The sequence below is a fragment of the Alexandromys fortis genome, unplaced genomic scaffold (genome assembly GCF_014885135.2).
Source record: "Alexandromys fortis isolate MF-2015 unplaced genomic scaffold, M_Fortis_MF-2015_v1.1 scaffold_53, whole genome shotgun sequence".
Classification (NCBI taxonomy): Eukaryota; Metazoa; Chordata; class Mammalia; order Rodentia; family Cricetidae; genus Alexandromys; species Alexandromys fortis.
In genome coordinates this window covers 8314833-8386921 of record NW_026067939.1, presented here as the reverse complement: position 1 = coordinate 8386921, position 72089 = coordinate 8314833, and the positions used below count along the sequence as shown (strand labels likewise).

At 38.5% G+C, this 72089-nt stretch overlaps 1 protein-coding gene across 1 annotated transcript; it reads left to right on the top strand.

The window, feature by feature from the left end:
• The first annotated feature begins 42455 nt into the window (after window positions 1-42455).
• Slitrk3 (SLIT and NTRK like family member 3) lies at window positions 42456-45509 on the top strand. Its single transcript, XM_050147473.1, has one exon. It carries the CDS (start codon window positions 42456-42458, stop codon window positions 45399-45401), a length of 2946 nt encoding a protein of 981 aa, XP_050003430.1. The 3' UTR covers window positions 45402-45509.
• The last annotated feature ends 26580 nt before the right edge of the window (window positions 45510-72089 follow it).

The following is a 72089-nucleotide window of genomic DNA, read 5'->3' as shown; positions in this document are numbered from 1 at the left end:
GTTCATTCTTATACTTCCAATATCTACGAAATAATACATTGTAAGAACATCTCATTACTCAACCACCTTTCACAACATACTCTTCCTCAGGATTACATGCTCCATGGGTTTATAAATGCTGTCTTACCTATAGAAAGACCTCTAATCTTCCAACCATTTTTCTCAGAGAAATTGTAAAATTTCCCCTAGTACTCTAATAAGAAACTTTATTAAAAACTGAATTTTGTTTCAAAAACACTAGAGAAGTACCATAGTGAACAGGAAAAGTGTGAGCCTTGGTATAGGGTTCTTCATACTGAATCCATTTCTATCACTCGCTTGCTGCAGGGCCATAGATAAGTCCATATCTGCATGCAATTCTGCTTTCTCTGAAAGTGGGACTACTGCTTTCAAATCTCAGGATTTATTATACCAAAGCAAGGACTATCACACTATAAAAAATTCATAAAATATCTATGATTTAATAGGTGGGTGATAATATTTTATATTATAATAAAAAGAATGGCTAGACCTGTATTTCCTGTGGTTGCATGTAATAGAATTAAAGACAAGCCCTGTATCTTTCTTATCTATTTTATCATGTCCTTCGGTTAGCAAGGTGAAATTAATGAATCAAAAGAAAACGCTCAAAGTTTGAAATTTTTCTATGATTTAGTATATTATAATGACTTTACCAAGATGTAATGTGAAAAGTGTATGTCTAAAGGCAGGTGGTAGAAAAAAGGGGAAATTTGTAGCAGTGGGACTTAATTTGGAGAAAATTAAGAAATTTAGTGACACAAAAAGAGAAAACAGGATTCAGACAATAATTTCCTTTTTCTTAGTATTTTGCTGATTATGTGTGTCTATTTTGTTCTCCTCTTACTGTCGACTCCAGCATAAAATGACACTAAATGTTCAGTTTTTGAAAATAATTACATATAACTGTGATAGAAATACAAATTATGTGGTGTGTGTGTGTGTGTGTGTGTGTGCCCTTGGCAGTGATTTTTTTTCATAAATCTATTGAGAGTGTGTGTTTGCATTTCTGGATTTTCTATTCTGTTCTCTAGATATATATCTATATGTTTTGTTGATATCATGTGTTTTATTTACTATAGTATTGTATTTGTAGCACAGTTTGGAATCAGATCATATTATAATTTTTCATGCTAGTCCTGAGTATATGGGATATCTTTTCTTTGTTTTTTGTTTGTTTATTTTTGTTGGTTAGGTTGGTTGTTTTGCATGTGTGTGTGCATGCATGCATATGTGTATGTGTGCCCCTGGTTTCTCATGAATTTTAGTATTACTCCTCTTAAAGAATGACAACCAATATTTTTTGAAGGAATGTGTTGACTCTATTCATTTCTTTTGAATGTAGATCATTTTTATCACCAGTAACTTACCAACCAATGAACATGGAATATCTGGCCATTCTGTTTGATGTTTAGAATCGTTCTTATATAAGTTTTGAAATTTCATGGAGGGCCTTTCACTTCACTGCTTAAATATATCTTAGGTAATTGCTGTATGAATTTTGCAAGTTGCAAGGTTGTTCTAATTTCTTTTTCAGATCACTTATTAATGAATTAAATCATTACAAGTTTTATGTGGTGATTTTCTACCATAATATTTTTTAAATATTTATTTATTAATTATGTATACAACATTCTGCCTCCGTGTATGCCCACACGCCGGAAGAGGGCGCCAGATCTCACTACAGATGGTTGTGAGCCACCATATGGTTGCTGGGAATTGAACTCAGGACCTCTGGACGAGCAGCCAGTGCTCTTAACCACTGAGGCATCTCTCCAGCCCCTCTACCATAATATTTTTTAAATTTTATTTTACATTCCAACCACTGTTTTCCTTCCCCCTCCTTTTTCCTGCCCCTGGTCTTACTGAAGGCCTTTGCTCTGTCATTGAGAACCTTGTACAAACGTGTTCAATCTTGACAGACAGTTAAAATGTATCTACAAGTAATTGGAAATAATTTAAAGCAGTAGTGACCTTGTGAAACAAATCTTCTAAAGACAAGTTCAAAGAGAAGGAAAATACATAATTAAAAACTATCATGAAACACCCTGAAAACTGTTTTTATCTCCAGCCAGTGTTTCTCAGAAAGCCGTGGCTGTAATTCTATTTATCTAAATTATTCAAAATTTTAAACATGAGTACTGTATTTACATCATGGCATCCCACTGTCTCTCCCTTCCAATCTCTCCAGTACCTCACTTTTTTCTCTCTCTCAAATTCACAGCCTCATCTTCTTGATTATATGCATCTATTATAAGTCCATCCATCCATAGTCCAGTGAGTCCATTTAATGTTGCTAGTGTGGCACATGTTTGCAACTAACTCCTTGGGCTTGGATGACTAATTGGGGGATTGTCACTATAGAAAACTATTGATCTCTCACACGGCAGCCCTTGAATGCCTGTAGCGCTTCATCTAAGGTGAGAACTATGAAGTATCCCCCAACCACATTAGCACACCAATAGACATTCTCTTTATACCAGCCTTGCTTAGGAAACCATTTTATTGTTGAGGTTTCATGTATGCAGCTTCCCTGCCATGTCTAGAACACACTGTTTCACAGAAGACATCCTGGTTCTTACAATCTATCTTCTTTCCCCCGAATTTTCCACAATGGTCTCTGAGCCTCAGGTGTAGGTGTTTTCGCTGCAGTTGATATCAATTAGAGTTGAGCACATAACTATAATATGTTCTCTACATTTTTATAAGATTTGAACCTTTGTAGTAGTGTCAGTTTCTTGCTAAAAGGAGGTTATTTGCTGAAGGGTAAGAGATATACTTAGAAATTATATTGGCTTAGGAAAACGGCAGTACTAAGCTTATCTCTAGAGTAGGTGACCTCTGTAGCCATGGTTAGTTAGCTAGGTGTGCAATACAAGGCTTGAACTCCCTGTTCCCACGAATGCCTTACGTAGAATTAGACAGCTCTTGGTTACCGCTCAAGATAAAAGTGTCACTATTGCTCAATTGGTGATAGTAGCCAGGCTGGGCATCACTGGGCTCTGCAGGCTTTGCTGACGGGTCAAACTATTCTTTGGTTTTCTCCTTCGGCAGCGTACAAGAACTGTTCCATGAGAACCGGTACTCACATATGATACCTCAGGTCAGTTCCAGCTCAATTCCTTCAATCCCTGTGTTTGAAGTATGTAGTTTCATGAGCAGTAGAATTGGCCTTACCTTCAAGTTCTGCTGGACTACCAAATGCAAATGACAGTAACATATTATGTTGGAGGTCTCTTAGACTTCCCTGGAATCCCTGGATGTTTCCCATGCATGAGAGCAGATTTAATATAGCCTGTGTTGCTGCTAAGAAGCTGAGATCATTACCACCCTATCACCCTATGTATCATCTCTCTCTCTCTCTCTCTCTCTCTCTCTCTCTCTCTCTCTCTCTCTCTCTCTCTCTCTCTCTCNCTCTCTCTCTCTCTCTTCCTCCTCCTCCTCCTCCTCCTCCTCCTCCTCCTCTCCCTATCTCCTCCTTTCTCTCCTTCTTCCCCTCTTTTCTAGGCATGCATATGCTTCCACACGCACGCATGCTCAAGCACGCATGCACATACACACACATACACACACTTTTATATGGAAAACTGTTGCCCTAAATTAAACAAGAGAGTTTGTAATTCATTTTTTAATTTGAAATACCAAACAGAAAAAGTGATGTAGGATATTTTGGCACCATTATCTTTTAATGTAACTTATTTAACTACAGTAGGCTCAAGCACTGAAAGGAAATGTTACTCACTGATTACAGGGCTTCAGGAGAAGTACTTAACTCGAAAATATAAAACTCATTCATCAATGGAACACCTCTGTCAGTCATTAAAGTAGAGTGGGAACGTACATTTATAGTCAAAATTAGATTATGCTGCTTGATATACCTTCATGCAATCATGTACATCACCAAATTCCAGGGTTAGTTCATACATATTCAAGACTGATATTCAGAAAAAAAAGAGGGAGAGAAGGAAGAACAAAAAAAGAGAAGAAGGTAAGGATGAAGGAGATAAAAAGGAAAAGGCAAAGAAGTTGTTAGTATAATTTCGGCAGTGTATTGGTTGCCTGTTTTCTTTATGCCTGTGTCTCTAGAATCTGTGCAGCACTCCTTTGATTCTATCCTTTCTTTGAAGTCCACCCTTCATCTTAAACTGGCCAATTTAAAAGATAATTAATGGCTACCACTATTTCAGCCTGATTCTCTTCTCTTGTTTTTCTCTTACCAGTTCAGATATACTAAAGGAAAACAAAATTAATGAATGCTGGGGGATGTAACCATTCTGTTGGAGAAGGCCACTTTTTCATCCTGGCTACCCAGAGCTGAAATAATTACACAGAAACTATATTAATTAAATCACCATTTGGCACATTAGCTCTAGCTTCTTATTGGCTGACTCTTACATATTAATTTAACCAATTTCTATTACTCTATGTATCGCCACGTGCTGTGGCTTACCAGCTAAAGTTCTGTCTGGCTTTGGTGGGGCTGCATGGCTTCTCTCCGACTATACCTTCTTCCACCCAGAATTCAGTTCAGTTTTCCCTGCCTAACTAAGTTTTGTCCTGCTATAGGTCCAAAGCAGTTTCTTTATTCATTAACACTAATCACAGCATATAGAGGGACATCCCACATCACCATTCTTCCTTAGAGACCTTTGATTCATGGAGTTTGTTAAATGGGCTCTGGTGCAATTAAAGCAATTGAGTAGTGGTGTGGTCACTCAAAGATTCAGTTTGTTTAGTTGCTCTTGTGAAACATAGTCTCACAGTATGTCCCTGCCTAGCCTGGCACTATGTTGACCAAGCTGTCCTCTAACTAAAATGGTACTACCTTTGAGGATGCTTGGATCTCAGACCTAAATCAGCCATCCACATCCTTTATCTCTTACGGAACACAGGAAAACGTTTGCGTGACAGCTTTATCAGAAGGATGCAGACACTCCCTTCTTCTGAATTCTGTGCAGCGGTGGAGGGAGACTGACAACTCACTTTCTAAGTAAAAGAGTAAAGTATTCGTTGGAATAGCTTTAAACCTGCGCAGTCCTCTTCACCGAGCAAATTACACCTCGGAGGTCTTACAGTGAACCACTTTCAGTTCATGTCTTGTCAGAGAATAAATTCTCAAGGAGCAGAGAAGTGAGGCGAGGGATCGACTGAGTAGGGAAATGAAACATCAATCATGTAAAGCCTCTTCTCACACTGGTATGGGCTTTAATCATCCAAGCAACTCTGGAAAGATGATGCCAATGCCAGCACAAGAATGCTAGATTATAGTCAAGTATAAATATCACATTCTCCAAATCGGATATTTATAGTGAGTGAAACAAGAGCCTAGAAAAATCCTAAAGAAATTTCTAAATGGGATACCTGGAACCTCGTTGGGACAGACAGATTGTTAGGTACTGATTCAGTGAGTGGTAAGTTTTCTTCTATTATCTCCAAAAGTACTACGGGAAATATCCTTAGTAATTTTCAATTTATAGTCTTAAAGGAGAAGGGTCATTTTATATTTAATGTACGATTTAATTTAATGTTTTAAAATAATTAGAAATACACCGACAAAGGATTTAACAGTATTAGAACTTTATCATTTTAAAGATAGTTGTTTGTCTTCCAATATTAATACCTGAATTTTATTTTAAAGTTCTCTTGTTTGATTACAAAAATGAAGAAAAACAGCCAGATAGTGGTGGTGCAGGACTTTACACAGAGAAAGTCTCTATGGAAAAAAAAATAAAACAAACAAACAATAATAATAAAATATTGTTTGCATCTTTGATAACTTTTTTGGAAGGAATGAATAATGAAAGATGACTCTTCATACCCTCAAATATCTTTCTTTCTTTAAAATATAGCATGATGAGAGATATGGAGATGAGAAATGATAAGAGAAACCAATAAGAGAAATGCAGACGCCTCTGATTAGCTACATGGACATTATTCTGCTGTTTCGCTGTAATTTGATACTAAGTCTTCCGTCTGATTTAGAGCGGTACTCTCCTCTAATCATTTTGCCCAGGGCTCAGCACTTCGGCACAGAGAGCCACTCAGCACCCTCCTCTTTCTCTTTAGAAGGGTCTTGCTGCACTTCTCTGAGATGAAATATTCTTTTTGTCCATCCAGGTCACCAATAACTTATTTGAGGATACACTCTTATTCCTGGCCACCTGATGAGACATTTCTTTTAAATTTCTTTTTAAATCAGTGGAGACCAACAAGAAAATAAAACATAAGAAAGAGCAGCAAGGCATCCATGAGTGGCTTTTGTTAGATACACCCTCGAAAGAAAGAAAGAAAGAAAGAAAGAAAGAAAGAAAGAAAGAAAGAAAGAAAGAAAGAAAGAAAGAAAGAAAAGAGAGAGAAACACAAGGAGCTGAGCCAAGACTTTTAGCCGCTTAAACACATTTGAAATATTATTTTATATATTTTGGGTGTTGAGGCTGTATTAGCTTGCACTTTACAAAGATGAACTTGGCTCTTCTTAGGAAGCAGGAGGACACTAGTTACACCCAAGAGTTTGTGGTACAAATTCACACTCCCTCCAAAGAACAGCTGCTTCCTTCTTTAAGTGTATTTATGTTGGAGGAGTATAATACAGGAGAAGTGACAGTATATGACACCTTACTACATGGGATGATGTTTATAACATCTTAGAGAATTGTTTAGATCCCTCCCAAACCTATTCCCTTCACATAACAACCATGTGGAATTAAAAAAAAATGTAACTTGAATTAGTAGTAAAAGCACGAACATTAAAAGTCCTTGAAGTGAGGAAAAACAAAGCAAATGATTTGGATCTGACATCTAAAATAAGTTGATGCTTAAATGAATCATTGTGATGGAGTTAACTGTGGCCTCAAAGATTAAAGCACAGAAGACAGATTCCAGGGTTATCTTTATGAATATTGATTTAAAAAGACTTTGCCAGTACAAGCAGTAGGAATAAATACTGGTCTCATTTCCATTTGAGGGATACCTTGCTCAGCCTAGACATAGTGGACAGGGCCTTGGGCCATGTCTCAAAGCAATATGCTAGACTCTGTTGACTCCCCAATGGAAGCCTTACCCTCTCTGAGGATTGGGTAGTGGGTGGGGTAGGGGAGAAGAGGTTGGGAACTGATGGAGGGAAGGGAGTGGGAACTGGAATTGGTATGAGAAAAGACATATTTTTAAAAATATATTNATATAAACTCTCCTCCCTCAAAAAAAACTTTGTCACCATGATGATAACTAATAGAAAATGGATGAATTCTGAATAAAAGGGGTTCTAGAATAGTTGAGCAGGAAATTAGGGTGTCATAAGTAAAAGGACAAGTAAAAGTATGGATCTTGCTACATGCACAGTTTGGAAAGTGATCGATGAATGGGCTGTAGATCATAGGCTCAATTTTATATCAGTTAAGATTCAGCAGCAATACAGAGATGCAGAGCACATGTTCATAAACTGATGCAGATACACATTTGTGATGGAAAGGGTTAAGATAGATTTACATCTCCAACACAAATAAAGTGTGATAGATCACACAATGAATTCATCAAAACCATAGAAGCACAAAGAGACAGTAGAGCCAATGGTAAAAATCTCAGTGTTTAAGTATGGAAAATATAAAGAGGAGGGGATTAACTGTCATTTGTTCTTCCGTAATCACATGAACAGATAATCTGTTGTAATGAGACAGCATGGCAGCAGCATTAGCACTTGCTAATTTATAGCAAACACCCTTTAGTCCATTTATCTCATCATAAAAAACTCACCACTAGTTCAAAAATAGTAAAAGCTGTGTGATTCTTCCAATGTATGCCTGCGATATTTACTCATAACCTTCTGATTATGTGCGAAGTTTTTTGGAAGCACACAGCTTAATGAGACATGACTTTTGCCTTCCTGAGACCTTCTTACTGAGTTCTCAAGTATCTTATCCTGGCATATAGTTAGTTAGCACAGTAATCTTCCCAAAGAACTACAATTTAATTCTAAGAAGGATGGGGAATGACTCTATTTGTAAATTGCCTGCCACACAAGGATAAACGCCTAGGACACATGGATTTTTGTTGTTGTTAGTTGGTTGGTTGGTGGCTTTTTTACCAGGGGCTGTAGCTAAGCACCTGTAACTTTGGCTTTGGGAAGATAGAGACAGTGGATCCATGGAAAATGCAACCATAAAGTCTTGCCCAGCTCATGAGCTCCAAAGAGGGATTCTCTATCAAGAAAGTAGGGTTATAATTACAGAGGAAGACATTAAACATCAACCTCTCGCCTTTTTCACACACACAAACATGTATATATCTATATGAGTGTATATTTATATGTATATATGTGTATGTATATATATACATATATATTCATCTTATTTACCATTGAATAGAGCTTTTAAATCTTTCAGTAAATGGACTTTTGGGTTTATCATCTTCTTTTATATTCATGAAGGCCTCCTTAAGAAAGACAGTAACTGTTTCTTCCCTATGAGACAGATTCTTCTGATCTATCAAGGTGGTAAGTGTATAGATACTTGCTATCTCTTATTGGACTTTTCTACAGAGCAATATTTCATTGATGGAAGACTCTAAAGAAATTCTGTAATTTGGAAACATTGAAAATTTGTGTCTCTATTATAAATTTTCAATTTTATATAAAGAACAGATCTTTTCCTCAAATCTAGTTCTGAGGCATCCATGTTTTGCTTCTGCTTCTGTTTTTTAACCCAGATTATGTTTTTAATTTTGTACTTCCAAAATTATGTAGTCGGAATTAGGAGTAGAGTTCAGCGGGAGAATGCTCACCTAGCAGACAATGTTCTTGGTCCTTGATTACATCTCCATTGTGTGTATGTGTTTAATAAAGTCATATTATCTCATAAATACAATCATAATTACCACGATAGAGGCAACTATCATTGAGACTTTGGTATTTGATATATCTATAGTTAGACATTTTTATCTATATATACTACATATCTATTTTTCTCATTTATACAGCACTGTAGTAAAATAGAAAAAAACTATTCAATAGTGTCTTTTTCAATATTGATTTCATAAAATCAAATAAAAATATAGGAAAGCTTTGAAGGAAAACATCCATAGAGCAATGGAAACTGATGATCTCTGAAGCAAAGTTTTCTTTGGTAGTTTAATGAGTTGCACGGTTTTGTGTGATTGGTGTGCTGACCAGCTGTGCAGATGAAAAGAAAGTGGTAGCAACAGTGAACAAGTTGAGTGCTTAAATCATAATCCATGAGTATCCATCAGGTGCCCATAGCAAACTGAATAAGGATGCAGTTTAAAAGCAATGAATATGTATTTCCATTCCTGATTTTAAAATTCTTAATGTACTATATGAAATATAATTTGACAGAAAGTTCATGCAAGGTATAAAACTAATAAGCTGGAGGAATGTATAATGTGACTGAGAAAGCACTAATGTAATATTGAAGTATTTTAGTATATATGCTATGGTGGAACTTGGAAGATGACAGCCCATTTTGCTCTTAAATTGAAGCAGTCAACCCATAGAATTTGTTCAGATCTATGCTCTATAGCTTAAAAAAGATATTTCAAATGATTGCAATTTAATTGAAAATATTCATGACGTCAGATTCTCAAGATGTAGCTTACAGGGGAAAGTTGAGGACATTAAAACCATTTAACAGGGACAAGGAAACTGAAACTTTGACAGCTGAAGACAGATTTATTAAAGAAGTTCGAGTTTTAGTGGGACAATTGCTTTTTGTTCCATGAAAGCAAATTTAAGACCAAAGGGGGCTAGATATAGAAATAAAAGTTAGGGGTCAACACAATGAATTTGCCACAATTTGTACAGCCTATAACAACAATAATATATATCAACATTTAAAGATATCTCAAAATATGATAGACTGCTTGAGTGTACTTCAAATGACTGGGATTAATCATTTGGTTTTGGGTAATTAATCGGTCTACACTTGCCTGGGGAAGACTATTTCTGCTGCTCTCAGCTCTATGTTGATTGTAGTTCTTTGTGTGGGGTGAGGCCTCCTGGGCACCAGCCCCTCCCCTGGATCATAGTCAATGTTAGTATGTTTATTATTGGTTTTCTTGTCCAGCTCATTATTAGACAGGTATATCAGAGAAACTTTGTGTGCTATTCCCGACATTATTAGAAGATACAGTCTCATAGTAAATGTCTATGTATTTAGGAATATATACATATATGTATGAAACAAAAATATTAGAAAAGAGGCCCTGAATTTGAACATGAGGAAGGAGATACAGGCATGCCTGGAAGGATGCAAGTGAAGAGGCAACCCTCCTATAAACACCCCCTTGCTCATTTTTAATTCATAGACTCTTTTTTCACAAATTGTTGTTATGATATACATACATATATATTTATAAAATATATAATCAATTTTAAAAATAAAAGGACAAATTTTAAAGCTTAAAAATTCTCACTCTCTGGAACTGCTAAAATAGAGAAACAAACAGCCACACGACCACATGCCAAAGTCCTTTTTCTTTTTTCTTCACGCAAGTTCATAGCTTCACATTTCCATGACTACTATCTCTGCAGTTTGATTTAAAGGTTTATCTGTCTTCTCATTTCTAGACAGGTAATTGTAACATCCTCTTTGCTGTCTGTCAGTGCTTTTCAACCAGAGACAGTTTTGTCCCTGTCTCGGGGAACACCTGGAAAAGTATAAAGATATTGACTTTTTGGTACCTTTGGGAAAGGTGCTACTGACCTCTAGTGGGTAGAGGCCAGGAATGGTGCAGAACAAAACAAAACAAAACAAAACAAACAAACAAACAACAAAACATCATCAGTAACAAAAACATTCTCACTAGGAACTAGGAGCCCATGCATGAGAATCTAAACCAGAGGGCCATTAGTAAAACATCCCAATGATGATAAATCAACCCTGCTCTATTTACCTGAAACAGTGAGCAATCCCAGACCAGCAGACTTGAAGCTCAGAGCTGCCTCTTCTATTCCCCACTTCTCCCTTTACTCCAAGTATCTGGGCTGGAGGTATAGCTCAATAGAGAACTCACATGTTGAATGCCTACCTAGGGCACACTAGGCTCTGACTTTCATTCCTAGTACTATATAAAGCAGTGTGATGGTTTATGCCTGTAATTCTAACACTCTGGAGGTGGAGGGAGAGAAATCAGAAATTCCAGATCATCCTCACCTACAGAGTAAGTTCCACGCCAGCCTTTGTCCCAAAACTTAAATAAGTAAAAATGAATTTAAAAAACAAACAAACAAAAAAAAAACACCCAAGCATCCTACCGTAAAGCTAACGTGCTGAATAGTTTTAGAGGTGCTACATCATTAATTGCTCAGTCATAGGAGCTAACAATATCAGATGCATCTTTAGCTTTCTTCTAATGTCAAAACATGCGGATCTCTCTCTCCTTTGTTTGTTTGTTTTACTTTTACTTTTGCTTTTGATCAACTTCTAAGTTGTCTTTCTGACTCCCCTTATCCCTTTCTATGACTATCTTCACTGGCAGTACTTGTACATGTTCTCACAGCAAGGTTTTTTTCTCATTTATCCATTTAATTGTTACCAGTAACGTTTCTCTAAACCACAAGAGCACCTGCTTCTTTGACCGCAGAGAAACCGCAGAGAATCTCCTTGTCCATTCAGAGCTGGGCCACATGGTACATGCCTGGAATATCAGAATTCCAGTATTTGTGCTGGTGGCAGAACAAGGACAGGAAGTTGACATTCAAGGTCAACTCTGAAAGCTTAGGATGAACTTGTCTGAACAAACAAACAAAAAGCCTGAACACCAAATGCAAACAAACAAACAAACAAACTAAAAAACCTGTCTGAAATGTTCCCTTCTTGTGCAGAGCACTGAGTATTTTCACCTCAAGTTCTCCCCTGCAGCTTCATGCTGCCTCACCGAGTCTATCTCTTGGGTGCGAAATTGCAGTGGCTGGAAATAAAGATGTTTAAATATAAAATGTAAAAATTTCAAAGACACTGAGGAATGCGCTTGAGTGTGTACAGCAATGAGACATACAAAAAGTACACAAATCTCAATATTGTTTTTAATAAGATAGAAAAATAAGCTTGGGAACAAGCCAGTGTACCTGAGCCTTTTCTATTTGCCTTTGGAATTGGAAGCGATTTATCCTGTCACACATACACACAGGCACTCAGTCTCTTCCACATCTAACCAGTATTCTTCCGGCAAAGACTACGCTGGCCAAGAGCAGAGCCAGGTGTTCCAGGGCAGTGTGCATGGGGCTCCAGCCAAATACCCACAAAGCAGAGAGTTCGGTGAATAACGAAGAGTTTACTGGGATGGCAAAAGTCTTCTTGCAGGTGCAAGAGCGTGTGTTTTGCTGTATAAATCAAGTTGCCCAGCTCAGTTCCAACTTACTGAAGTTCTGTATCCCAGAATCTCATTGCTTCAACCTGGTGTATGGGCAGGATTGAGTAAGACATTGGAGAAGATAGATGAAGACGTTTATAAAAGAGAAAATAAAATAAAATTAAAATTAAGGGAGCAAAGGAGTTAGACATCCTTCTCCTGCATAAAAAGCATTTTATTCCTTCCATCAGCACTCTGCATAGTTTCTTTTTATTTGGATTTTAATGAGTTGTCATGCATGTGTTCCTGCTATTTGCTGTGGAAAATAAACTTCTGAAATACAGCCCAGGTATCAGTTCCTCAATCTGTGTCATTACTGCAGCTTTAAGAACATCCTCGAGTTTTACTGCCTAAAATGCTTCCATTTCTGTCAACTTCATACATTGTGGATTTATCTTTATAATAAATCAAAACTGATATGTATTAATACCTTATCAGACATTAAAAAACATTGCACAAAGTACAATTTTGGAACCTTTCATTCCTTTTCTCCTGTACAGGAAATCTCCTCCTCAACAATCTCTTCATAATAAAAACCAGATCAGTAATTGATCTGTTTAAGTAGTGTTTTAGGCTAAATTAAACAGAGCGATTTCTCAAGCGCCTCAGAATGCTTATCAGCCCACAATGAATTTCTTAACCGAGCAGACACTTTTTATAGCTTCACTTTTCCCATCTAATACCCTTAGAGGAACCTGGCTGCCTCATTCTTCCCAGTGCAGGGCATCATCCTAACAGCTTTGCAGCCTTTCCATGTCTCATGCATTTTTTCCATTTGTGATTTGCCCAGTTTTGAATGAGATACAAGCAAAAGCTAGGACCACACTCCACTTTGAAGTTTCAGACACATTTAAAGATGCAACAATGAAACAGAGAGAGAGAGAGAGAGAGAGAGAGAGAGAGAGAGAGAGAGAGACATACATACACATTGTATATATGTGTGTGTTTGTGTGTGTGTGTGTGTGTGTGTATATATAGAAAGCTGGCTGAAGAAGTGACACAATGGTTTAAGAGCTTTAGCAGCTCTTGCAGAGGCCCACTCCAGTTCTCTTCCTGGCACCTACATGGTGGCCTACCGTGACCTATAACTTTAGTTCCAGGGGATCCATCAATCTCTGTTGTAATGTGGAGCGGCGGGGCTGCGTCCCCAACACCCCGGCCGCTTGGCTAGCTCATGGCCGAAATAACAACACACAAACTGTATTCATTTAAGAACTGCTTGGCCCATGAACTCTAGCCCTTACAGGCTAATTCTCGCACCTGGACTAGCCCATTTCTAATGATGTTTGTAAGCACCCCAAGGTGCGCTTACCGGGAAGATTCTAGCCTCCGTCCATCCTGGGAGAGTGGAGCATGGTGTCTCTCCGGGAGCAGAGCAGAGTCTGACCTCACTTCCTCTTCCGCCCAGGATTCTATTCTGTTTACTCCTCCCACCAATGCTTTAACCTATCAGGGCCAAGCATTTTCTTTATTGCTCAGCCAATGAAATCAACAGATTGATATGACACTCCCACATCAAATCTCTTCTGACCTTCAAGGGCTCTGAAGACATTTGATACACAAACATATACTCAAGCACAAACACCATGAAAAATGAGTAAATGAGTTTTAAAATATAAAAGTAAATATAAAATATATTTCCATGATTCAGATACAAAAATCAGATTTGGCAGTGGCAGCGCACATCTTTAATCCCAGAACTAGGGAGGCAGAGGCAGATGGATTTCTGAGTTCCAGACCAGCCTGGTTAGATCCAGAATAGCCAGGCATATATAGAGAGACCCTATCGTGAAAAACAAAAGGACAAACAAAAAGGCATGAAAATCATGAATACATTTCAAATTAATGTATTATAATGGATTGTTGTCAATTGTAATAAGTTGATGCAGCTCTAAGAAGTTTGTAAAGATCTATATGGAGTCTAATTTAATCTAATTTACTACATGAATTCACTGTAACTATTTTATAGTCAACCTAGCATCCTTTATTTGAAAGCACCATGCAGTTAGCTCCCTTTGACATTGCTCAAAAGATTCTACATAGAAAGTGGCAATCAATTATATTCTGTAAAACATAAAACTTTTAAAAAAATATTCTATTGTGCCAGAATAAAAAGTGACTTGGAAGCAGGAAGGAAACATGAAATTCTTGCTATTGGGGGCCACATTAAAAAAAAAAAGTACAGTAAAAGCAGCCCAGGAAATGTCAATTTAAAGAACAGAAGCAGAGTGAAATTTCTCAACTGCAGAGTTGAAGAACTTGTTTTTATGAGGAAAAAGTCATCACTTAGGAGCCAGTTGACAACATCACCCTGAACATGAACCCCTGTGTGCACGTGTGAAGTCCTAATGTCAATGTTGGGCATCATCCTTGATTGCTTTAGACCTTATGTATTCATTTATCTGCCCATGCGACATGCATGCAGGTGTGCAAATGTGTTTGCATTGTGAATGCACTATATGCATGCATGTGGGCAGGGGAGCCAAAGTATAATGACAAATGCCTTCTTCACTGTCTCTTGCAATGTATTTATGAAGGAAGACAGGGTCTCTTAGTGAACCAGACCTCATAAATTTGTACTGTATCTAAAAGCTTGCTATGGGGCCTCCTCGGTTTACCCCTCCCCTGACTCCAAAGAAGGCTGAAGTCATAGTGTCGTTTCATTGGATGGTGAGAAGCCAAACGCTGGTTCCCACACTTCAGGCACAAGTATTTTATCTACTGAGTCATTCCCCAGCAATTCTGCTCACCACGTTATATTTAATTAGCATAGAGAGTATTAGATAGCATTATGCCAATTTTGAAGAGAGTGTATTTTAATAGATTGGCCTTCTCTCATCTCCCTCTTGCCTGTCATTCCTGATTCTCCCAGGTCGTTTCTTTTCCACTTTCCTAACTCATGTGGCCTTTTGCCCACCCCAGCACTTATACTTTCCTTCCTCAGAGTCTCACAATGGACCTGGAGCTAACTGATTGGCTAAATTGCCTGTGTAACAGGCACTAGGAATCTACTGTCCCCACCTCGCCAGTGCTAAGATTACAGGCACAGGGCACCCCAATCAGCCTTTTATGTGACTGCTAGGATTATGAAGTCAGTCCTCATGGTTGCATGGCAAACACTTCACCGACTGAATCATCTTCCAATCCCAGAAAATATTATTGGTGAAATTACAGTGTGTGTATGTTACTTACACTAGGGTTGTTTCGGTGATTCGATGCACAGCAAATAGATGATATTGCTGGTGTTACTTAGGGTTAGAAATCCTTCAAGGTCAAAGGCGGACTCTTCTTGTAACTTAACAACCTCATGTTTTGGTGCTAAACTCTGTACAAGTATCTCCAAAATGCACATGAGTCCATACAAACATCATACTGTGAACTCGCTTCTTTGGGATTTAACCTGTTTGTTTCTGAAGGTGTGCGGTTAAAGGTAGAAGGTGAACAGGCATGTGAAAAATGTCAAAGAAAAAAAATAAGTTAACTTAAAAAATAGTCAATTTGGATGAATCACAAAACCAAAGAAAACTTTTTTTTTTTTTTTTTTAAGCATTAGGAATAAGGTGCAGCAGTGCAGCAGGTTAAGAAGCCCTTCCCTGGGGTGGAGCAGGCAAGTACCTGCCCGGAAAGTACCTGCCCAGAGGTGGAAATCACAAGACTGACACATGCATAGGTCATCTCTGATGTTTCCGGGGCAAAGTTTCAATCAACCCTTCCAATTTCTAAATGGCCATCGTCTCTTCAGCTCCACATAGATGGGGGAGGGGTGTTTTGGGATGAGTTTTAATCAAGAATTTCACAGCAAAGGTGTAGTTGAAGGTGGCTTGAAGGAGAAGTTAGACACAGACCCTTTGAAAATGTTTTAAGAGTTGGGGACATGGTCCCAAATGTAGAAACACTTGCCATCAAGAAGGACAATCTCAGTCCAATCTCACAGTAGAGGAGGAAAACCAAGTGACATAATATGTTCCTACATTCATACCTACATGCCCCATGCGAGTACGCGTGCACACACACGCACACCATGTTGAATGCATAATGGCAAATAGAATGTAATACAATAAAATAAATTCTTATACAAATTGCTTAAATTTCATTCGAAATAGGACATCCAAGCTATTATTCAACCCTCTACATTTTAAGATTGTATGTTAAGATCAATTTCAATGCTACTACTAAAAGAATTTAAAGGTCATATTTAAGGAGAACACGCTTTTTACAATAAACGAGAAATATCACTATCTTATTAGGAATTACATTAAGCTGCCCCAACTTTATTATTCAATAAAAGATCTACAAATATTAGTAGACCACTTGAAATATGTTCATGTAACTTATACCACACAATTTAGTATCTTCACTAATAATACTATATATTTTCATGTCAGACAGTTTGCAGGTCTTTAAAATTCACATTCTGGAGGATATTGATCTTTGGTATTACAAGCGTTTTCATCAAAACAGTTTTCCTTATGAAAAGCAGTTAAGAGAGGTCTTGCTATATAGCTCCGGCTGGCCTGTAACTTGCTCTATAGACCAGGGTGCACTCAATCTAAAGGATCCTCTACCACTAGTTCACAAGTACAACTATTACAGGGGTGCACAACTTTGCAGGTATCTCCTGTATATCATTTAAAGCCAGACATAACACGAACATTCTAAAGCACACACACACACAAATAGTTAATCTCAAAGGCGAGGTATCACACACACACACACACACACACACACACACACACACACACAAGTTAATCTCAAAGGCGAGGTATCATTTTATTTTTTTTAAAAAGTTACTTTCCCTTTCTTTCTTTCTTTCTTTTCCTTTCTTCTTTTTTTGTCTTTCCAAGACAACTTTCTTGAGGATATAAGGTTATAGCAAGGACTGAAAATAATGATGATATGGGCTGAAAAGCAATTCATGAAAAAAAAATCTATAAGGTAAGGCTTCAGTTTTAAATGGCGCCGCCTGCCCTCACCCTCTTATCCTCCGAGGTCCACTAGTGCAACAGACAAGCAGAGGTTCATCAACTACTGGTCAGTATGAAATCCTAAAGGATTATCAGGAAATGCAGAGAAGGAACTAATCTGTAGCATCCTGTTTTTAAAAACGTTAAAGATTATCTCAGTGATAGGGTGTTTTTACAGTACAGAAAGTGTCCTTGTTTCTAATCACAAATTGTCACTAGCTGAGCTAGTTTAGATGATGAGATAATGCACACTGGTTATGTATACAAGTACAGGACAGTCCACGTGTTCATTTTCATAAGCTTGCTACTTCCAAGCACAACCAACCTTCAAAAACCTTTACTGTTTGCCATTTTTGCTTCGTTATCTTACTATATAATTTATTTCTTGCAATTTTATATTCTAAATGGCCAGAGAAAATGAAGCTTTCAAATCTTGAGTGTTCTGCTTTGTTTTGGCATTAATAAGTCATACTCTGGGAGGATAGAACTGTATTTGTTGTTTTGAGATTAGGTCTCCCTCTGTTACCCACCCAGGCTAGCCTGGCCCTCATTACATAGCTTAGCCTGGCATCACACTCAAAGCAATCCTCCTGCTTCAGCCTCCCAGGTGTTAGGATTGCAGATGTGTGTGATCGTGTCTGTCTTAGTCTCTCTACTTTCAACACAGGTATGGGCAGTGACAGTTTATGTCTCTTAAAGCTTTTCGTTCTCCTTTCAACCTCAGTTCCCAGTCGCCTCTCTTTGTGATTGTCAGTGCAGCATAGAAACAGAGTCATGAATGGTGCTTGTTAAAAACAGAAACAGTGATCCACCTCAGACTCTGAATCTAAATTTTCTGACTTCATCTCTGGGAAAGCAGATTATAAACAATCTTCTGTGAGCTCCGTGCTTGTCTAGGAATTGACGGGCTCTACGGAGTAATTTACGGGATAGTTCCAGCCTCAATGCTGCCACTGAAGAGTGGGATAGATTCTTTGGCTCTCTCTAGGATTTATTGAAATCCATCATCACAAAAGGCCTGGGTAGTTAAGTACCACTCTTGACTTTACACACAGGGAAACAGAGCTAAAGCAATATACCATGCTGAGCGACAAGCATTGCCACCATACTGTGAGGTCTGTATAGCAAGATACAAAGATAAAGTACCCAGGAGTTAGACGTTTGCATGAAACCTGTGAGTGTCACGGAAAGGACTTGATTTTGTCATTCAATTACTTTGAGCAGCAGTGAATCACAGAAAAGTGGTGGTTATAGTACTGATTTTTGTAAGTCATACCATACCATGATCATTCAAGAAATATTGATCCGTTTCTGTCTTCGATTTTACCTTTACTGTGTAGTATTTCCTTTTTTTATTTATTTTTATTTTTTTAGTATTTACTATTTTAAAATCCTTTCGGTGGCTGGTTGATTTTTGATGAAAAATGACTCTCCAACAATCTTATTAATGGGTGTAAATCGGTAAATTAATATGACTATTTAAGAGGCGCATCTATTACAAAAATTACCACAGCAAACCTGCTCAACTATGCTAAAACTAGAAACAATGGAACTTCAAATTAGGAGCATATTAGACAAAAGCAAAATTCTTAAAGCAAAATGATATATCGATTTGGTACAGTACTGTATGGGTAAAGGAAGTAATACATCTTGAAGATTATGGTAACAGAAACATAGCTTGCTATAAAATTTACTTATAATCCATATGTGTGTACTTACATGCATATCTATATGTATTTGCATGTAACTGTGTCTAAACTTGTAGAGAGGAAACGGCACAGTACTCCCCATAGTTGAGGGTCTATGAGCAATGCTATCCCTTCATGGCAGAGCATAGATGTTTGACACACTTTCTTAAAAATGCAGCTTTGAGGAAAATGAACATTACACTACATAAATAAAATTCAAAACTCCAACTGTTATGAACTACTGCAATGAACCACACTATCTTATATTTCTTTCTTGGCCTTAGATCCAACAAGTTTCTCACAAAAGGGTTTCTTTTGTATCTAACATGCCCAGTGCTTGAGTTATTCAATGACAGATAAAGATCCTCTCAAGCTGTGGATATGAGAGTCTAGCCTGACCATTTATGGTTTGCATTGGAAATTCTTCAAATAAAAGATCTGCAACAGAAGGCTCTGAAATCAGGGAACAAACTGTTTTTCACTGCGTGGGGTTTGATTTTTCATTTACTTGAGAACAAGCGTTCCCCCAAATAAAAGCAAAATAGTCCATATCTGTCCCTCAACACTTGTTTATTCTGTCCCATGTATGGATCTACATCTCTTCTTGTCATTATTATTTTCTTTGTGACCTAGGGAGTCAACTGAGTGTACAGGTACTTTTATATCTAATATAAAGTAGGGGGTGACAGTGCAGATCATCAAATAGTCAAATAGTGACTAGTTGTGAAGTTTTGTTTGTTTGTTTTAAAGACTAGATCAGCAATGAATTCAAATCTAATGAGTAAATAAATCCTCAGCGTATTATCCAAACAATATTTATCTGACACTAAGTAAAATGTTGCCTTTACTTACATCAAAACATGTAAACAGAAATAAAAGCATTTGGAACAAACCAATTAATTAATACTGCATTCAAGGCACAGATACTGAGCAATGCTGACAATATTCAGCTGTGCCTCTAATCTAGGAAGAAGAGCCGGCAGAACTTCAGGTGGCAAGTGTGAGAACAAGGAAGAGAATTGGAGTCAAGGAGAATGGAAAGAAAGGTGCTAAATGCATTCTGGAGAGCTAGGGCAGAGGAACCTCCGGGAAGCAACACTTCAGCAGAGATCTGAAGAATGAGGAGGACCTAGCCAGCAAGCTGGGCAGGAACAACAATCAGTTGGCATTTGCTCCCTGATGCTCTGTGCTGGATCTCGGGAGCTGCCAACACTAACTTCATGCCAGGTGACAAATGATCTGAGTGCCCACAGCTGCAGCTGCGGGTTTATAAGCTCTCCCTCCTACCTTCGTTGTTAATGAGTCAGAGACCTGGGAAAATGCATCGTAGGAAACAAAATCTCTCCTGTTAGTGATCCACAGATACCAGATAAGCATCTCCATCCTGTTAGGGAGTCGGCTGAAGACCTTCTCTATACCTCTAGCTCTTGCTAAAAAGAGTAACTGACTGTTCCTTACTCATCTCTACACGTTTCATGGCATGCTTATAAACATGCATACTGTAAAAAATTACTGGCTAATTCTTTGTTTCAGGAGTAATTGAAATGCATTCAAAGTCTTCAATGTCCCCTTGTAGCTAATTCTATCTTTTTAACTGAATGTGCTCTTACATATATACAGTGTGTTCTCCTTACTGGAATCCTCCTCCCTTCCTAATATCCCTCCCACCCCATTATTTCCTCTCCTCTCTACAATCTTCTTTTAAACATTTAGGTATTTTTCCTTGAGACCCACTAAGTCTGGGCATTTGCGACCTGAATTTGGAACTGTACATAACAGTCTCTTGCTTTGCTCAGTGTCCACACAACTGGAGGTGATTCTTAATGCTACAAATTCTTCTCATTTCCTAAATATTAAAAATTATAACTTGGAACCAACCAAACCTGAATTTATGCAAAGTCCCCAGAGAATGTGAGAGAAGATGCCTATGTAAGATCTAAATAGCTTTATGCAGTCAAGACCCATTTCATGTGATGTATAAAGACCTGATTAATTTCACACAATTAACTAATGGCAAGGAAATATCTTCTTCTTCTGAGGCTTATCAAATGAGAAATTTTCCCAGTCACTGGAGTGACTTCCCCTTTGTCCTTCAGAACCCATTTTCATGTGATTATATTAAAATCATAAATTTTAATTTGTATGAAAAATAGTGATTTAATCCTTATTTGGTTTTCATAAAGTAAGTAAACTGCTGTGACTGTCCATATGTTTCATACATCAGGCAAAACCTAAAGAAGCCTTGAATTTGCTTTCTGCCTTCATGGACTTTATAGCATGGTCAGAGAAGCTAAAGAAAAATCACATTAAAGTGATTCAGAGACAGTGAACATACAAAATAGTGCCAGCAGGGTACACACAGAAAGAAGAAGCATTTTCTGTTCATGGTGGAAGACTATAGCATGGTCTCAGGGTCAGGAAAACTTTCACTATTCAGGTATTTGCTTTGTTCATTTGTTTTGATATTTGTGCCTTTCTTTCAAGAGCAAACAAGATCCCAGTTGTGTTGCAAAGCTGTGTACTTGTTTCAAATGTTATTTTTTTTTATAAAATCATAGGATCTCCTGAAAGATACCTTTTAAAAATCTTGTCAGTTCCATTATATGATACAAAGAAAAAACGTTTGTATAGTTTTAGGCCCAGCACTAGGGAGAGAACTTACAGTGTGTACTTCCTCTTCTTCTGAGGCTTATCAAATGAGAAGTTTTCTGTCACTGGAGTGACTTCCCCTTCGTCCTTCAGAACCCATTGCCATGTGATTATATTAAAATCACATTATATTTATATTAAAAGATAAAAGCATTGCTTTCCTCCCAAGCTGAATACCCAGCAGTATTAGCCCAATGCAGCTCTGCTACAGAATTAATCCTCAACCAGGGCGAGAGTCAGTGAGTCAGGTAAGCTAGTGAGTCTTTCTACATCATTTACCCAACTGAAGACAAAGCATGAACAGCAGGTCCAGCAAGATGGAAACCTGAGGTGTGGAAATCTGTCCCCTTGACACCGATGGGAGAGAAAGCCTGACTACGTGCAGATTAGTCCAGCAGAAACCGAAATGCTGCCACTAGTTTGGCTGACGTATATAAAGTCTACTGACACTCAGGTTTTAACCTTAGAAATCTCACCCTTGAGTGTTTCCAAATGGGTGAGAGGAAAGGAAATGAAGACATATGAATCCTCTTTATACATGAAGGTTCTCTTGTGCAACAGGGCCAACTCTAGTATATGTTTCTTAAGTAGTTACCTCATCATTAATGGTTATTGGGTATTTTTATTTATAGTATTATATGAATTTATTTATTGCCACTGAGTGATTCCCCACACATAAATTCCTGTAGTTTGCTCCCTCCCATTGGATATCATCATCTCAAGTAACAAAACCTGTACCTCTTCCCTCGCGTTCTCATACTTCTGTTCTTGTCCATACAAGGCACAGACATCATTAAAATGTTGGGCCAGAAAAGAGAATGCCTCTTGAGGCCAGGGCCTGTAACCCCAATCATGCTGTTCAACCTCCCCAAATACCGTGGCAGCAAACAGCTAATGGTTTCTCAACTGATTGCTTTCTATCACAGGAGTTATAGAGAAGTTTAGAGAGTTCATCCTAAACTAAGTCATACACAACCCAATGTACTGATGTATTCTCATAAGCAGGGAAACGTATTTTGGCCTAAAAAAGAAAAAAAATGTTCCTGTCATTCTCAGCCTGCTTCCCTGTACTTTTCTCATTGACAATTGTCATATCCCACTGTGATTCGGGTGGAGATAGGAAGTTAAACTGGTGGGTTATCCCTGAAGAATCATATAGTTCAAAATTAACTGCACAACAGTAAAGAAAGAACAAACACTTGAAGGCTAAACTAGTAAAAACAAATGAAGTTAAAGCAGAATAATATTCCATGTCAGTTAGAACGATTCCTGTTTGGTACCATCTGAGCCATGAGTCAATTTTAATGGAACGCTAACCCCAAAGACAAGGAAGTTGGAGAATGTATTTCACGTATGGAGAGGAAGAGCAAAGGGAAACGCTGGACTCCTACAGTAACTCCATTTCTCCTTTCAATTGCTTTGTCATTCGGTAGAGATTTTGTTGTCAGACAATCTCCACTGCACGCGCACATAACACTGAAAAACAATGAAGTGCCTTGGAAATCACATATTGATATGATTAAAGAGAAACTTAAATAAAAACGTATGATTTCCTGAACCTTCCTTCCAGTTTCTCCTGGCATGTACCACATTAAGCCATTGTAAGACTACTATGTAATATGTTGTCTGTTGTGTTGTAGTGAACTAATCCAAACCCCTCAGAAAATGTTCGTGGCATTTAAAAACTTCCCCACCTGGTTCTAGTCCACCACTAGCATGACAGATGCATCTACAGTAATCTAATTGATGGGCTGGAAGATCTTTCTAGGGCTTCATCACACCTATCCCAATCATGTTTCCACTGATTCTTTAAGAAGAGGACTTCTCATTAGACATCCTAATTCTCCCTGCCCAGGGATTTTCCTCTACTCCAATTCTATACACCGTACCCTTGGTAACTTTCTATTAGCATTTGATTTTTGTTTGGTTCTACTGTGTATTCCTATTCTTAACGAGCCCAAATTAGTGGTTTAATTGACAACCCTCTGAGGGCAGAGTCTCAAAAGTTTCTTACTTGTCAGAGTATCTTAGGGTTCATCTCAGAAACCTCCTTGCCTGTGTAGCTCTCAGTTTACATCTATAAGGTCAAATGGTGATAGTTTTTTGAAGGACAAAGTATAAAATTCAGTTGCCGCTCAATGGGCAAGATTCTCAGGGCATCAGTAGGAAGGTAAATGTATTCTGACATCAGTGTCAGAGTAATGACAAGAAGTCTCAGCCTCACGTGTTTTCATGCATTCGTGAACCTTTGATCTTTCTGTTTTCTAGCTGGTCACATAAACTCCCAGTTAGAACTTGCCTGTTCTTAGGACTAACCGGAATATCATACATAACCCTGGGTGTACAGAATCCCTATTTCTATATCTATGCACCTTGTCCCAAGCAATCGACGCAGACAATAGTTTACACTCGGAGTACAAAACCAATCTTTCCTCAGAATTTAAAAGCACAGAAAACTAAAGACACAGACAGCCAAATGAAACACGGGCAATTTAAAACACAGCAGCAAAGCAAGTGCAGCCTTTTCATTCACGTTTTATTTCCGATCAATATTTGTCCTGCTTTCTAAGTTCTCTAGGCAGAAAACCGGCATGAAGGTAACACACGTCCAGCCATGGACAGTAACTGCGCAGTGGCAACTTGGTATCTGGACCACATATATGCTACTGTATACACAAACACAACACATCCATCTGTTCAAGGAACATCAGAGCGTATAGAAAGAATGTGCATGCATGAGCAGAATTTTCACGGTGTCTTCCAGGTGCACAGTGCTTTTTCTGGAACACGACTATGAAAATATTGACATTTTCCAGGTATGGTTAAGTCCACACCTGCAAACAAAAAGATTTCAGTGTCTAATCATAGTAGTGGAATATTTTTTCCATTGTGTTTCAAAAGTCATATTTGTTTCTTTTTTTAATATATAGCAATGCAATTAAGGTTCATTTATTTTTCTAAAAGAATACTCAGCAAAGTATTTTAGCATCATTATCGTGTGCTTGCTTAGACTACAACTCATGTCCTTTTTCCCTCAATAAACATTTTTTTAATCTTTCATTGTATCACTCTTGGGGGGGGTGAACCCCACAGGCTCCCATGATCTCAGTGAAAATGAAATGGATATATACATATAGGCACAATTCAGGACACAGGACATTTGATACACAAAGGATGATCAAACCAGTTCATACCCAGCACAGGTCCATTGAGTAGTTTCTGTTGTACATATCTGCTCCTCTGCCCACGGTCAGCGCTGCTTTGAAATACTACAAAGCAATCTACACTTCGCGTGCCGCCCGCTTAAGTTCTTTTCGCTCTCCGAAATGGAAAGACTTGTAGAGTGAGCGATGCTTTGCCGCCGCGTTCCGCCAGAGACTTCTCCGAAACCCACCTCTAAGCTGAGCCCAGTGATGCCCAGACGCTCCAAGATTCATTCTCAGCAGCGGGCAACTGTCCACATTCTGGGCTGAGAATGGACTCTCGCTCGCCATCTGGAGGCAGCTCCTGGCAGCTGCAGCGAATTTTTAACAACTGTGGGTGGAACAAGAATGTCAGCAAATTCTTTGTTAAATAAAAGGCATACTGTTTTATTTACACACTCTGCTGATAGAAAATGAAAGAAAGAAAGAAATACAGAAAGAAGGGAGGGAAGGAGGGACGGAGGGAGGGGTGGGAGGAGAGAGGGAGGGAGAGAGAGAGGGAGGGAGGAACTAAAAAAGCAGAAATGAAAAAGGGAGAAGCGAGGGAGCTAGAAAGAGGATGGAAGGGAGAGCGAGCGGAGAGAGAAAAGAAAGGAGAGAGAAACGTAAAGACCATCATAAAAGCATGCTATTCTGTCCCTAGTGCATTTCTATAAAAGCTATTACTTTCATATATTTAACAATAAAATAAAAATACTGTTATTTTATATATAAGTGTAATATATATATATATACTTTATATATGCATAAACTTCACAAGAGTAAAATTTAATTTTCTATTTCTTGCTAATGTATCTCAAAGTAAAATAATCATCACAGGCTGCTCCCAGAAATCCCCACATCTTTGATACTTAACTCAAAGACAGCTTTGCAAAAGAGAAATCTGGAGTCTGCACAGAGAAGAGTCGCTTGTTAAAAATGGGCTGCTGCTTAAAAACACAGACTTTACCAGGAAAAGCGCACCCTCCTAACTGAGTGTGGTAACAAGAAAAAGCTGTTTCAGTGAGTCCCTGCAACCAGGGGTTATAAGATTTCCAAATTACAACAACGGTGTCTTCGATTGTCACCAAGTGTCCTCTAAAGTTGCTTCCCTTAAAGAATAACCAGTTTTAAGTTCTCTTAAGTCAAACAAATGTTTATTTTTTTCTGTAATGTCTATATAGAAATTTGATTACTGGGTATTTCTATACTGCCTACAGATTGGAACAAGCAATCTCTTTGGGGTGTTAATCAAATTGATTCTACCATGGGTCAAAATTTGGAACTTCATTTTCCCTTTAATATTCTACTTTGATCCTATTTAATCAAAAATTCAACTGTTGGAATACTGTGTTTTTTTCTAGGAAACTGTGGATAGTTGTTAGCTTATGTATTCCGTAGTGCTCTTTGGAGAAATAAAAAAATTTAATTACCACAGTTTAAGTCAGGAATTAAAAATTTATATTAATAAACACAAAAAAATATGTTTTCTTGATATTTATACTGAGTTTCTTATTTCTATGACTTTAGGGGTGGATGAATTTTTATAACATATCTAATTAATATTTTTAAAGAACATTTTCGATAAGAATGTTTAAAACCGTGGCTTTTGGTGAGCTTGTAAAGGCACAGGAAAACACGTCCTGTGGTCGGATCCAAACATCGTTGGTCAGCTCTTCAGGCACCTGTATTCTCTGCTCCATGCCTGTTCAGAAAGAGAACTTGCTAGCTAATTAAAACCTAAAACACATGACTTCTTTGCTACCCTGTGACTAGCGACACATGGAAACTCCGAGACAATCAAAACACTCATATATGCAGCATAGGAATGCAGGCAGACAAGGCTGGAAATGTGCAAACAACAAAGAAAGAGAAAACAAACTGTTTACATATCAAATATGTTCAGTATTTATCAAAACATCTCACGTGAAAGCATCTCTCATGCTTTTAATAGAAGCATGTAGATAAAAACATGGAAACATTTTCTTCTTGCGTGATCATTTTTCATGTAAACATTGCCACATATCCGAAGAATGATTTTATAGGAAGAATAAATTAACTATTCTTTTTTATTTTTTTAAGGAATGTTAAAAAGATGAGGAGTTCCTTTTGGACTCCTCACAGAGAGAGATGTTTTGCCTGTGTGTATCAGAGGCAACATCTTCAAGCATTTCTTGAGTTGCTGTTTCTTCCAAAAAAAGATGACTGTGTGGCTAAGAAAGAGTTCTTATGAGCACCTCTTGCCCTTTAAAAAGAAGACTTAAAGTTGATTTTATAATATTTAGAACAGGAGAAATAGAATATAACTCTCAAAATCGATATTTAAAAGAGAGAGAAAATTATTTCTTGTCTTTTAAAATATTTTGCTGTTCAAGCATTCATATTATGTATTTGGATCAACTCTACCCCAATTCTCTTTTCTTACTTTTCCCCTATCTCTTACCCCCTACTGCTTTTCCATCTCAAATGCATGCCTGGCCCCTCTGATATATGAATGTGCCTGGGTAGCCTTTCAGTGGCTGAATCCTGAAAAAATACAATCCTGGCAGATGTTAACTATAAATAGTTCATCTTATAGGGCTGGGTCCTCATGAGAAAACTATTTCTATTTCCATAATATATCATGTCAGAAGTAAGTCAAGATTAAGAACCAAATCAGAGATGTACAGTGAGGCCTAAGGAACTGAGTTCTAAATGTCTGACTTCAGTAATGAACTAGGATTAAGGTTGCATTAGATTTACATTGCTATATAACAATCTATTAAAAACTTACTGCGTTAAGCACAGATTTCTATCATCTCAGATTTCCTAAGCCAGAGAGTGGTCCAGATTTAGCTCAGATGTTTCCTGTCCTCGGAAGCTCCCAAGGTGGTGAGCTGGGTTTCAGATGGATTATGCTCTGATCTAGAAGTTTGGCTAAGGAGGAATCAATATTAAAGTTCCAAAAGATTGCCACAAAACTCGTTTCCTTGGGGCCATAGAACTCATCATGGCTTGCTTCTTCAAGGCCACAAGGAAAACATCTTCCCTTGAGGAAAAAGACAAATATCTTCTGAAGACATTTACCCCATTAAGCCAGATCCACAAGAAAAAAAAAAAAAAAAAAAAAAAAAAAAAAAAAAAAAAAAAAACCTTTCTTAAGTACTCAAAAGAAAACTTCAAGGGACTTTAATTCTATGTGCTAGGACCCTTTCCCATTTGTCATGTTATATTGAGTAGAAAAGAGTAGATTCTGCTTATAGAAAAGCAGACGCAATGCGGAGAACCCTGTGGGGTCAGCCTAGAAAAATATGTGCTAAAATCAGTATCTATATAAAGACTCACACGGTTTCTTCTTACTATTTAAAAGCTAAGAAGAGCAGCCTGGGAAAAGGTAGAGTCTAGTTATAACCATGCCTTATGTGTTAAAAATATTTTCTTTCCATAATATATTTAAAATATTTGTTAAGGTCTAGCTTTTGTAACAAGCAAGTGCTGCTGCATCAAGGTTAATTCACAACACTTAGTCTACATTTCGTAAAATAACCAGTAGGTGTTAGAATTTTAACATATTCACTTAAGGAAATGATAGAAAAGCCTTACACAAGCAAATTTATTTCAATTTATTATATCATTGAAGGTTGGTTCAAAGACGTAAGTGTATCTATCAGAGTGATGTTGTAGATGCATAATATATCTGTGGGGGAACTGAGGGTAACAAGAGACCAAAGAAGTTACCTTGTCAGGAATGGAAAGGTTGGGGAAGGTAGAGTATTAACCTGATACAACAGAGAGTGTTGATACAAATGTAGCCCCAGTGATGTTACACATAGACACACCCATGTCTATCTGCTCAAAACTCATACTCAATGAATCATGTCCTCAGGTAGCTTCGCTTAATCCAACTATGTATATGCACCTGACTACAAAAATTACACACCCTGCCATTAGTCAAAAATTTGTGTGACTTTAGTGGAAAAAAATATGTCCAATTAGAGTATCCAGTTCTGTTGCTGAAAGGTCATGCAGATACTATGAACTCTGTGCTTGTTGATGCAAGGAAAATTGATTTGAGGGAAGAAAAGTAGTGTGAACTCAGAAGGATGTAGCGATTAAAAACAGCATTCCCTCATTAAAGACAGCACAGTCCTTTGGTGCTTTCTCAAGAATATCCTGTTATCGATTGTGTACATCTAGGTAGCCTGAGCACTATGATGAGCTACAGTCCTTGTTTTCATGAAACTTGCTCTTGTAGTAAGAGATTAGCTGAGACTCTGTTCCAATAGGTATATTGCGTATTGTTCTCATGGAAACTACAAGAATCAGAAGAAAGGAAATTAGGACATTCAAGACCAATGAAAGAATTGCTACAGGGAATCATTCTCTGTGTGCATTTTCCATATGTTTGCAGGAGTCTTGTCCAGTTTGGTGAGTAACTCATACTGTGTAGCAATGGTAGGCTCTTCCTATGTTATGCTATTGAAGAAACTAAAGCTTACCACAAACTGCCAGTGATATGGAAAGTTCACAATACCTAGTCTGTAGACATATGTATTTTAATGAAAGAGGCAAAAGGTACTAGAATTTCAACATACTATTTTAATAAATGAGAGGAAAAGTCTTACAGAGACAAAATTAATTTTGATTGATTATATTGTTGCAAGAAGCTACTTTTCAATAGTATTGACTTATCATAGAATAACAAAAAACCCTCATCAATATCTAAGATTTCTTTTGAGTGTTTCACAAATTTCTAATTCAATATTACCACTGATATAAGGAATATAAAAATTCAATAAATAAGTATTAAATTTTAAGGAATGCCATTTGCTCTTATACCTTGCTTTTAGAGGGTTATTTTGTTTAACACCAACTTAATGTTGTTGATGTTATGGGGGTCTTACTGTGTAGCCATGAACTTCAGTTCTTCCTGCCTCAGCTTCCGGAATGCTGTAATTTCCGGCCTGCACTATCACACCCTTAAGGATGTGTGGAACCAAAACAACGAAAGCAAATACTTTATAGGAGCCAATTTATTTAACATTTTATATCTACCCAGTATACACACACACACACACACACACACACACACACACACACGAAGTGGGGAGGGAGAGAGGAAGAGGGAGGAAGAGAAAAGCCTACGAACATATAGTTTTGAGACTGTTTTTGTGTGTTGGGGTTGAGGGGAGGTTAATGGGCATTTCCCCAGTGCCGTTGGAATGAAAATGCCCTACTAAATTAAGAAGCAAGAAAGTTGTGTAAGTCAAATTATCCTTTAGATATTTAAGGGTGTCCTAGGAAAACTACATGCCCAGATATAGAAGTAATCTTTTACATTCTAATTAAATATTTTAGTGAATTCTTTTAGAAGATGTTTTATGATGCTGAATGGATGTGGACTGATAAGGGTAGGAATTACAAATTATCTCATTAAAAGTGGTGAATAATGTCTTAACTATGTCCCATATGTTAATATTTTTCTCATAATATTATTTAAAATATTCATTAACTTGAGCACTTGTAATAAACACATTCCCCGGCTCACCAATATTTTCAAAACGCTTATATATGAGGAAATACAATTCTTAGTAATCACCAGCAAAATAGCTGTGTTTCATGAGCTATGGTGGGAAATGGCACCCATCTGGCATTCTGCAGTCTCCGTTGGACATTCATATGTGAAAAAGAATAAATTTCAATGCTCAAGAGACGGAGTTATAGATTTTAGAACTAGGAAAAACTCATTGTTTCATGACATTGAAATGAGGAGGGAGCTTTAGGTAGCCTGTGGGAACTAGAAGGAATTGTATAAGCTAGTCTGAGCTGAGACATGAGAACAGCCACATTCAAGGGATTGTTAGCAGGTTTTGTAGTGTTGAAGTAAGGTACTTTAGAAATTGATGACATTGAAAAAAACAATCATCCACGGTGTTCTTGTTCTACACTTAAAGTACAAAGCCACAGTCAAGAGTCCTATCACCTGTGAATTCCAGCACATACAATATGAGGACCTTGCTCATTGTTATATCATCATTGAGGAAACAGTTTTTAAACATTCATATTGAAATAAGTCTCATTTCAAAATATGTATGTCCTATTGATGTTCTCAGGTAACTTTCAAAACTTCAAAGCCTGAAGGCAAATCAATTTTATTTATAAACATCAACCTACACCATGCAAGTTAATCTTCAGTTAATATCATTACTATTGTCTATAATGTTGTCGCCAGCTTTAAGACTAGATAAAAAGAATATATACAGTACTTTAAATTTCCTCCCAAAGAAATCTCCATGGAAGTGAAATGCATATTTCAGAAATAATTTTCAATACTATAAATTCTGCAACATTTAACACTCTCGTTCTACTAGACCAGTAGTGTGATGGTTTCTGCTTCTCCTCAGGTCCTAACTCGCTGCTTAAAGAATACTTTTGCTTTCTATATTATTTTATTTTATCTCAGTTTCTGAGGCAGAGTGTTGCTATGTATCCCTGACTTTCTAGAAACCCCATATTGCTCAAGCTGTCCTAAAAAAATTCAGCATAGTTCAGTGCGGCCTCAAATTGAAGATGCGCCAGCCTTACGTACCTAAGTGCTGTAATCATAGGCGTGTGTTGCCACATCTGGCTTTGGTCACTACTTGCCAAGTGACTCTCTGATATGGGTATATATCCATGAATGAATAGGTGGCTCCTTACCTGACATTTTAAACCTCCAAGTGATAAGGATAGGTCAAGTTACTATAAAGTGAGGTTATTAAAAAATAATATTCTTCCCCTAAGAGCTCAGGGAAACTCCTTGGAAGGAGAGGCAGAAAGAATGTAAGAGGCAGAAGGAATGATAGAAATCAGGAGAGCAAGTCTCTCTGAACCAACTAAATAAAGCTCATAGGAACTTAGAGAGACTGAAGTAAGAAGCACAGGGCCTGCATGGGTCTGTACCAGGTCCTGTGCATATAAATTATAGTAGTACTTCAGTGGGACAGCTGAGTTTGTGAACTCATGGATTTCTGATTGTACTGTTCTCCTTCTGTTGGTTTGTCTTGTCCATCTTCAATGTGACAGTTTTTCTTTTACCTTATTATATTTTATTTTGTTATGTTTTGTTTCTGTCTTAGCAACTTTTTCTTTTCTGATGAGAGACAGAAAGGGATGAGAGGGAAAGTGGAGTGGTACCAAATACACCAAGCTCTACTACACTGGCAACATTTAAGAGTTGTCTTGACTAAACCTCGACTTCAGGTATTAAAGTACAGATTCCAATATTACATAATTGAACATGCTAGGCCAATGGTGGTCAACGTTTCTTATGCTGCATTCTTTAATACAGTAACTCATGTTATGCTTAGCCAAACTATAAAATTATTTTGTTGCTGTGATTTTGCTACTGTTATGAAGCAGAATGTAAATATCTGATATGCAGGATATCTGATATATGACCTACAAAAGGGCCGTGATCTACAGGTTAAAAACCACTGTGTTAGGCCTATCTTTCCAGCCCCATTAAAATGACTGTGTTTTTACAAAATCATTATCAGGTTTGGTGAGAGGTCAAGCAGTACATAAAGTTACTTGCTACCAAGGCTGGTGATGTAAATTTGATCCTCAGACTAGCAGATGGTTAGGGGAGAACTCCTGCAAGTTGACATTTAACATTCACAAGTGTACTGTGGTATGGCAATGCTCTCTCTCTCTCTCTCTCTCTCTCTCTCTCTCTCTCTCTCTCTCTCTCTCTCTCTCTCTCTCACACACACACACACACACACGCACACACACACACATATATGGGGGGAAGGATACACATTTGTATATCTACAAATGCCAAATAAATAATGTAAATGCATTAATAAAAGATTCTTATTTCCTTCTCACATGTTAGTATGTTTGAAATCTTCCTTTACTAGTAAACTTTATGTTATTTACCCTTTTCCATTACATGTCACATTTATTTTTATTTCCTATTTTATTATTCAATAGTCAAATCATTTCTATGAGTGCCTTTCATTCATCTCTCCTCAGCTAGAACTTCAGTGACCTTTTATGCTTGTAATCTTATTTTAGCATCTACAATTTCTTAGTAGTTTAGGAGGACTCCTTGAAAATTGCATAGGAATTATCTATGTTTAATCGCTTCTATAAACAAACTTTCAGAAACACTGCTCCCAATGAAGAGATACTCTTTGATTGTCTCAAAAGAGTTCAACTAACCTTTCGGTTTCAAACACCTGTTTGCTTAAAAAATAATCTGAGATTTTACTTAGTGGAAGCCTAGAAAGTGTTCTGAGGTTCTTTAGTGAAACAATATAAATGAATGTGTAATTGAATATTATATAACACTTTTTTTCATGTTTAGGCTAAATACATTAACTTGATAATATCGCTAACAACACAAATTTCTTCTAACTGTTCACTAAATTTTCAAGAAAAACTTTTTTTTTGCAGGAAGGGGATGGGAACTCTTTTTGAAGTTTTAAAAATATTTCTAATGTTCATCTGTGAAGGTGTAGGAACATCTGCACAGATCAACATTTCTGCAGCCATCTAGGCCTCGGTCTTAACTGTTCAAGTCCTCAAATTCCTTCATTAATATCTACATTCACCTCCCCCCCCAAGAAAACCCCACAACAAAGCCACCAATTTCTGTTTCTCACATTTATACCTGTTTATTTTTTAGCAGATATTCTCACTGACAGCAGTATAACTATTTCCAATAGTCTCGGTGGTGGTTGCTGCAGTTGGCCTTTTGCTCACTTGGTGTGCAAAATTAATCGGGCTGTGTAAATAAAGAAAAGAGGTGGGCTTTAAAAGTGTTGCATAAATAGCTTAAAACAGATGAACACAGCATGTATACAATCTGGTTGCATTTAGGATACTAGGCTTTAGGAGTAACTATGCCATTGCACAGTAAACCATTATATCAAAATATTGGTTTGCTTTTGCCGTCTGACTGAATAACATATAAATTAGCAAAGAAGCCTCTGTCAACATTATTCATTTTAATGCTAGTGTTTTCTTCTGGAAGATGACAGAATAATGAAAAGAGAATTGTTTTTTAAAATGTGTTTTCTTTATGTCTCAAAATAGCTAACTTTATATGGTTTTTTAATTGGTCCGAAAATTACATCTTACATGTCGGTTTTTAGGTTCTACTTTTACTTGCTGTTACGTCATCAGTAACACGTTTCTAATTTTCTTTGTAGAAGTTGAAGTTCCTACTTTTCACAGTGTGCATGTTTCATTAAGCAAAGGTACAGCAACAGATATCTCTGTAGTAAACGCCAAACATCACGTCACAGAACAAACACACCAAAGGTATTTTACTTCACACATCTTTTTTTTTTTAAATCTGGCCTGAAATGCTTGTGCTGGTAGTGTTCTTTTTGAATACTAACAACCCATTCTATTAATTCAACCTTGCGTTGCTCCTTAGGAGTAATAAATACATGAGTATACTTGGAGTCCTCCGATCAAAAAAAAAAAAAACATAATAGTAACCATGAAAATCAAATAAAGTGAACGTAGATCCAAGAGTCAAAGAGAGTCAGCTAAGTTAGATGTGATGTCGTGAAGTTCTTCCAGGGTTATATCCTCCAGCCTGGTGGCAAGAAGCATGTGTGCGATTTCTCACTTGCCTACGTAGAATATGGCAGCCCACGAGTTGTGCAACTACCCAACGGGGCCCGAAGCATCATCCTACTATTGTGGTTTTGTTTCTCTCAATCCTGATGCTTTTTTAAATTTATTTATTTATTTATCTATTTTTGAACATGGATAAAGTCTGTTGGCAGCCCTTCCTGGATAATGCCCTTTGAAACACAATTTGGAAATCTCATTAGGAAAACTTCTATGGCAAATGCTCCTTCCACAGAGAGGTCTTCACACGCAGAAGACTCACAATGAAAGCATTATTAACCCAGAAAACACTGATAAGAGTATTTGGATTTTGCCCCATAAAACGGAAAGACTATATTTAAAAAGAACAGTCTTGATGTCACAGTGCTTTGGTCAATGTTCTGGGTCATTGTAGATACTTTATTAATATCTTAGAGGACATTGAGTATTCTGAGGAACAAACTGAAACGCTGTAACTATGACATTCTAAATCTCCACTGTACAGAGTACCTACATCCTTACCATACTGAACCAACTATGCCCATGTGTTCTGGAAAGCCGAACAGAGCCTTCTTTTGGTGGCATGACCAATTAATTCTGTTCTCTCATTTTTGCCGATAGGAATATGCCACTAGACTGTGACGAAGCATGCCTATACAGCAAATGGACAAAAAGCCTACAAGGGGTGAAATATCTCCACGACCGTCTCCTAAAGGTTGTCATATAACTTAAATGAACGCTCTGCTTCTTGGCAAGAGGTAAACTTGAGTTCATTTGAAAACTTTGGAAATTAGGGTTAAGCTCCTTTTACGCCTACGATGATAATACGTACCTAATTTTACTTGCCTTGGGCGATTTAATGTTTTCACATCTGAGAGGAATACAGGGATGTCTCCCACAGAGCGCCATATACAATTTGGGAGTTAGTGGGAATGCTGCCCTTTCTCCAGCATAGTCGCTGATGAAAAGGATCTATTAAAAAAAAAAAAAAAAAGAACTGCGTTGGTTTGCACTGCAGATTGGATGGAGGAGCAGCGAGCGACTGCATCGGCAAGACTGCAGTGGGGCCAGTGGTCTTCTGGACCGTGGAGCGCTTTAACATGTGTGCCATCGTCTTCATAATGCCCTCATTTAATCTGTCACGAACCGGTATCTGGCGGCTGGCTCTCAAACCCCACCCCCTCCAGCTACTGTTTCATCACCGCCCCCCCCCTCAAGCCCCCGCGTTAGCAAGTATAAAGAGACGAGGAAACGTGTGTACTTTCAGACTGTCGCCTGTGTTGCATGACCATTGGCGATTCCAGAAAACCGCTTGGAATGGCTCCTGGGAGGCAGTCAACGATGTCGCCCCCCGATACAGTTCAGATGTTCTTAATTTGATCATCTCCCCCACCCCACCCCCTTCAGTCTGGACTGTAATTTTCCAAACAGCCATCTCTCATTTGCAAAAGTTAAAAATCAATCTACAGATACAGAACGCTGACTTCCTGACAGGATCTCTCTTACTGGAGCTGGCAAATTGTGACCAATAAATAAAAAGGAGAGAGAGGGAGAGAGGGAGAGAGGGAGAGAGGGAGAGAGGGAGAGAGAGAGAGAGAGAGAGAGAGAGAGAGAGAGAGAGAGAGAGAGAGAGAGAGAGAGNGAGAGAGAGAGAGAGAGAGAGAGAGAGAGAGAGAGAGAGAGAGAGAGAGAGAGAGAGAGAGAGAGAATCACTTGCTTCCTAAGCAGGGATTTGCCTGCGATGCGCGGCGAGAGGACTGCGGCGGCTGATTTACACAGTTGGCGCGGAGGAGGGGCCGGGGGTGCGGGGGGACAAGCTGGCTGAGGCTCCAGCGATGGGCTGATCTGGGGGCTCCCGAGCGCCGCTCCCTCTCTGCGCGATTTGGGGGCGGCTGATGGCTTTGCATTCAGGTTCCAGCCCTGCGTTTTCTATATTGCCTCCTAGTCCCCGACCTGGCGCTCCCAGTTTAGAGGCAGACGTTTGGTAAGTAACGTGTAATCTGATTTTAGTTATTTCCTAGGCCATCAAAGCGGTACTTTTAAAGCAGGTCAGTCTTAAAAAGATGCGGCCGCCGCCACCGCCGCCGCCGAGAGCGTCTCCTTGGCCTGAAACGCTCGCCCCCCTCCTCTGCCCACCTCCCCCTGTCCTCCGGCTGGAGAAGTGAGGGCGCACGAATGGTGGGCTGTCAGGGGACTCACACTCCGCCAACGGGATCGCCTCGGCTTCGTGTTCTGCCTGAGATTTCTCAACGCCAAGTGCAATGTGGTGTGTACAGCCATACTGTTGTATCTGTGTCCTCACCCCCACCCCCTACCCCGCCACCTGACCAATGCTGGGATCTGAGATCTAGTCGCCCCCTTCCTGCCTCCTTTCTGTCTCTCCCCACCCTGTCTTCTCTCATCTCCACGCCACCCACCCCCACTCCCACCCATCCAAAGGGCAAAGAGCAAAGACACTCGGGAAAGGCAAAGGCTAGCTGCATCTCCTCCAGTAGACCGAGGCCGCAGGCAGGGATTGCGCTGTGAGAGACAATCTTTCAGTGAGACACAGAGAAAGAGAGAAATCCAGAAAGGAACCCTTGCTTTCGGGCACCGGGGAACTGGCCACTGAAGGAAGAGCACCAAGATTTTCGATCAGGCTGTCCCGGTCCTGGGACGCTCACACAGCCTGCCTGCCATCTGGGGCAAGGAACGAGAGCTGTGGTCCTGAGCCCTCGGTCTCCAGCATCGCCGCGCTAGGTGCGCGCCCCGCTCTCCCATCGCTATGCAGCGACCATTTCCCTCTAAATCTCAAAGGTGGACCACTCAAAACGGATTACAAGCGTGATTTGGTAGCCTTTCCGAAAGTTGGTGGCCGGAAGAGGGGAAGATCTGGGCGACAGAATGACGGATGCAATGCAGCCTCGCGGAGAGTTTGCCCCTCCCGCTGGGAAGCCCCTCGGAGCGAACCTCGGAGATCCTGAGCGCTCTGCACCATAGGTACTCGTCGTCATCCGTTCCTACTTTGCCTCTTTTGTAGGATGTGTGCTGTAGAACGCGTAGACTTTGCCCGCTGGACCTTCCATACACTCACAGGTGCTAGGATTTATTATTATTATTATTATTATTATTAATATTTTTTTAAAGAATTGGATCTGTTAGGTGTAAGGGCATTGGTGAAGGAAGGGCTTCTGGAGACTAATACAACCTTAGACCCCCCTTCTTAAGGGGAAAGAAGTCTTAACTCCAACATATAGGCCAGGTGGCCAAGGGGAGAAACCCTCCCCCCACCCACCCCGTGGAGCGCTGGGTTGTATTTTAAGAGACAGAAGGAAAACGGATATATATATATATATATATATATATATATATATATATATATGCGTTGTGTGCCTCGCCTGCCGGCAGTAGATTATAAAAGCTTCTATAGAAGCTCATAGCTCTCCAGAAAATGAATGATGCAGCATTTTAATTATTTGTTCCAGGGAGATCGTTTCGCTTCCATATTGGAATATTTAATCTTAGATCTGGAATGAAGGGGGAGCGCTGAGGAGGGGGAGGTGGGAAAGGCAATCGCTGGGTAGAAAGAGCTTCTTGTCTTCTTGTCCTTCTCTGGACAAATAAATGGTGCCGGCGCTCCCAGCAGGACGCAGAAGAAACCAGCTCAAAGGGCCCAGCATCCCCTAACTTTCAGAGCCCTTCGCATTCTTCAGACATACAACGCTAAAATAAAGGAAAGGGAGCTTGTGGAAGGGCCTTCAGGATGTGGCCAAAGTCCAGCACTTAGCACTATAGTTCCAGAGACCCCTGGGACGCGGTTGCAGAGGCCATTTCCCGAGATTGGGAAGCCCAGGATAGCCTCCTGATTACCCTTTCATTCCACTAGAGCCCAGGTTCCCACAGGATCCCTGGAACAGCTGCTACCTTTGCAGGTTGGGTGACCAAGGTGCTGGGCTGGGGGTGCTGGGGAAGGAGGTGGAAAGAACTGTGTCCTGAGTACAGCCTTTCTGTGTAAGCTTGTTTCCAGGTGGAGACCTCTCTGAGAAAAGGGTGGGTCTGGGAAGTGAAGGGTGAAGGATTTTAAAGAGTCTTTCTGCCTGCTTACTGAGTGTCATCACTGTTTCCAATCTTAGCTACTGTGGGGCAATGGACAGCAGCACAGATATTTTTAAGGCAACCTATCATCTAGATCTTAGACTGACTTTTAAGGAACGCTTTGGTGAACTAGATAAAATAGATTTTAGATTGGTAAGAAATTCATACCCATGCTGCTGCTCCTGCACCTCCTCCTCCTCCACCATTTCTTCTTCTTCTTCTTCTTCTTCTTCTTCTTCTTCTTCTTCTTCTTCTTCTTCTTCTTCTTCTTCTTCTTCTTCTTCTCCTCCTCCTCCTCCNTTTTTTTCTTCTTTTTCTTCTTCTTCTTCTTCTTCTTCTTCTTCTTCTTCTTCTTCTTCTTCTTCTTCTTCTTCTTCTTCTTCTTCTTCTTCTTCTTCCTTTTTTACAATTTGATTTTGTAAGATGCCTTAAGGGAAATCCATCTTCTCTCCCACCAACTTTGAGCCCCTGGCAATGGAGTTCATTTATTTAGTGGTCAGGAAGCCCCCGCCCCCTAGGAATTGGTGACAGGATGGGGGAAGGGGTTCCTGTATTCTGGACAAACTACAAACTTCCTGCTTTACAGATCCTCTTGCTGCTTGTTTGACATTCCCCAGATTCACCAGCAAGTTGTGCTTTCTTCTAGCCCATAGGGCCTTTGAAAACTCCTTTTAGAGGGAGAGAGAGAGCTATTTGCTTCTACCCTGTCAAACCTCAATTCAATCATCTCTCATCCTGATACTCATTATTATTACTTTTAGAGAATATTAGAAAGGAAAGAGAAGTGGAAAGGAAGAAGGAAGAGGCGAGGAGCAAGTTCAGCAGGAGTAACTAAAAGAGGAGACATCCAATGCCAAAAATCTCCCTCCCTTGAGGTCTTCCAGAAGAGTGTCAATGGTCCCATTGCTATTCAAGGTTCTTCATCCCCCTACTTGGGGAGGAGGGGGGGATAGAGAGAAAGGGTAGGAAGGAAGGAGGAAGAAAAGGAGAGGGAGAGATAGGGAGGAAGGGATGGAGGGATGGAGAGAAAAAAGCTGGGAAGGAATGAAAGAATGAAGAAAGGATGGAAGGAAGGAAAGAAAAAAAAGGAAAGAAAAGAGGAAGGAAAAGTAGAAAGTTGGAAGGAAATGCATGGCTGTTGGGTCCAAAGGAAATCGAAGGCTTCGGGTAGCAACAAAATGATTCTGGTGCAAAGGGATCGAAGCAAAATGCAGGAGAAAGTCAGTCCAACTATCCGAGGATGGTTGAGCTCTTATTTGGGACACCCAGCCAGAGAGAGCCAGCCAGACTGGGCTCTTCCACCTGCGGGCTGTGGGTATCTAGCCCCTCATAGCCTCTGAGCGGAGCTCGGTGAAAAGAGAAACCCATCCCAAAGAGGGTTTCACTTTCCACAGCCTTTGCACTGGAGATGAGAACTAGAAAGCAAAGGTCCAGAGGAAGGTACTCCTCTCAACCTCTGCCCCAGGCCCTTCCTCCAAAGGAATGTTTCTCTCGGGTGCTCTCTTCCCCTTTCTCGATTTTGCTTTGTTTTTCTGAACATTTATTCTCTTGAATGCTTTACTTCTTTTAGCTCCCTTTCATGCTCTCTTGCGCGCACACGTCTATGCGCGCGCACGTGCACACACACACACACACACACACACACACAAACACACACACAAGTATATAGTCAGGGCGCCTTAGTGCTTGCTTCCTACCCAAGGCTAAGCGTGTTCCACTTCCTGAAGCCCATTATTTTCATGACGTGAAGTGATGGACGGTTTTCAGCACGCATTAAAAAAAAAAATCAAGTAAAAAATACAGTGCCGAACAAGTCCGAATTTTGCACTGTGATTGAGCCTGCCCCCAATCCTCTTCCCCCCACCCCACCCCCCGCCCCTGCGTGCCCAATGGTGTAGGGTAACCCGGGAGAGCAGCCACGGAGGCGACGCGCCCAGCAGCAGAGGAGCTGGAAAGCCTGCTGCAGCCTCATCTCCTCCTTCCTCTATTGAGAGTGCCAAGCGGCAGTCCTGCATCCTAAAGAAGCCCATTGAAGCGCCCATTGCATTCTCTGCACGTCTCAAGCTAGCTTTTTAATTTATTTTTTTTTAACGGCCTCCTCCCCTCCTCTCTAGCCCCCTAGCTTCAGCAAGACTAGACTGGATAAGACAGACACCTTAAACTCAAGCTTTGTTTTTGTTGCTGTTTTTTTTTTTTTTAAGTTCTTTTCCATAGTCAGTGCTGAGAAACAAAAAATTAAAAACAAAAATGCAAACCTCCTGCAAAATAGGTAAGTCAAAGACGCCTGCAGCCTGGTTGTCTAAAGCCCAGAGGTGTGAAAACCAAGAAAAAGCATTTTCTAGAAAGGATGAGGAGGAACGTAAGTAGATTCTAACATTTTTACAAGGAAGCCTAGGGAAGACCAAGTGATACTGCTATGCGCCCTCATCTGCTTTCTCCTTTTCATTTAATTGTTTCTAAAAATTGACTATTACATGCCGGAGGCAGATTCCACTTTGCTTTCTCAAGAGTTTCTCCTTGCAGCTGTGTTCATGCTATGCCAATGGAAAGCAAAGATAGTGTCTTCCCCCTTTCCCTATAAATTATCTGCTTGTATTCCTTGGATTCCAAGTTAAGGAATATTTCCTTGATATACATATTATAGGTGGGAGCAACCATATGTTAGAGACTTTGATTTATTTTTATTGATTAAATAAATATTTAAATTCCATTGACAATTCACTGACTTGGGAAGGACAATGTAATAAGAGTGGAACCTTTTGTTGTGTTTCTATACACATTTTCATATGCTGAGGGAGGGCACTAAGCAACGCAAGAGAACCTTTGCAGGAGGCACCGTATGTTCCCAGAATAGGGCACCAGATTCATGTCTTCTCATCGGAAAAGTAAATGTCTTTTCTAAAGTGTTTTCAGAAGCCAGAAAATTTATCAGCAAGAATTGAGATTCTCACCCATTATAACCTTTAACTACCTACTTCTTTTCTGAGCGGCTCCAGTCCCCTTACAGCTTTTTATGGTTCCTGAGATGATTCCCCAAAGCACAGACTCACTCCAAACTAAGCTCTTGCAAGTGCTTTGCCTCTGACACTCCCAGGCTTAGCCACCTTGAACTACCACTATCTTTAGCTCTGAGAATTGCACAGGCCTAATTCTTCAGAGATCTCATCACTCCTAATGCTTTAAACAGTCAAATGAGAAGATATGTAGAAATTATTTATTTCACTAAAGGATACTTATATTTTCTGTGCTTGGGCAAAAAGGGTTGGCGTTTGAGGATGGAATTGAGCACACATGGTGATTAAGTAGCTTTTCATGGTTCCTTAAAAGAAACCTTAAGTTTTTCATTGCAGTCTTTTACATCTCAGCACCTGATATTAGGCAATAGGTTTGCCTTTTTTTCATACTCTAATATCTTTGGGTGATAGCATGTTTGATTTTGAATATTGAATTGTACAGTTTGAAGAACACCCCTTTTCCTATGACTTCCCATAAGATTTGAAATGACAAATCTTAGTTTACAGAGGAAAGCAAGGAAAATGACTAAGCCATTGCCTTTATGGCTGAATCTGCCTATGCCAAGGCCGAGTCAAGTTTCCGATTGTGTAGTTTTTATAAGAGGAAGTCAGTGCAAGTTGCTTTTGCTCGGGTCACATAACACATAACACATAACAGGGCTTGGTTCAGGAAAATGTCACTGTATGTTACAATATGTCAGTCTCTTAAACTGAAAATACAGGGAACACCTTAAACATCAAGCTTGGTGCTGCCTCATTTGGAACATCAGTTCAGGAGCTGCTGAGGTTTTCAAACCACCCTTGTTGTTGTTGTTGTTTAATAAATAACCCAATTGTAGGAGTCCAATCGAGTAGTACAAAAAAAGCTAAAAATCTGCATCTTTATTTGTGTTGCAGTTTTGTAATCAGCCACGAATGATGAAGCCGTCCATAGCTGAGATGCTTCACAGAGGGAGGATGCTGTGGATAATTCTTCTAAGCACAATCGCTCTAGGATGGACTACTCCAATCCCCCTGATTGAGGACTCAGAGGAAATAGATGAGCCCTGTTTTGATCCGTGCTACTGCGAAGTTAAAGAAAGCCTCTTCCACATACATTGTGACAGCAAAGGATTTACAAACATTAGTCAGATTACTGAGTTCTGGTCAAGACCCTTTAAACTGTATCTTCAGAGGAATTCCATGCGGAAATTGTACACCAATAGTTTCCTTCATTTAAATAATGCTGTGTCCATTAACCTTGGGAACAATGCATTGCAGGACATTCAAACTGGCGCTTTTAATGGTCTTAAGATTTTAAAGAGACTATATCTTCATGAGAACAAACTAGATGTCTTCAGAAATGACACCTTCCTTGGCTTAGAAAGTTTGGAATACCTGCAGGCAGATTACAATGTCATTAAACGTATAGAGAGCGGGGCATTTCGGAACCTAAGTAAATTGAGGGTTCTAATCTTAAATGATAATCTCATTCCTGTTCTTCCAACCAATTTATTTAAGGCTGTCTCCTTAACCCATCTGGATTTACGTGGAAACAGGTTAAAGGTCCTCTTCTACCGCGGAATGCTCGATCACATTGGCAGGAGCCTGATGGAGCTCCAGCTAGAAGAGAACCCTTGGAACTGCACCTGTGAGATTGTTCAGCTGAAGAGTTGGCTGGAGCGGATCCCGTACACGGCCCTGGTGGGGGACATCACCTGTGAGACGCCTTTCCATTTCCACGGGAAGGATCTCCGAGAAATCAAGAAGACAGAGCTCTGTCCGTTGTTGTCTGACTCTGAGGTGGAGGCCAGTCTAGGGATTCCCCACTTGCCATCAAGCAAAGAGAACGCCTGGCCAACGAAACCTTCTTCAATGTTGTCCTCTGTTCATTTTACAGCTTCTTCTGTTGAATATAAGTCCTCCAACAAGCTGCCAAAACCCACCAAACAGCCCCGAACACCCAGACCACCATCTACATCCCAGGCTTTATACCCTGGTCCAAATCAACCTCCCATTGCCCCCTATCAGACCAGGCCGCCTATTCCCATTATCTGTCCAACTGGCTGTACGTGTAATTTGCATATCAATGACCTTGGCTTGACTGTCAACTGCAAAGAACGAGGATTTAACAACATCTCAGAGCTCCTTCCAAGGCCCTTGAATGCTAAGAAGCTCTACCTGAGCAGCAATCTGATTCAAAAGATATACCGCTCTGATTTTTGGAATTTTTCTTCTTTGGATCTCTTGCACCTGGGGAACAACCGTATTTCCTATGTCCAGGATGGGGCTTTCATCAACCTGCCCAACCTGAAGAGTCTCTTTCTCAATGGCAACGACATAGAGAAGCTGACACCAGGTATGTTCCGAGGTCTACAGAGCTTGCATTACTTGTACTTCGAATTCAATGTCATCCGGGAAATCCAACCTGCAGCCTTCAGCCTCATGCCCAACTTGAAGCTGCTATTTCTCAACAATAACTTGCTGAGGACCCTGCCAACCGATGCCTTTGCAGGTACATCCCTAGCTCGGCTCAACTTGCGGAAGAACTACTTCCTCTATCTGCCAGTAGCTGGCGTCCTTGAACACTTGAATGCCATAGTGCAGATAGATCTCAATGAGAATCCTTGGGACTGCACTTGTGACCTGGTCCCCTTTAAACAGTGGATCGAAACCATCAGCTCAGTCAGCGTGGTAGGTGATGTACTGTGTAGGACCCCCGAGAACCTCACCCACCGTGACGTGCGCACTATTGAGCTGGAAGTTCTATGCCCAGAGATGCTGCATATCGCACCGCCTGGACCATCCCCACCACAGCCTGGAGATTACCACCCGAATGGAGCACCAACAAGTTCATCACCGTATGAGTTCTCTCCTCCCGGGGGCCCTGTACCACTTTCTGTGTTGATTCTCAGTCTGCTGGTTCTATTTTTCTCAGCGGTCTTTGTTGCTGCAGGCCTCTTTGCCTATGTGCTCCGTCGCCGTAGGAAGAAGCTGCCCTTTAGAAGCAAGCGGCAGGAAGGTGTGGACCTTACAGGAATCCAGATGCAATGTCACCGACTGTTCGAGGACACTGGGGGCAGTGGCGGTGGGAATGGAGGTGGAGGTCGACCAACTCTGTCCTCTCCAGAGAAAGCCCCTCCCGTGGGTCACGTGTATGAGTACATCCCCCACCCAGTTACCCAGATGTGCAACAACCCCATCTACAAGCCTCGAGAGGAGGAAGAAGTGGCTGCCTCAGCAACCCAGGAAACAGGAGCTGCGGAACGTGGATGTCCTGGAACGACGCAACCTCCAGGAATGGGTGAGGTGCTCTTAGGAAGTGAGCAGTTTGCGGAAACACCCAAGGAGAATCACAACAACTACCGGACCTTGCTGGAAAAGGAGAAGGAGTGGGCCCTGGCGGTTTCCAACTCCCAACTCAACACCATAGTGACGGTGAACCATCACCACCCTCATCCTCACCACTCGGCAGTCGGTGGGGTCTCAGGGGTAGGTGGAGGGACTGGGGGAGACTTGGCTGGGTTCCGCCACCACGAGAAGAATGGTGGGGTGGTGCTGTTTCCCCCTGGGGGAGGTTGTGTGGGTGGCAGTCTGTTACTAGACCGTGAGAGGCCACAGCCTGCTCCGTGCACAGTGGGATTTGTGGACTGTCTCTATGGCACAGTGCCCAAATTAAAGGAACTCCATGTCCACCCCCCTGGCATGCAATATCCAGACTTACAGCAGGATGCCAGGCTCAAAGAAACCCTTCTCTTCTCAGCTGGAAAGGGCTTCACAGACCACCAAACCCCCAAAAGTGATTACCTCGACTTAAGGGCCAAACTTCAAACTAAGCCGGATTACCTCGAAGTTCTGGAGAAGACAGCATACAGATTCTAACAGAGAGAAGAGAATAAAAGGGTGGCTTGGTCTTGGTTTTCAAAAGAAAAGGAAAATAAAGAAATATATCCCCGGCTCCCATTATATTTGTCCCGGTAACTCCACCTCACAGTTCCCGCCTGCCCAGGACAGAACTGAAACGCATGATAACTAGAGAATACAGAAGTGGGCTCTCCCCTCTCAGATGTGATTTTTGAGGAAGGGCCATACTCAGATCATTAATCAATGAAGTGCCTTCGCAGACTTTTGCCAGCAAATGTTATCATTATTTTTTATACTGAAACTCGAGACTTGGACTGTGCCATGTGTGAGGTATATCGGGGATCGTTGTATTGATCCTAATTGAGTAAAATTCAATGTGTCCTTTTATTTTCAGTAACTTTTCTTCCCTTTAGTTGCAGTTTTTGTTTGAAAGGGAGGGGGGAGGCTGACATTTATGGCTTTCTCTCCTTTTTCCCATCGTGGCACAGATTCTGTACATGTATTAACAATGCAGTTTGCCGCATGCTTCAAAACTGCAGGCTGGGGAGGGAGGGGCGGGTCTTGCTCGAATGTTCTCACACTGTCGTCTCTCACACACTTACTCATATGCACACAGAAAACCTCTACATACACTTAGGTCCCTCAGTCTGCACTGGGTGCAGCACGTGCGCGCACGCACACACACACACACACACACACACACACACACACACACACACACACCTCCCATACGACTTGATCTGCTTAGTTCGGGTTTGATCCATCTTTTCCTCTCTATAGGTCCACATGCCCTTCCTTCCTAGTGTACAGTTCACAGCATCTCTCCTACCACCCTGGGAAGAGTCACATTCGAGGCTGGATCCTACTGAAGTGAAGGCTTGTTGGTTTAACAGCTGGAGACACACCTAGGGATGAGCACCCTCCTTGTGACATTTCATCCTGATGCCAAGATTTTTTGAGAACATCTGCACTTTCTTATATATATATATGATATTAAAAAAATAAAAAAGCAACTGGGTATATATCACTAACAGCTTTGTAGGAAGCACTTTTAATGTTTTCTCTCTCTCACACACAAAGATTCAAAAGAAATGTGCATATATTTATTCTGTAATTTCAGTGATTATAAATTGTAAAGGTAATGTTTAATCATTGTATAGTGATTATGCGTCTGGTATAGCTTTCCTAATAAAAAGTTTTTGAAAAACATAATACATTATATATAGACGATACAAAGCTTGAATTTAAACTTCAGCTATGCCATGCCTTTCGTATTCCCATTTAAAAAATATTTATTTTACTTGATATACAGAAAGCTAATTGATTAACAAGTTTGATGCACTGTGATATTGACCAATCTTATTATAGATTATTCATATCCCATATCAGGATTAAATTGGAGCTTGGATATGCTAATCTATAGTTCATTTTTTTCCTGGGTTATAAACATTTCAAATTCGGTTTCCCAGTGAGGCACTGCTCCATAGGTGGGGTGTGACTGGGAAGAAAGAAAGGGGCTGAAGTGAGGAGACGCAGGGTTATTCTGGGTAAGATTACTGAGCATCCTTGTGTTTCAAGACAGGAGACGGCATGAAGGAACAGAGAAACGAAATAGCTCTCCTTTAAATAACAACGAACCCTAAAATTAGATCCATCAGCAGCTTAGGTAGCACCACACTCTCCACGCACAGGCACGGTCCCAGAAAAGCCGGGGATAAATGGAACTGTGGAATATCTGTTCATCTGCGAAAGTTGTCATTTTTACGTTTGGACACTGCTTTCCCAATCTCTCCACAGCAAATGAACCCAGAAATGCTTGAACTAAGACGTATGATACTAATTAAGTTTTCTTTTTCTGTACTGAATTAGAAAATGTTTCAAAGTTAATTTGAAGATACTTTTAAGTTATGATCCATTTATACGTGAGCAAAACCAAAGAAAATCGAAATTTAGGACGCAAGACAGGAGTAGAAAGGCACTTACTCAGGCTGGCCAGTAGAGGGCAGCAGAGCCCCAGCGATATCCAGACGCACCCACTACCGAGTTGTAGAGAAGCTACTGTTCCTTCAAGCTGCCCTTAGAAATGATCACCACATGCTGAATGTAATTCACCACGAGTGTCGCGGAGGCCTTACATTACATTATTTTCCCACAAAAAAAAGGGATAAAACCACAAGTTTCTAAAGCTTTGTGGTATAAACATTAAGACATTGTATTAAATAATGAGGAAAAGTGAATTCTAGAACATGTTTATATAATCATTGAAACTACATGTAGATGTGCATACAGATAAAATACACAAGTACATAAATATTTTAAAAAACGCACTTTTCAGGGCTTCTTTGCATTTGATATAATGGCATCTGTAACTTCTGTCCTCAGCTGTTCAGTCTATTTGGGAGTTCTTTCAGAAAGTCTATAAAAACTAATTATTTTCTCTTTATGTACAATATCGAAATGAAGCTTTCCTTCCTCAGGAGAGTTGAACCCCTTATAAAAGAGATGACATGGTTTCAAACTGTCCTACAGCCTACCTTCGCTGGACATCTCACCTTCCATAGTCTTTCCGATCATCTTTCCTTATTTACAGTGTTCACGTTTTTGTTTGTTTTCCTTTTTTTTGGAATAAAATGACAATACTGTTCCTACAGGCTTCACAACAGGATTTGGGGAAAATATCTACAGTGATTATTAACACTGTTGTAAACTAAAGTCACTATTAACCTTCTGGTTCTTCCTTATCAATCATTTGTTGAGCGAAACTGAGAGCAAAAATACGTAGATCCTACAAATACTAACAACATCTTCCTAAAATACCATTCATTCACACAGTGCAGTCTATTAAATACATCAGGTCCAATGTCATCCCTAAGGACCCTGGTGCTTTTGACATTTGGAAAACAAGTCTCCGTAAACCTTATCAAATGAAAATATAACTTGATAAATGTAATATTTGTATTTTATTGAATATTTAAATAGGACTGTCTTATCTTAAATTTCAACCTTGAATGAAGAAAAAAATTTGTTATATAGTGAAAACAAATTCATGTAAGAATGAAATTTTATATTTAAGAGGACAATAATTTGCTTTCATGGAGTTTTCTATGCCCTGACTCAGCTACTTCAAGTTTTGCATTAAAACTAAGTTAATGATAAAATTAAGACTACATTAAACTAATTTAGTTTGCAACAATAGACATTATTTCCATTAAATTCCCTGGATATTAGTATGAGGATGGATTAGCAACTGTTTTGTGTTTCTTATTGGAGCAATTTGCTTATTTTTCTTTTCCTAAGTAGATGACGAATTCCCTTGAAAGCAATGTTCTACTACAGGGATCCACCAAGATCTGACAGATTTTTTGCTTTTATTCATTACTATTTTCTCAGTAAATACAATCACAGTGTTTGGAAATTGCAAATGCATTGTGATATCTTTTCAACTCTGACTTGATTTGGGCACAATGGTGGCAGATGAGCAGTTAAATTCAGAATAGTTTCCAAATGTTATATATCAGTATACGGTATTATTTATGTAGTTGTTTTATATTTTTACTAGAAAGATATTATTTCATCAAATTGCAAAATTATTTAGAAATAGGGTGATGAATATGATATTTTAAATAAAAGTTCAGAAAGAAATTAACAGAGAAAGTTTAATGACTGATTTGGAATCTTCCTTTTTTTAACTTGGAAATTTTAGCTGTAAAGCCTTATCATCTCATGAGAACTTGAGTCTAGGGTTCTGAAAGTCCCAATGCTGATGCAGAAGGATGCTCCTCAGCAATCCTAATACAGCGTTAGCCCCATTCAGTGTACAGTCAATATTCGCATGGATCTATCCTTTGCCAATTTCATTGTCCACGTGAATAATGTGAACAAGTTTCGTACTTCTCTGAAATGACCTTGATGGAGGAAAAGCCCATGAAATCCCCCACAGAATGAGGCATGCATGACCCTGACGATCAAGGACAACGTGGGGAAATGATGACATAAGGGACTTTACAACTCAAGTGATTGAACACACGCATTTGTAGCTGACTCAGCTCAAATCCCTCAACTATGAAACTTCAGGTGAACAGCATAGACCTTTAACTAAATTCATTGCATACATGTTCTTTCTAATGTATTTACAGTCCTTTAAGAGTAATCAGAGCAATAACACATGTAAATTTGGCAATTGCGTACAGATACATAGTGCTATTATACATGTATGCATATTGTATACACATGTATATAGCTTATATATGCAGAATTATATGTAAATCATGCATTTTCCTCCATGTGTAATGACTTCAGCTTTCTGCACTTATTTTTGTGGCTTTCCTCTAGACACCATCCAGATAAAACTGGATGAAATGATAAGTTTTCACTTTGGGTATCTCCATATGTAAAAAGTGAAACTGTAATCAAGATTTTTTTAATTTAAAAGTTTTTTTTACCCTACCATTTTGTTCCAGTTCATATTTTGAACCACAAAGAACAAAAATCTCAGTTAAAATGCTTATTTGTTTTAACTAAAAATTCATAGCAAGGGAACTTATTTCTTATCTGAATGCGACATTAGTCAAAGGAAAATACATGCTACTCCTTCCACTTGCTTGCCTAGGCTAAATTTTGCAGGTGAAAACAATTTTGGCCACTCCTTTAATTGGACTGGCTCTTTGTAAAGTATCTAAAGACAGACCAAGCCTGAACGGGTGAAGTTAGAATGCAAGAAGATGGAAAGACCTTTTATAACATCCATACCGCTTACTATTTAGGACATCAGTTACTCTTACTAGTCCTAAAATGTTTAATAACACATGCAAACAAAAGCAGGGACAGGCAGTTTCATGATGCTCTTTCGTCTGCAGCGGAGTTTTCACATCAGAAACAGGTGTGAATAAAAGCTGTCCCGGCGCCAAGGTGAATACCTCAGCCCATTTGTCATGGCTGATAACATTGGCTCTGGAGGATAACATGCATATTTTTGAGAAACCATATTTCCTTTCCATCACACATAGCTATTCAAGCAGCTTTAAAGTTTTAATAGAAAATAATACATATAATGGCCTTCATAGATATTCGGCCACAGTGTAAGAATTGATGATTTGACTCAACTCTTACCTTTAAACACTGTTAAACAATAAACATTGCTGAAAGAAGGTTTCTCTCACTGCCACTTGGTTATACAAAGGGCCAAGCTGCTTAAATTGACTTTTTAAATATAACTTGCTCAGTTATTTTCAGAGAATCACCTAATTGGGTTTGCAATGCACACTGTATCAAAACAAAGTAAGTTTCATCAGAAAGGATGTGCTGGTGACCACATTCAATCTTTAATGCTTTGTTTCAATTCATTTGTAATGTTTTCTAATTTTGTTTGTAGATTTGAATCTTTGGTTTCTTTACTAATACCTTACTTAAATGCCTAAGCTCTTTTCTAAACTCACTAGATAGTCCAGGCAGAACTTAATCTCACAACAATTCTCCTGCCTCAGCCTCTGGAGTGCTGGGACTAGAGGTATGAGCAATCACAAAAGTCAGTTCCTTATGTGTGGTAAATTAAGCCATGTTTTTGTTTTTGTACATACATTTGTATGAAAAAAAAACCAGCATGATGGCTGTAAATAGTTAAATACCAGAATTAAACTTCCCCTACTAAAGGTTGACAAACGTAGCTTTAAAAATACATTTGAAACAGAAGTATCGTTCAACTCTGGACAGAATGGAAGAGAGCTCTTTCTCCAGCCTTTCCCTTCCAATACTCCTGATTGCTCTGCACCGTAGTTAGGTTCTGAGTTAGTGCTCAGGTGTCCTGGCACCAAAGACCTGTTCAGTGAGCTCAGGAGAGCTGAGGTGAAATCAGGGGTTGATGAGAGCCCTCAGGTCAATGGATGAGCATCTGGGTCGTTTATCTTGTCTCTGAACTAAGACCATAATTCAGCTCGTTCTCCTTATGGAGAAGCCATTTACATTTGGTGAGAAAAGTCGAAACCTGTAATATAGTGAAATGATCAGCGGGTAAAGAGAATCAGCACACACTTGAAACACAGCGTCAAGTGCTGAATCTCGGACCTTGTTTTCCATCTTCCAAAACACCCATCGCCTTTGTCACAGCATCCAAACTATTGGCTTAACTAAACTACTAATGGTATCATTACATTTAGGTTTCATTTCTTTTTATGACATTTCTTTGCCTACTTCTCACTATTGAAAGTGATATTCTCCGGATATCACAGTGCATTGTGGAATTCTCTATCTTTAAAACAAAATTCTGATGAAATGATTCAACTGGTTTTTGAGATTCAGTATTTTAAAAATATAAAAAATGAAAATAGTCTCTCCATTGCCATGTTGAATTCTATCTTTCTTTGAAAACAGAATTCTGATGCAATGATTCAAATTCTTTTTGATATGCGGTATTTAAAAAGATAGTCTGTCAACCATGTTACTTAATAACATCATCTGTAATGAAACAGTGTTTAGATTAACCACCATATGATCTACAGAAATAGAGTACTTCATATGTGTTATAGCTATTGTTTTGCTTTTTGGATTTTTGTTTGTTGTTTGTTTGTTTTCTATTTGTGTTCTTTGTGGGTTTGGGGTCCAAAATTGAAGTCTGAGTTCCTATTTCTAAAAGACAGCTCTTTTGAAGTAGGCACAGATATGTTAATTTGGTTCACATCCATCAGTACATGGAAAAATCAAGCTTATGAATCTTCCTTTTATCCTCTCTGTGCCATAGCAACAAAAAGGCTCACGGAACCAGAGGGGAAATGATAATGCCCCTCTCTCACAAGTACTCCATCTAGGCTTGGGGACTAAGTTTGAGCTATATTTTTGCATTAACCACGTGGGACACTGACTTTGGAAGGTTTAAATACATAAGAGGTTAATATATATATATATATATATATATATATATTGCTTCTAAGCCACTCCAATTAACCATCTGTTAATATATTCACTGACTGACATGCAATTCGACTTGAAGAGCAGGTAAACTAACTGTAATTAAAAATAATTTTCTGATGTAAAAATATCATTGGAGAAACACACAATAATGGAGATTACATAATTTAGCTTAGTTTATGGTCTAAATACTTAAAATAAATTATATTTTTTTCATATTTTTATACATTCAACAGTTTTGTTGTTTGGTAATTTCACATATGTATGTAATCTATTTAATCACACCTATCCACCATTTCTCCCCTATACTTTCTTCTGGATCCCCAAAATTAATATGCCTTCTCAATTTCATGACTTCTTGGTTTTAGAAAATAACCCAATGTGTCCAATTAGCACTGCCTTTAAAAGCAAAAGATTTGGTAGTTTTTCCAGTGTCAACTTTATTTATTTTGAGGTCAGTTTAATACAGCTTTTTCTTAAATCCCATGCACCAGTTCATTTAAGAAATATGACCTAATTACTAATATCTATTCAGGAAGGAATTATTATTTGAATATCTGCAGTTTATCACACAATATATTTAGGCACTATGAGTACAGTTCTAAATCACAATTGCAAATATTTGAAGAGATTATTTTAATAGCGGATATCAGAAACAAGATTTATTCAATGTGGTTTTAAATAGCGGGTATTAGGAACATAAGATTTAGTCAATGTGGTCACATAGACAAGAGGTACACTAATATCCTGCAAAGCCCTCAAGCATGTCTTTTGGGTTCTGAAATGAGATGAAAGTCTAAAGGGAGAGCCAAGGATTTGCACAACCAATGAAAAGTTTTTATCAGATATAGTATTTGGTTCATATTTTTATTTGTATTTAGAATTCTAAGACAGTAAAAGACATTGACATTGTTTCTTGATTTAAACCATAATTCTTCTCTCCATCAGCGAAGACTTTTCATGTGCATTTCTGTAAATGAAGTCCTAAAGATTAGAACTTTGTTCTGAGGTTGCAGTAGGGAATGAAAGAAGAGAGACAGGAGATGCAAACAGCTTGAGTTTCTTCCCTTTCTATGTCTTTAACTGATAGTTGAATATTGTTCAAATGAATTCTGGGTATGTAGGTGTGTGTGTGTGTGTGTGTGTGTGTGTGAGAGAGAGAGAGAGAGAGAGAGAGAGAGAGAGAGAGAGAGAGAGAGAGAGATTTCCATCATTAACAGTTTTGTCCAGTAAGACAGCTTATATAATGTTTATAAGATAACATTTTGCAGATAAAGATTAAAACTTTGATAAGGCACAGTGAGGAACCGTGATGACTGTACAAAATGGAGATCTAATGCTTACTGACTAGTCTCTGGCTGACAGTAGTCTCTAACGGCAATTAGACATGGATAAACAACTCTGCTCTGCTCAATGTACTCACCCTACTTGAAGAGGTTGTGATTTACAATTTTTAAGTATCATTAGTTCCTAAGTGGAAGGGGCAGAAGACAGATATTTACTCTGAGACATTTCTGAAACCTCTCTCCTGCATAACCGCAGAAATATATTCACCATAAATGTATCTTTATTCATGTGCAAGAATCCTGGGGTTGCAAAGATATTATATGAATTTGAAAGTATAGTCTACCTTCACAGTCCTTTGTCATATTATATGTAAGGCTGTATATTTCACAGTTATGTGTTATCTTGTTTTAATGGTTTTGTCTTTGGTTTTTGAGCCAGGATTTTATGTAGAGTAGACAAACCTTAGTCAAACTCTCTATGTAGCTGTGGATGATCATGAACTCCTGATTCTCCCCATTGTGCCCTAATTTGCAACCCATTTCTAATCAGAAATCCTTCTTTTTATCTTTTCTATTTTCTCCTTCTTTCTTTGCTTTTTCTCTTGTCTTCTCTTTCCATTTTTGTTTTTATATTTATTTCTTTTTCTGATGCTGAGACCTAAGCCTAGGGCTTTGTGTGTGCTATCTAGGAGCTCTAGGCAAGGCTTTTACTTCCTGGATCCTAGAGTAATTGCAGAGTACAACAATCCCATCCTTCTTCCCATATTTCTAACAAAAAGCCTTGATGATAATAGATATTAGGCACAAAATTGTGGAATATATTAGTGACAACATTTTAAAATATGTGTGGCCTAACAGCCCTTTCAAAAATTGGTGTTCCCAGGGTGTGGAACTCAGAGAAATGTTTTTAAAAGGGTGTGGCATTTGTAATGTGAAAGAAGGTGTAAGCAATGTGAGGTTAGGAAACGGAGTGAGTACTTTTATGCTTCTTCAAGTTCATTGTTAGTGGTATTTACTTTGTTGTTGATAAAAAAACACCGAAGGATTTGTGCCTGATGGAAATGTTTCTAGGCAGAACTCAGTATAAAGAAAGCAGAAAGGAAAAAGACTAGAAATCAAGTTTAGTTCTGTTTTCCTTAGTAGAAAAGTGGAGAAAAGCACAAAGTCACTAATGTTGAGGAAGAGTAGAAAGATTGTAAGAACCAGTCAACCTGGTTGACTACTTTAAGACAGTGTCTTTTAAACATGACAAGAATGCTGCACCCATGACATGTCAACAATATAGTCACCAAAGGAAGACTTACATAATGACAATGGCATGCCGAAATAATAAAAGGTAATCTCAAAAGAATCCATCCCTAGATGAAGATCTACAGGCTTTTGCTAAAATAGGGAGAATATATCTTCCCCAAAAATGAACACCTAAAGAAACACGAATCTCAAATGATCAGCCCCCAAACACATACACACAGGAACAAAATTGAATGGGATCAGAAGGCAGCAGGATGTATTTGTATGGTCATCTATATGTATATAGAGATATCACTCATAATTAAAGAAGAGGGCATGAGTTTTAAATTAAATGAGTGGTCATTGGAGGAGTTGGAAGGGGCAAAGGAGAGGTAGATACCATTTAAGTACAGTACTCATGTACATGATTCTCAAACAATTAAGTTTTAAAGATGTAGATAACCTTAAAAACATATTCATAAAATTCAATGAGATAGAAGCACTAAAATACTCTAACAGTAAAGAAACGCTAACACCATCTTGGTGTTAGTAAGACTTTTTCTCTATTGCTTAAATTCTCCCAAATAAGAACATTGATCTAGAAGGCTCTGAGGATCTGTGGATCTGTAGATTTATGTGCTACATAGTTTCACCTCCCTGAAAATTTTGCCATAATATCAGTACAGTCAAACAAATGGAAGAACACACAGACACACATTACATGAACCATCTGCATTGAACATGACTTGAGAATTCTCCAGGATTTTTCACAATTTCAGTCTCCACTAGCATGGAATAGAGACTAAATTTTGTGGCTCAGCAATTGCTTCCATAGAAAGAAGAGAATGGAAATCCATGTTCAGAATATATGACATGTGTTAGTCAACATGTCAGGGAGGTGGTCCTTCCCTGTCAATCCCAGCTTTGCAAGACATTATAGAGAAAATAATTAAATCTGTGTCAATGGCCCAATATATTTTCTTTACTGCTAACTGAGGAAAATCTCAAACCCCATGACGTTTGGAACACTTTAGAGTAGATTGTAGAAATAAGGATAAAAATTGTTCTTACAGCCAGGCGGTGGTGGTGCACGCCTTTAATCCCAGCACTTGGGAGGCAGAGGCAGGCGGATCTCTGTGAGTTCGAGACCAGCCTGGTCTACAGGAGCTAGTTCCAGGACAGGCTCCAAAACCACAGAGAAACCCTGTCTCGAAAAACCAAATAAATAAATAAATAAATAAATAAATAAATAAATAAAATAAAAAATTGTTGTTACATGCATGGTCTGTTAGTTTAGTTGATATTTAAAGACCCCTTGTTTGGATAAGTGATTAAGCATGTAGAAGAAATGAATATTAGTTTAAAAGATCATTTACTTCCCATGGCCATCCCTGAGCGAGGCATAGATGGATCCTTGTAAGGGATTTCTCATATTGAAAAAATAGGAAGTAGGGAAGACTTTAAGAAAAAGTTCTTCAACCGTCTTGATGTATATTGTATTCCTCTTTTCTCTCAAAGCTTTCATTGCGCTCACCTAAATCTTAAGTGCCACAACACACAAACACATAATTTGTTGAGCATTTTAAAATTACTACTTCACTTTAAAGTAACAACTGAAAATCATTTTAATGTATTTCAGAATAATTAAATGTCCCACAAGGAGAGCTCCTGGGTGACAGAATATTTCAATGAAAAATTATAAAACTAATATAAGTTGATGAAAATTTGAGGAATAAGAAAGTAGAAGAATATTTGGATATTAAGTGAGCATTATTTTACGTTTTTACCTAGATTGTATGGCATATACGTTAGACATAGATATTCTTAGAAACTGAAGGTTGTTTGTTTTCTTTATGTATTCATGAATATTTTGAACAACATTTTGAAGCCTTTAGACAACTCTAAAATTTGAAGGCCACCCTGCACACTCATATGTAAAATGACCTGGGTTCTTTCTTACTTATCATTCTTCTGTGACATAGCTGTTAAAGCTGTGTCTCCGGAAAGAATTTTGCTAAATTTAAAGTCAGCTAAACAGTAGCGACTGGATGTGTAGAAACTCTCTTGTATATTTATGTTTCTCAAACTGATTTTTTAAGAAAATGATTCCTAATTTTTAAGGTATAACATGTTAGGCATATGTCTGTGCCAAATAATGCCATGAATTGCTTGAGGCACCAAATCAGGCTAAATGAATATCGTGGGTGTGAAATGGGTGCAGTTGGTGGACACTGACTTATTTCTGACTAACTGCTGAATCCAACACACCTAGGACCCAGGAACAGCATATTCTAATTCCTATCTGACCTGGGCAAATCCCTTGCAATCATGAAGGCCTACAAAAATCTTTGTTACATTCTTCTACATGTATATAAAATATAAAAATACTGTTTATTTGTATAATAAATAAATGGAAAATATTTTATTTTAAATATTTAATTTGTAAAGCACATTACCAGTTTTATTCATTGGTTTTAAGATTTTTTTTTTCTGTACACATTCAACATGGCAGTGGAGAAACTAATTTTTTTATATATTTTAAATACGGAATAATTTCATCAGAATTCTGTTTCTTTTTTTTAATGATTTCATTGATCTATACATTTTTTCTCTGCTCCCCTCCATTTCAACCTTCTTCCATGGTCCCAATTTACTCAGGAGATCTTGTCCTTTTCTACTTCCCATGTAGATTAGATCCATGTATATCTCTCTTAGAGTGGTCATTGTTGTCTAGGTCCTCTGGGATTGTGAACTGTAGGCTGGTTTTCTTTGCTTAATGTCTAAATGTCCCTTATGAGTGAGTACATATGATATTTGTCTTTCTGGGTCTGGGTTACCTCACTCAATATGATGTTTTCTAGATCCATTCATTTGCCTGCAAATTTCAAGATGTCATTATTTTTTCTGCTGTGTAGTACTCCATTATGTAAATGTACCACATTTTCCTCATTTATTCTTCAGAATTCTGTTTTAAAACGAAAGAATTCAACATGGCAGAGCAATATCGAGCAAACATCACTTTAAATAATGAGTGATATAAAAAGTTGTCATAAAAATAAGTCATTTGACATGTTTAAGATTGCCATTTGATGTTTAGTTAAATAAATACTTTGGATGCTATTACAGGGGAAATGGATGTTTTGGAGGATAGAAAACAAGGTCCCAGACTTCAACACTGGACTGTATTTTCAAATGTATGTTGACTGTCTTTTATTCACTAGTGATTTCACTGTATTTCTGGGTGTGGGTATGTACACATGTGAGTGTGGGTACCTGTGAAGTCCAGAAAAAGCTGCTCCATCTCCTGGAGCAGGAACACTTGGTTCTAACTCAGAAGGCAAGAGGCTGCAGTGGAAGAAGCCATTTTTAAACAAGCATTTATGAAACATTAGACAAAGACAACGGTGTATGTAAGGAAGGGAATGTTAGAAAAATGAAACAAAAATGTTTAATTAGTTCTAAAGAATGGTTGAAAGGAGAGTGATAAGACATATTGGTAGTCTTCACAGAAGAGCTTACATGCAAACAAAGAAACTTAGAATGGAATGATGTAGATCAGTGTTCCCCAGGCTATGGGTCACAACCATTTAGAAGGTTGAATGATCTTTTCACAAGGGTCCAGCCTAACACCATCAGAAAACACAGGTATTTACTTTTTGATTTATAACAGTAGCAGAAGTATAGTTATGAAGTAGCAATGAAAATAATTTTATAGTTAGGGGTGACCACACTTGAAAAAATGTAATAAAGGGTCAGAGCTTGGGAAGGTTGAGGGCCACTGGATAGAGGCAAGAAGACACAATTTTACAGTCTCGAAGTGCTTCCAACTCAGAGAGAATAAAAACACTAGTAATTAGAAGTGAGGAATTGCTCTCTGTTTATTTCTTGTGAAGAAAGAGTATAATATTTTAAATCTAACAAGGTAAGTATGCTTTACAGTCAGCTCACAAGGCTGACCAAACAAAATTAGAGAAGTTTGCTATGTTCCTATCTATCTATCTATCTATCTATCTATCTATCTATCTATCTATCTATCTAATAAATAAATAATTTAGCAAGTAAATATTTATGTATTTATTTATTCAACAAATAAACAAAAACTCTTATAAATTGCAGAAGAATTCTTCTGATAGTAATTGCATTTTCCCAATTTCTGGCATCATGAGACTCGGTATACACTGCATTCGATAAAATTATTGTTGAAGACACAGGTCCACAGGCTCAAACATTTTCTAAAGGTTTTAACTGAACAGTGCAGAGAATACTAGAGCTGATTTCACTTGTTCCTGATTCTGTTCATACAGTAGATTTGATATGCTCTGTGGCCTGCCACATAACTCTTCGATTTCGTTGATCTGTTTATATGTTTTCATTTCTGAAATATTTTACATGCTAAGATGTGAGAATAACAAACGATGCTTAGAGCATTCACAAACAAGAGAATGTTATTAAGAAAATGAATGTTTTCATTCAACAGTAGCATGGCCGAACCAGACATGAATCCCATTAGAAGATTTTGTTCTTTGACGGCAGCCCCAGGGAACAAATGAAAGGGCAATGAATAGAGACTTCATGTGGATAAATGAATGACAGACACTCATGTGGGTGATGTAAACCTTTCCGTTCCTTCCTTTTCCAGAGGGTATTTAATTTCAATGGTGTTTTGCTATTGTCGGTTTTGTTTGCTTGTTTGTTTTTAAGTAGTAGCCAACCCTGCTTTGCTTCCTCTATACAGAATCAAGCATTACAGTTTGGTGATTTAGAACTTTTATTTCATAATTTCAACATGGTGAAAATAGGAAAAAAACCTTCATATATATAACATTATAATATAATATATTATACATAATATATTAATATAATATCGTATATTAGTATAATATATATTCAGACATTCTAGATAAGCTTCTAGGGTTAGCTTAAAGAAAATGCTTTCTTAAAGTAGGGTAAGTATTTTGCAGTCTCAGTTCTAAATGTCTTTACTGTGGCTGGCTGTAATATCAGTGCCTGAGTCTTAAACAAATCCTTTTTCTTTACCAGTATTTCCCAGATATTTGGGTTTTTTGTTTGTTTGTTTCTTGATTCTAGTGAGACAGCTCAAATTACACCTGAGCAAGACACCAAATAGCATGGACACAGCCATGACGAGGCTGTTCTTCACAGTTTAGTTTGATTCAGTCTTCTTCACCCAAAATCAACTGTTATGTGTATATGACAATAGCAAAGCCTTGATATTATTGAGAAGAAAACTTAAACTAAATTCTACTTTTAAAAGCTCTTACAGGAGAAACACTTAGTGAGTCAGTTGTTATTATTCAAATTTCTGTGATTTTTTTTAAAAGGACTTATAATTCAGAAAGTTGCTGACTTATTCAAATTACATATAAAATTGTTAAGTTCCCCTTTTACTAAGAACAAAAGCATCACATGCAATTACACTTTAAAATGACACTTTCTATTTTATAGAGACAAGTTCTGATACCTTGCATTGGATTATACTGACTTAACCTTGATTATATTGCCATCTCTATATATTTCTCTGAATTTGATCAAGATTCTATACTTTATGATAGACAGAAAAGATGCTGCTGTGGCAGTTTGGTGGATATTACAGCAGTTCGATAGAATGGGTCAGGATTTCCTCAAATTCTCCAGATTGCAGTCCCGGTTGCCTTTGTCATCCTACATACATTCCACTAAACTCAACAAAACTATTATTTTGAAAATATTCTTATTAATTCTTTGAAAGTTTTCTACTGTGCATTTTGATAATACACTTAACTACTTTCTGTAATTACTCGAGCATCATGCCCAACTCGCTATCTACTGAAACTCTCTTTAAATAGTTCATCATCTCCAATTTCTGTTGATCTTATGCAGCTGTTGTGTAAGAGACCACATCTGCTGAGGTCATGAGTGAGTCAGTCCCGGTTACCTTCCGAAGGTACTGTTTTGTTCTTGTCCTTGCCCATCTCTGGCTGCCACAGTCTCTCTACTCCCTCTTCTGAGGGGGTCCTTGGCCACCATTTGTGGCTGAGCATTCCATGATCATTCTCTGAACTTTGGTGTTTTGTGAGTTTCTGCATTAATCATCATCCACTGTGAAAATAAAATTCTCTGACAAGATCGGAAGAGCTAGTTTGATCTATGCCCATTGAGATATGAATTTAAAGGTCGATGTGGTGCTATACTAATTTATCAAAATAATAATAATAGGTTCAAACATGGGTTTTAGAAGTTCTCTGACCAATGTTTCATTCTTTCTTTCTTTTTGTTCTATTTCTTTTATTATTATTGTTACTGTGCTATTCATTTTTCTCAGCTCTCTTCTCTTCCTCCCCTCTCCCCTTCTGTCCTTTCCCATGACCTCAAGGTTTCCAATTTATTCGGGAAATCTTGTCTTTTTAACCTTCCTATATAGATCCTTGTATGTCTCTCTTAGGGTCTTCTTTGTTGCCTAGTTTCTCTGGGGTTGTAGCCTATAGGCTGGTCTTCTTTGTTTTATGTCTGAAATCCACCTATGAGTGAATACATATTATAACTGTGCATCAAAATGCAAATGGCCATTCATTTCATCTTCTTAGCAGTTCTAAAATCTGCAGCATCAACATAAAAACAAAACCCATCATGATGCCTACCTCCATCCCTCCTTTTATAGATTACCTTTGCAGCCACTCACTAAGTTTCAGGCTATTTACTTACACAATATTTTTCGGTTCATTCGAGTCAATAAAATATTTCACTGGTTTCAAGTGAAACTTCCGACTTAGTGTTTGTAGAGCTGGGCTGTGGGTGCTAACCAATGTAGTTTTCTTTCTCCCCATCATTTAAAAGACATTAAAATGATATCTTACAGATCATGCTCCATATTGCCTCTTCCATCAGCCCTTTTTTAGTGTTCAGCTATTTATTCTTTATGTTTCAGTTTAAAAGCCACTTCCACAGGAATGTTTTACCTGACTTTGCATGGAAATCTGGTCTTTTGTACGGCAGTCACATAATACCACTTAACATCTCTTTAGAGTAATGAAGACAATTGTAATACATCCTCATTCTGAAGGACGACTGTGCCACTAGGTTGTGAGTGGTTCTGTTTTTGAAATCTCTTCTAGTAATACCTTTAAGGTGATGTCTTAATTGATTTGCCAGTGCTTAGCACATTATCTTTACTTAACAAATATTTCTGAATGAGTTAATCAATGAATATATGAGCTTTAAAACCTAATCAGATGTACTGTGACTAGTTTAAGGATCCCTACTTAAAATTCAAGACTGGCTAAATAGCTTGGGAGCAAGAACATCTCATAGGCATTGTCAAGAGGTTTAAATCTCTTCTGAAGACAACACGCTCCAGCACCCTATTGCAAATAATAAAATATTGCCGAATAAAATGACCCGAATTTACCCATGCTTCCCTTCTATTTTCAGCAAGCTATAGTCTCTTTGGAACTTTTGTATTTGTTATTAAAATGTCCTTGTGAAGTTGGTGTACTTTTTCACCTCTATGACTCAGTTCTCACTGTAAATGAAGACACTAATATTCTGGCTTACGGAGCATCCCTTTCTTATTTTAAGTAATATTAATCATTGTCCCAAGTCTACATACAAATTTCTTGTGCTGAGAGTAGAAATGTATTCACCAGAGGAGGGGTTGCTAAAGAACAGAGATCACTTAAGTCTGGAACCAATCTTAACTGCTAAGTACACCCATGAAAGTGGCCATTTGAATCTACTATATGCATTCAGAAGATGTATCAGATAGTCTTACCAACATGGCTGCCTGTATGTGAGCTGGACAAGCACAACAAGCAATGTGCCAAATGAAAGAAATAATTAAAAATACATACATGAGACTTTGCACCTAGACCACAGAAGCTTAGTTCAAGGAATAATTTATATCTAGGAGCTCAGTATCCAAATCACTCAAAATGGCATGAAGTTTAGTAGAAAAAAAGCAGGAATTTTGAGAAAATTGCTACATGTCTGTCACTTATGGTGATGGAACTCGAAACAGTAGACTATTTGACTAGTGGGGAACATCACTTCAAGACTGTTCAAGTGAAAGGTACCAGGATCTGTATATACATGCAGCAGTGGAGGAAGCTTAGAACTGGCATCTCAATTATTTTCCACATATATTAAAGAGTCCATAACCTCTCGATATAGACCCAATATAGAAAAGGCTCTTTGACACATGAGTCTTTTCAGGGGAAATTTTGTACTCTTGAACTACTTGTAAATCCAGACAGAACAGTGAGCAGGGTAATTGTTGAACTCCCCACTATGGCAGGTGAATGTGGAATGTGTAGTTTAGTTTAGTAAGATATGAGCTCTGAAATTAGAATGAATGGCCCTCGCTCCACTGAGGATGAAAGAAGAGAAATTCTGAGATGAATGAGAAAGATTCTTTTCATATTAGCCTCTGTGATTTAGTTAGGGACTTTTGCAGAGTATGAGCCAGTAGCATTTTTGTTCATCTAAGACAAATTATATTAGCAGATAAGAGCAATGATACAAAAAGGAGAAAAAGGGGGAAGATGTTAACACGTTTGACCTCCGGTAGTATAAAGTGTAAAAAAATGAATTTTGTGAAACTCAGTTAATAAAGCTTATTAGACAATAATTAGTCTAGTGATTTTGAAAAATGAAAAATAAATTATTGTTTAATCATGGATAGTATTCTATGCCAGAATAAAGTGTCCATGCAAAGGAGCAAATGAAGAGAAATTGACATACATTTTTTTTTATTTCTAATGGGTATAATTGAACAGTAATAACTAAATGATGTTCACCTCCTTAACATATTCTCAGCAGTTATCCTAACATGCTTTTGCAATGGAGAAAGGTAAGATTTCAAAAAAATAATTTCTCAGAGTAAAAAGAAGAAACTCAATGATCAAAATATGAGTAGTTGAAAGTGCATCCTGTCTTGCAAAAATATTCTAGACAAAAGACATTTGCAATGATCTGTTACACTACTTATCGAAAGACAAATTAGAGGATCAAATTTTTATTCTTCTACTAATATACAAAAAAAAAACTTATTTGAGAATAGAAAACCATCTTGAGCCATTTAAAGTAACTGATACCAGTAGTGTATCAAAGCAAATTGTAATTTAGCTGTTGCACAGCCCTAGTAAGAGACTATTATATACAAAAGTCAAACACTAGTTATGAGTCTTGGATTGAAACCATACCATTTTGCAAGAGGGAATCTGAGTAGAGAAGTGTTACCAACAGACTGACATGTAGGGAAGTTTGTGGCACATTTTCTTGATTGACAGTTGGTGTGGGTATGCCCACCCCACAATGGGTGGTACCACCCTTGGACAAGTGGTAGGAGACGACATCATAAAATAGACTGAGTGAACCATGAGGAGAAACCTAATGAGCTGCCTCTTCCATGACCTCTCCTACAGGTCCTGCCTCCAGGTTCCTGCCCTGCTTGACTTCTTACCATGACTTTCTTTGGAATTATAAGATGAAATGAACTCTTTCCTGCCTAGGTTGTTTGGAGCAATGGTGTTTTATCACAACAATAGAAACACTAAGACAGGATGGTTCATTTTTATGCACATAAAAGTGGCGTTGCATGGTGTACTTTTGGAAAGCCTGTGGGACAGGATTTTATATCATTTGATTCAACAATGCTCAGTGAATTATGTCTAAACAAGGGCTCAGAATTGAGAAGAAAGTCCAGAATATAAGGTAAAAAAAAAAGGTTGATAGTTAACAAAAAATTTGTATGTTCCACCTTTAGCAGAGCTTAATTTTTCCAAAAGGAAAACTGTTACATCGGTGTCTGTTCCTGTCCATCTCCCATTTTTTTTGTTAGCTTTGTCTAGAAACTTTAGAGGTCATGAACATTGGAGTAACGCAAAGGATTAAAAGTTTTAATACATTTTGTGAAGAAAATTTACCTCCGTTGTGGTTTTGCTTACTATAATAAAGACTATGACAATGTATGATGATAAAATCTTTCTTTTTTTGGTAAGGGTCACATGAAGGGTGGGACTTGTGAAACTCATCAAACATTATTTCCTGTAATGTTACACATTGAGGATGGAGACTTAAGGAAATCCAAACAGAATACTTTTAAGGAAAACTCCATGCTGTAATAAGCCCTGCCTAACAACTGTAAGAGGATACACACATCACGAATTATTTGTTTATCTTTGTGTTGCTTTTGGCTTTCTTGGGTGTAAGAGGTCTGTATGTAGGGAGACCTTACAGGCACAGCCTAGGGTCTTTAATGAATATAATACATTTTATCACTTTTCCCAGGCCATTGCTTGACTCTGGGTTATAAACCACAACTGAGAAAATGCCTCAATGTAAGACTGGCCTATAGACAAGTCTGTAGGTTATTCTCTTGGTTAGTGATTAATACAGGAGACTCAGCTCACTAACGGGGTAGCATCACCCAAGGGCAAGTGTTGTCGTAGGAATAAGAAGCAGAGAGAGTAAGCCAAAGGGAGCAACTCAGTAGGGAGTGTACCTCCGTGGATTCTGCTCTTGTTCTTACCTCTAGACTCACTCTCTCTTGAGGTACCCTGAATTTCCACCTGTTGCAGTGTATGTAACCTGAGAGTTGGTAGATGAAAAAAACCCTTTTGTTGTATTTGGTGTTTTATCACAATATGTATTTGTGCCAGTTTAATTCGTTATTGCTGTGACAGATGTGCCCATGTGGTTTTGGTAGGATTTTGGTAGCATTTGAATCTGAGGTGGGGAAGCCATTGAGTCAACAGAGCTGAGTGGACTGTTCTGTGCGAGCATAGATAACAGGAAAGTTGAAAGAAATGCAGATGGTGGAGGCCTGAGTTGAAAAGTTCAGAAACAAGTTTGAGAATCTCTTAAAAACTCTATTGATATGATTTGATATTTTGGATTAGCAATCCTTCCATCTTGTCAGTTTGGACTTAAGAACTGTCTGTTTTTACAAAGAAATCACTACCTCTGAGGTAGAGTCTTCTGGGAAGTGTCTCTTCAGGGTCAACATAAAGACACTATGGTCCAGGCAGGTCTTTGTATTAGCAGCTGAACTTGATAATAGGTAAAAGTTTCCTGGGTGGTTTTGGTTTTGAAGAGGCCATGGAGAGCAGCTGAGGCTTACTTAACATTAAGAGAGAATCTGAAAGGCCATTGCTAAAATTTCACCCTTAGTTTTTGGAGAAGTCACCTTAGGATTGAAAGCATCATGCGGAGAAGTTGAGGGTGAGAGTCCCTGAAGAAGGTTCCCCAGAGGTAATGGTGAAGATGAAGAACAGTTACAGAAGATTCCCTTGCACTGTGAAGAGGCCAGAATCATGGGAAAACCAGCAAGGACATCAACAGCTCCTGAATGGAGATGTCTGTGCTGGTGAGGGTAGAGCCAGAGAAACGCTTATGTCCTTTATCTAGGCCAAGTAGAATATGACAACTCACCTATAGGTACTGTCCCATTTTAAGACATTTCAGGGTTGTGCCTACCTTTGGCCATTTTTTTTTAATAGAGCATCCTGTGTTACACACAAAATCTCCAGAACTCAAAGAAGTTTCCTTCTAATTTCACCTAACTCAGCACAAGGTTGGGTTAAGACCAAAAACCACATTTCTATGAGTTTCTTACTGTGACATGGGCCTCAAGACTATGACTTCTGTAAAAAGCTACTGGTAATACAAGCTAATAGCCCAGAAGATTCGCACTGTGTGTGTTCCCTCGGCATCAGAAGTCCTGTCTGCAGGCATACTAGAGACAGGAATGACTAGGGAAACACCAAAAATTAGGTCATATCAGACTTGCATTAAGTTTCAGGGCAAATAAAAACAAGTACTATTTTGTTCTACTTTGAGTGAGAAAAGAATCTCACTGCACTATGATGTCTGAGGTTAAAATATTCTTTTTGAAAGTAGACCCATAGTCACCTACGTATATTCTATTATATTCATACAATATATTTTAATCAGTTTCCTCTAGAACAATGCCTTTTATATTCTCCCCACCTACCCAACTCCATGCCCTTTCTTTTCTCTCTTCATTTTGAAAACAAGCAAGCAAAAATTCTCAAATGAATCAGAACACAAAACAATAAAAATAAATACGAGAAACACACACCAAAACTGAAACAAACAACCAGAAAGTTCATATCAAAACAAAGTAGGAAACCAGAGTATACAAGCAGAAGATCAGTAGGACAAAAAATAAAATGCCTGACAAAAGCCAGATGACACAAAAAGTCTACAGAAATAACACTGAGTTTGTTTTGTGTTGGCATCTACAGCTGAGTTTGTGGCATTCCCTTAAGTGTACTTATTATACCCAGTGAGACTCCATTAGAGAAAAAATAAATTTTCCCTTGAAGGCAGATGTCAATTGAAGGTAGCTTCTTGGCTAGGGATAGTAGATAGTGTCTACTTACGTCTTTCAGTACTGGAACTCCATCTGGCTTGGACTTGTGCAGGCCCTGTGGATGCTGCTGTAGTCTCTGTGAGTTCATATGGGCATCAATCCTATTGCATCTGAAAGACACTGTTTCCTTGGCAGTGTCGTCTATTCCTATGGGTGTTTACTATCATTCTTCCTCCTCTTCCAGAAAACTCCCTGAGCCCTGAAGGAAGGGGTTTGATGAAGACATCCCAGTTTGAACGGAATGTTTCAAGGTCTCTCATTCTCAGCAAATTTCCCAGTTGTGGTTCTCTGTTTTAATTCCATCTCCTGCAGGAGCAAGTTTCTCTGATGAGAGCTGAGTGAACAATATCTATCTATCAACTATCTATCTATCTATCTATCTATCTATCTATCTATCATCTATCTATCTATCTATCTATCTATCTATCTATCTATCTAGCGCTAGCTAGCTAGCTATCATTATAGCAGAATAACATTAGGTTACACATAATGACATTTTTTTTGCCACATTCATTTTGCAGAAAAGTAGTATATGGTCTCCCACAGGTCCATGGCCTATTCAGTCCCACAAATTCAAGCATCCAAGCAGTATAAGCCATGGGTTCCACCTCCAGGAGTGAGCCTTAAATCCAATCAGAGAACGATTGGTCACTCCTACCACATTACTGCTACACTTTTTCCATCATGATTTGTAAGTAGATTATAATTGCATATCACAGGATTTGTAGGTTCCTTCGTTTTCTCTTTCAGTAGCATGCAGAGTACCTTTCAGTACATACATTAATACATAAACAGTATTCAGTAGGGGTGAAGGCTCTAGGCAGGCACCAGCTAGATATCATGCATGGTGAAATATGCAAGTGTTGTCTACAGTCATAGGAATTTACCACCAGTTTGTGAAGAGCAACCTATAGCCTTGGCAATAATGGACCGGTTCTTTATTGGGTCATATCTAGATCTTGTGAAATAAGGCCCTGTGTTTCCTTTGTGGTACACCAATGATACACACCAAAGCCAGCAGCAATATAGGCTGAAACCTGATCCTGACCCACTTTAGGGTGGGTTCTGCCTGGTACTTGGGCCATTCAAAATTCCTTAGAGTACTGTCTTCTAAGTGTGTTTACTGAGGTTATAAAATAGAGGGTGCAGACATTTTCTTGACTAAAAATTGGTCCTAATATATACGTGAGACTTACAGCTGGGGTGGACCATACAGGTTAAAGAGTTAGGCAGGTATTTCTCCATGTCCACTTAATAGCCATAAATTATGTCAACCAAACTCAGGCCTGTTCTGTAAGCACAGATCTCTGAAAGATCCTAGAATCAGTTTCCAGGCGCCATCAGTGAGGTTTGGCTTGGTTAGAGGTCCATCACTTTCGCTGGTCTCTAGTGTCATATATGACTCCCCTTCTAATGTCTGAGACTTATATCCTATTAGATAGCTATTTTTACCACCAAAATATGAGTGCCATGACTGTGTGTTTAGAGATATCATGTCATGCTAGACATTGTGTCTAAATAATACCTGAAAAAATATATCAACAGGAATGCTAACACAGGAGGAAAAATATCATAGGAACCCTCTTTAGACATAGAACTGCAGGCAACTAATAACTGTTGAGAGATGGGAAATCAGCGTCTTTCATGGATCAGCCCCCTAATTGTTTACCCCAAGCAAAGTAGTCAGGCCTCAGATCATACACACACAGTAACACTAAACAGAATGTCCACGGTGCATTTACATACTTAAGAATATTTTATGTATGTCATAATAATAATAAAAGAAGGGATCAATTTTAGAGGTAGTAAAGAGGAGATCATGAAGGAGTTGGAGGGAAGACAGGGAAAGGTGAGTGAAATAATATTTCAACTAAAAGTTTTAATAAAAAAGAAGAAAATAGCTTGTAAAAGAAAAGAGTGAAATATAAGTCGTTGGTTTGACATAACCCACTGCGTTTTCAGACACCATTGATTATCTTGTTAGAGAATTAGTGGGTAATCTTGGTTTTGCATAGATAAGATTTTATTATAGCCTAGAATCTACTGTAGCTCATACAATTAATTTTGTGAATACGAATACAGTGTGGGTAAAGGGATTTAATTATTCTCTTTTTCTAGATAGTGAGTTTTGAAGTACTTTGAAATTATTTTACTTGTCATTGATTTTTATAAAGCATATATTTGGAAAATGGTTGCTATTTAGTAAACATATATGCTTAAAGCTATTATTGAAAGGGTTATTGAAAGGGTTCAAAGAAACCCATACAAAGAAACATTTAAATAACGTTATTTTATTAATGAAATTTTAATTCAGAGAAGCACAGCTAGACCATATGCATAAAATGAGAGAATTTGAAACATTCAGCCCTAAATGGGGGTGTCTCTATCAAATTCCTCCTCTGCTCAGAGCCCAGGAACTCCCCACCCCCACTCCAAGAAGAGGAGTCAGAAAGAGTGAAAGAGTGAAAGGGCCTGGTGGTTGTTATGCAGAGTTTGATGTCCCTGGGAGGCCTGCTCTTTTCCAAAGACAAACCAAGAAGAAGTGGATGGGGGGGGGGGGGTAAGAGTACAGTGGAGGTGGGGAAAACTAAGACCAGGAGATTTAATGCATGAGAGAAAAATTAAAAAAAATAAAAAAAGCTAAAAATGATGGAAAACATAAAGAAAACAAAGATCCTCTAAACCAAGCTGACGTAAACTCACAGGCAGCCTGCTCCAGGTTTTCTGGATATAGGGATTTCTGGGTGTGTGAACCAGTGTGGCTCTGATTCTTGCGCTCTTTTCCTTCTGTTTTTCTGTTTTGTCATATTTCAGTATGATAGTTTCTGTTTCAGCTTATTATATTTTATTTTATGGTGTTTGGTTGCTATTTCTTACAGGCCTGCTCTTTTCTGATGAGAGACGGGAAGAGAGTTTCAGATGCAGGACAGGTGGGGATGAACTAGGAAGAATAGAGGGAGGGAGACCGGAATGGGGATATTAAGTGAGAAAAAGATCTACTTTCAACTAAAAAATTAAAAAGGAATACTTATATAAGTAGATTTTTTTTCTAAAATTAAACTATATTTAAATACATTTTCAGTTTTTCTGAACAGGTATGTGTGTGTGGATACTTATGTGTACAAATATTTGCACGTGTGTTGGGTTATGTACGTGAGAGTACATATTTTTGTATGTGCTCAAACATGTGGAACCTCAAAGATTTTCTCAATCACTCTCCAAGTCTTAATTATATCCCAGCAGCCCTCCCTCCCTCCAGCTTTCTCTACCCTTCCCTAGCATATCTCCTATCTCTCCCAACTTCAGGGCCTTTAAAAAAAAAAAAAAACAACTTTCATACTTCCCTAAATCAAAGCTTTATAAGTCTCAAATACTTATTCTTCTTTATGGAGTTGTGTATTTACACAGTGTGGATTAAAATATGCTCAGTTCAGAGCATTCTTATTTTGCTTACCACATCGAAACGTTCTGGGAAATAATATTTGGGCACTGTAACTATGTATTACTTGTATTGGTTAATAAATAGCTCAATGGCCTATACCTGGGCAGGAAGTGATTGATCTGGAGAGCCAAACTAGAACGTGCTGGGAAGAAGGCCAGAGTCTGAGGAGTCTTGAGCAAGATGCAGAGGGAACAGAAAATGCGCATGCCATACTGAGATAAGGACCAAGCCACATGGTAGAACACAGATAAAAGTATGGGTTAATTTAAGTTATAAGAGCTAGTTAATAATAAGCTAAGCTTTTAGCTGAGCAGTTACAATTAATATTAAGTCTCTGTTGCTTATTTGGGAGCCTCAGGCAGGACACAGAAATTTCTGCCTATAAAACTGCTTCACATTCTCTATCACAAGATAAATAACAAAGAAAATAAGAAGAGTATTTTGAGATTTCATCTTATATGAATGAGAATGGGCAAAGATTAAGAAAACAATTGGAGCAATGGTTAAATGGTTAAGAACACTGACCGCTTTTGAAGATTCAGGTTTGGAGACAACTCCTTTCCACCCCCATAAATAAAGACCATTGACTTTCTATTTAGTTGCCCATCAGAGCTTCATGATAATAACCTTTCTCTGAAGACACCATACACATTGATCACCAAACGTCAAGAAGTTGTCGCTGACCACAAAGGTCTCTTGCCATTGTCTAGCTATCATACTTCTGGAAGGTGCTATGAAAGAGGCCAGGGCACTCATCAACTCGTTGACTCAGTTGTTAACCCTATGAACTCTAACAGCAACCATCCCAGCAATAGTGGCATGGATGCTATGGGTGAATGGGATATTTTCTAGCTGGATTTAAGGCATACCCATCATAGGTCTATTACTGCAAATCTGACAAAGAACTCATGGTTTCAGAGTTCACCTTCTTCAGGAGTAATCTATTACTCTGGTTTTGGACATGGTTTCCAACTGCCTCCATAACTTCCTATTCATCCCTAGATTAGTGACATTCTCAGACTTCATCAGACAGAATTTGTGAGGTGAGCTAAGTGACTGGGGAGTGCTCAGCCACAAATAAGACATTTGTTGCATTCATAAAAACATGAGGATACCTCGATAAACATGCCATGATCAACCAAGTTTACTTTCCAGTGTAGACTACAAGGAGGTGCATGAGCTTGGCCCCTAATTTAGTAGCTATAGATTGTTGATGATTTCTGGGGAAGAGTAAAAAATTTTCATTAAGGATTTTATTGCTGCTAGTTCAACCAAACTCCAGTGATGTGTGCATACCCACAATTCCAGCAGAAGTAAAATAGGAGTTTAGGGGTAAATTAAAAATAAGGGAGAGAGCATTAGGTTTGGTTGGTCAGGATGTTGGGGTGGACCTCGGAGGAGTTAAGAGAAGCTGGGAATAAAATGGTCAAAATGTGTTGCATGAAATTCAAAAAAAG

What these genes read in the sequence shown, in the direction of transcription:
- Slitrk3 (XM_050147473.1), top strand. Translation starts at nt 42,456, where the DNA reads ATGATGAAGCCGTCCATAGCTGAGATGCTTCACAGAGGGAGGATGCTG.